At 41.4% G+C, this 63,711-nt stretch overlaps 6 protein-coding genes, 1 long non-coding RNA gene and 1 pseudogene across 10 annotated transcripts; 3 read left to right on the top strand and 5 right to left on the bottom strand.

Annotated features, from left to right (window-relative positions):
- The first annotated feature begins 325 nt into the window (after positions 1 to 325).
- On the top strand, positions 326 to 1,821 carry LOC115685090 (UPF0481 protein At3g47200-like). The gene has a single exon (XM_030610097.2). It carries the CDS (start codon positions 360 to 362, stop codon positions 1,638 to 1,640), a length of 1,281 nt encoding a protein of 426 aa, XP_030465957.1. The 5' UTR covers positions 326 to 359; the 3' UTR covers positions 1,641 to 1,821.
- A 16,125-nt stretch (positions 1,822 to 17,946) lies between these two features.
- Positions 17,947 to 19,983, bottom strand: LOC115685093 (uncharacterized). The gene is made up of 4 exons (XM_030610100.2): positions 19,754 to 19,983; positions 19,377 to 19,490; positions 18,886 to 19,059; positions 17,947 to 18,345 (listed from the first exon to the last, which is right to left on the bottom strand). Exons 1-4 carry the CDS (start codon positions 19,829 to 19,831, stop codon positions 18,256 to 18,258), a joined length of 456 nt encoding a protein of 151 aa, XP_030465960.1. The 5' UTR covers positions 19,832 to 19,983; the 3' UTR covers positions 17,947 to 18,255.
- An 8,178-nt stretch (positions 19,984 to 28,161) lies between these two features.
- LOC115685178 (G-type lectin S-receptor-like serine/threonine-protein kinase SD2-5) lies at positions 28,162 to 30,315 on the bottom strand. 2 transcript variants are annotated; one of them, XM_056316815.1, is made up of 2 exons: positions 29,731 to 30,315; positions 28,162 to 29,368 (listed from the first exon to the last, which is right to left on the bottom strand). In XM_056316815.1, the coding sequence occupies exons 1-2, from the start codon at positions 30,166 to 30,168 to the stop codon at positions 28,382 to 28,384; spliced, it is 1,425 nt and encodes a 474-aa protein (XP_056172790.1). In that variant the 5' UTR covers positions 30,169 to 30,315; the 3' UTR covers positions 28,162 to 28,381. The 2 variants fall into 2 exon arrangements, with proteins under 2 accessions (XP_056172790.1, XP_030466063.1); XM_030610203.2 differs by having other exon boundaries at positions 28,162 to 29,377; positions 29,731 to 30,311.
- A 2,664-nt stretch (positions 30,316 to 32,979) lies between these two features.
- On the bottom strand, positions 32,980 to 34,369 carry LOC115685186 (glutathione S-transferase U19-like). Its single transcript, XM_030610209.2, has 2 exons — positions 33,906 to 34,369; positions 32,980 to 33,397 (listed from the first exon to the last, which is right to left on the bottom strand). The coding sequence occupies exons 1-2, from the start codon at positions 34,221 to 34,223 to the stop codon at positions 33,047 to 33,049; spliced, it is 669 nt and encodes a 222-aa protein (XP_030466069.1). The 5' UTR covers positions 34,224 to 34,369; the 3' UTR covers positions 32,980 to 33,046.
- A 4,729-nt stretch (positions 34,370 to 39,098) lies between these two features.
- Positions 39,099 to 42,715, top strand: LOC115685111 (pentatricopeptide repeat-containing protein At1g09820). The gene is made up of 3 exons (XM_030610126.2): positions 39,099 to 41,169; positions 41,511 to 41,634; positions 42,359 to 42,715. The coding sequence occupies exon 1, from the start codon at positions 39,163 to 39,165 to the stop codon at positions 41,035 to 41,037; it is 1,875 nt and encodes a 624-aa protein (XP_030465986.1). The 5' UTR covers positions 39,099 to 39,162; the 3' UTR covers positions 41,038 to 41,169; positions 41,511 to 41,634; positions 42,359 to 42,715.
- A 1,755-nt stretch (positions 42,716 to 44,470) lies between these two features.
- On the top strand, positions 44,471 to 45,212 carry LOC115685115 (3'-5' exonuclease-like; annotated as a pseudogene).
- Positions 45,213 to 49,440: 4,228 nt separating this feature from the next.
- On the bottom strand, positions 49,441 to 50,705 carry LOC130139462 (uncharacterized). The gene is made up of 2 exons (XR_008817635.1): positions 50,202 to 50,705; positions 49,441 to 50,128 (listed from the first exon to the last, which is right to left on the bottom strand). It is a non-coding gene; the product is annotated as an uncharacterized LOC130139462 (long non-coding RNA).
- Positions 50,706 to 50,826: 121 nt separating this feature from the next.
- LOC115685116 (uncharacterized) lies at positions 50,827 to 53,886 on the bottom strand. Of its 3 annotated transcripts, none has more exons than XM_030610134.2 (4): positions 53,748 to 53,886; positions 53,457 to 53,656; positions 52,201 to 52,349; positions 50,827 to 51,291 (listed from the first exon to the last, which is right to left on the bottom strand). In XM_030610134.2, the coding sequence occupies exons 2-4, from the start codon at positions 53,590 to 53,592 to the stop codon at positions 51,214 to 51,216; spliced, it is 363 nt and encodes a 120-aa protein (XP_030465994.1). In that variant the 5' UTR covers positions 53,593 to 53,656; positions 53,748 to 53,886; the 3' UTR covers positions 50,827 to 51,213. The 3 variants fall into 3 exon arrangements, with proteins under 3 accessions (XP_030465994.1, XP_056172435.1, XP_056172436.1); XM_056316460.1 differs by having other exon boundaries at positions 53,457 to 53,651; positions 53,748 to 53,862; XM_056316461.1 differs by having other exon boundaries at positions 51,206 to 52,129; positions 52,256 to 52,349.
- Positions 53,887 to 63,711: the final 9,825 nt, after the last annotated feature.

Here is a 63,711-nt window from a genome sequence, read left to right on the forward strand (position 1 = left end):
TTTTGTTTATTTTACAAACAAATAACCAATATTATTATGATTCAATTGTACTTTCGTGATAAATTTTAGAACTTTCAATGTATTTATATCTTATATTTTGGAGCTTTCCTCGAGCAGCCGAACAGTACTCTTTTTTCGTTGACGCAAAATGTTTATGATGTGAAAGGGTTTTTCATTAGATAAAGGAACTTATGTGCCCACCGGGGCCTGGCACGATGTTCCGACCTTCCAATAGAGTAATGTATATTGACGCAAGTCACATCTCAATGCCTTGCATCAGCATAACATTCCACTCAGCAAAATGATTCAGGGACGCGAAATGAAAGCTTGACTCGGCGGAATCAACCACCAAAACCAGAATGAACGGAGACAACAACCACTGCGCAATCACGGTGGCTGCGGAGCCGCCGGCTCTTCTGAAGTCCTCGGCCGGCACCTGTTCTTGCTACATCTTCAGAGTTCCCAAGAGCCTGTCGGAGAGCAACGCCAATGCTTACAAGCCCCGGGTTGTGTCCGTTGGCCCGTACCACCATGGGCAAGAGCAGTTGAAGCTGATCGAGCAGCACAAACCTCGAGTGTTCGACACACTGCTCATTCGGACCGGAGGCTGCATGGACAATTACTTCAATGCTGTCGCCTCGCGGGAGACCCACATACGGGATAGCTACTCAGAGGCCCTCGATTGTAATACCTCGGATTTGATCAAGATGATGATTCTCGATGCTTGTTTCGTCGTCGAGTTCTTCTGCGTCAGTGCCGGGGTAATTCCATTAGATGACGACCCCTTGTTCTCCATGCCATGGATTGTATCGTTCCTCATGCTCGACGTCCTCATGATTGAAAACCAGATCCCAATTTTCGTTCTTCGTGAGATCTACGAATTATCCAAGTCTCCTTCTGATGCCGACCGCTCCCTTGATGTCATCGCCTTAGGGTTCTTCAACAGCGTACTCCAATGGCCGAAGGAAGATCTCCAGAGGTACTCCGGAGTCTGCAATATCACGCACTTACTCGACTTGTTCCGACTGTGCTTAGTCGGCGAATTGGCGCCCGAAAATCCCCCAATGGTCGATAAAGAGTTGCTGCAACTGATGCCCTCCGCAAATCAGCTGCTTCAAGTGGGAATAAAGTTTAAACGGAGGAAGAGCAAGAACCTAATAAGCGTCGAGTTCGATCACGGAGTGCTCCAGATCCCTCCTTTGACTCTCGACCGTTTCACCAGCTCCTTCTTCCTCAACTGCGTGGCCTATGAGCAGTCCTACCATTACTGCTCCAAGCACATCTCCAGTTACGCGGTCCTCATGAGATGTCTCATGAGCACGGCGGCGGATGCAGCGGTCCTGTCTCAGTGCGGCATAATCACGAACTTTCTAGGGACCGACGAGGAGGTCGCGAGGTTCTTTAATGATCTCGTTAAGGATGTCCTATTCGATATCAAGTCAAGCTACTTGGCCGAGTTATTCGGGCAAGTCACCCAGTACCGTCCGAACAAGTGGCGCGTGTGGTGGCCGGGAATCAAGCGCAAGTACTTCGGCAGCCCCTGGTCCTTCATTTCGGCTGCCGCTGCTTTCACTCTCCTAGTTCTTACTATTTTCCAGGCCGCCTTCGCCGTTTACGCTCATTATCATCCCAAGAAGTGACCAAGCTCTGCGACACAGCTTCAGAGAGAGACATGAGGTTGATGTACCATCAATGTAATTTGGAGAAATCAGACCAGTGAAATTTGTGCTTCATTTCTGGGTTTTGCTTTGGCTACTGTATTCTTAATTCGTTTTAGATTGCTTAAACTTAATTACATCTTCATCACCGCAGTTAGATTAGCAAATGGAACTAGTCCATACCGCACGACCTAAAAGTAACGATTTGACGAAGAGCACTGTATTAACAAGAGAATCTAAGGTTAGTGCAGCTGATCAAAGTCGAAAGACAAAGATTTCTTGGACGCAGGATCATTGTCGGCTCAAAAGCCAGAAATAATCGCTAATGGACCATTGAAACAGCGAGGTGTTAGGGATCGAATTGGGAAAATGGACTCAAACGAGGTGATAGGGATCGACCTACTCGACAGGAATAAAAAAAATATATATATTTTCACTAGAAGTCCTAAAACTTGTCACAAAGATGCAAATTAGTCCTAAAACTTGTAAAAAGTGCAATCAAATCCTAAAATTTGTTAAAGTGGTTCAAATGAATCCTAAAGTTAATACCATCAAATTTACTAACGAAAAATGCTGACGTGGTGCTGACGTGACTTATTTTAATATTTTCTCTCTCCTACGTGGCCAAAACGACGTCGTTTTGGCTCAAATTTGATTTTTAATACTAATTTTATTTAAACTAAATACAAAAATAAGCAAAATTTAAAATTTAAAAATTAGGGAGGAGGATAGGCGGGGAGGGAGGGCTTGCCCTCCCCACTGCCATCCCGCCATTGCCGGGCCATGGCCATCTAGGCGAGGGGTCGCGACCCTCCCCCAGATCTGGGCGAGGGGTCGCCGGCCCTCCCCCCGATCGGGCGAGGGTCGGCGGCCCCTCCAGGCCATGGTGAGGCGGCGGCGGTGGTGGGGAGGGCAAGCCCTTCCTCCCCGCTTGTCCTCCTAATCCTCAAATTTTTTTTTTAATTTAGCTTGTTTTTTAAATAAAATTAGAAAAATTTAATATTAAAATAATAATAATAAGTCACGTCATTGCCACGTAGGATAAAAAAATAATAAAAAAGCCACATCAGCATTTTTCGTTAGTGAAATTGGACGGTGTTAACTTTAGGACTCGATTGAATCAATTTGACGAGTTTTAGGACTTGATTGCACTTTTTATAAGTTTTAGGACTCAATTGCACATTCGTAAAGAGTTTTAAGACTTCTAGTGAACATATGGCTGACACCCCAATTTATACATCCTAGAGGGAAGTCAATAGGTTGTTTTATAGGTTTTTCAAAAATTTGCGGAAAACAGCAAGTGCTAAGAAAATATTAAGTTCAACTAGATGTGTGTGAAACGGTGACCTGATCGTGTGCTAAAGAAGATAAACAGGAAGATAAATATCATAACACAAAGATATATAGTGGTTCGGCTTTATCCCCAAGCCTACTTCTACTCTCACCACTAACAGCCACAAGTCGGGCTGGAATACACTATAAATCGGCTGAACAAGTTACACTCAGCAAACACCAATCCTATCAGATGATAGATCGCACTATCTGGAATTGGGTGTTGCTATCACTTGGTACACTTGATCTTTCATAACAACAACAATGCAACAAGTGTTATAGACAAATAACATCTTTTTGCTAAGAGTACAGCAAGTAGCAAATTTCTGGATTTTGTGTAAGCGTGCATTTTTCTCTCTCCGTCTTACTTGTTGGCTTCAAAGACCTTCTAGAAAAGACATCTTTGATGTGACCATTGAGGATGTCATGGAGAAGCAGAATAGCCGTTAGAGTTCGTTGGTGCTGCTATCCGAGGAACTAGCTGCCCATACAGTCTTTTCCCGAACATTTGCAGACTTCCTGAAAATAGCTTATGTTGCTGTTCTGTAGCTACGATTTTGACATATTGTCAGACGACCTATTCTCTTATTTTTCGAATCTTTTGCTGTGTATGTTCAGTCGCCAATGGTTATAATAGTGAGAGATCGGTCATACTCAATGATCCATTATCCTAATATCACCAATGATTTGATCTTTTGCATCATTAATAAAACATCGTCATTAAACTGAATCTGTGTATGTCCAGTCACCAACAGCTATAGTAATGAGACAACGGTCATACTCAATGATCCGTTATCCTAACATCACCAATGACTTGATCTTTTACAGCATTAATAAAACATCGTCATTAATAAAACATCCTCATTGAATCTGCCTCTGGTGGGGTGCATGCATCCAACCAGTTCATAAATATTCTCTTTTTAGATCGATCAAAGAAATTTGAGGTGCAAAAATGAATTTACCGAATTGATCTATGAAGCAAGACAAGAAGTTTTAAGTGGATACTTGGGACAACAAAACTCTAATCAATGCTACCCATCTATTCCGTGCAGGAGAAGACCAAGCGACTGGGAATAAACGGTAGAGAGAAACATGGAATTAAAAAAACACACGCTTAATTCTTTAGCCTAAAATAAATAAATAAAACACAAACAAACAAGAATAAGTATTGTACAAAACCCATCATCTGATCAAATGCGGCAAGGATCCATCTGCGAAACAGCTGGTCGTTGACTATGAGTCAATAAGACCAGTATCGACTTCAATTTATCCGGGGTCGACGGGGAAGTTGCCTCGCGCGTGCTCTTTCTTAGTTGCCTTTTTCTTTTTCCTAACGTAGGGTGTCATTTTCCAAAGCGCTTTTTAGCCGCCCCGTGCTAGCCAGCTTAAGATAACATTATATAATGTAGTTTTGTCATTATCGACGGAAGACGTGATAATATTCAGGACCATCATTTGATTTATTTTCCTTATTATCTTAATATTCATAAAACGGCCACTTCCGTTACCTAAAATTGAATCTGCCTCTGGTAGGGCGTGTGCGCCCAACCAGTTCACAAATTCTCTCTCCTTAGATCGATTAAAGAAGTCCGACAAAGTGAAAGAAGCAAGGGCCCAAGGAAGCTTGACCCTTACGATGGGATTTTTTTTATTTGGTCGAATAAAGACGGGGGCATTCGATAATGACAAAACTACATTATATAATGTTATCTTAAGCTGGCTAGCACGGGGCGGCTAAAAAGCGCTTTGGAAAATGACACCCTACGTTAGGAAAAAGAAAAAGGCAACTAAGAAAGAGCACGCGCGAGGCAACTTCCACGTCGACCCCGGATAAATTGAAGTCGATACTGGTCTTATTGACTCATAGTCAACGACCAGCTGTTTCGCAGATGGATCCTTGCCGCATTTGATCAGATGATGGGTTTTGTACAATACTTATTCTTGTTTGTTTGTGTTTTATTTATTTATTTTAGGCTAAAGAATTAAGCGTGTGTTTTTTTAATTCCATGTTTCTCTCTACCGTTTATTCCCAGTCGCTTGGTCTTCTCCTGCACGGAATAGATGGGTAGCATTGATTAGAGTTTTGTTGTCCCAAGTATCCACTTAAAACTTCTTGTCTTGCTTCATAGATCAATTCGGTAAATTCATTTTTGCACCTCAAATTTCTTTGATCGATCTAAAAAGAGAATATTTATGAACTGGTTGGATGCATGCACCCCACCAGAGGCAGATTCAATGAGGATGTTTTATTAATGACGATGTTTTATTAATGCTGTAAAAGATCAAGTCATTGGTGATGTTAGGATAACGGATCATTGAGTATGACCGTTGTCTCATTACTATAGCTGTTGGTGACTGGACATACACAGATTCAGTTTAATGACGATGTTTTATTAATGATGCAAAAGATCAAATCATTGGTGATATTAGAATAACGGATCATTGAGTATGACTGATCTCTCACTATTATAACCATTGGCGACTGAACATACACAGCAAAAGATTCGAAAAATAAGAGAATAGGTCGTCTGACAATATGTCAAAATCGTAGCTACAGAACAGCAACATAAGCTATTTTCAGGAAGTCTGCAAATGTTCGGGAAAAGACTGTATGGGCAGCTAGTTCCTCGAATAGCAGCACCAACGAACTCTAACGGCTATTCTGCTTCTCCATGACATCCTCAACGGTCACATCGAAGATGTCTTTTCTAGAAGGTCTTTGAAGCCAACAAGTAAGACGGAGAGAGAAAAATGCACGCTTATACAAAATCCAGAAATCTGCTACTTGTTTAAGTTAAATTAAAAAATAGTCATATGTAATGGCAGTCGGAGGGGTGGCGAAAGGAGAGGCAGCTGTCCTCTAAGCCATAGAAGATTTTTATGTAGAAAATGTTGTTAACTTTTTATTATGATTGTCCGTTTGGGCATATGCTAAAAAATCTGTGACCACAAAAATATTTTCAAAATCAGACCACATTTTCGAAAGTTTCGGATCACGAGATTCAGTGGGCACAAAGAATCTGGTCAATTGCATCGGACAGTTAAGATATGCTTGGTCAAAGTTTGGTAAATATTTCAAAACATGAATAAATTCAATGATCATTTTAAGAAAAAAAAGAAAAAAGAAGAAGAAGACCGCCAGCAGCAGCAGCACCAAGTGGCATTAGCCAGCACCGTGCTAGCGCTGGGCAAGGCCTGCCGGGGTTTGCACATTGCACTATTTTGGGCTTGTGTAAGGCTTTATATAAGGCCTAAATGGCTTGTGTATGGCTTCCCTTCAGCATGAAGAATTCTGACTGTAAAGAGGGCTCAAATAGCTCATTCCCAAAGAAGATAAGTGCATTTCTCTCACTCCTAACTTGTGGTTTCTCTCTCTAATTCCAACGCTAATGCCTTTTTATTAGGGGTGTGCAAAACGAACCGCTCAGACCGGACCGAACCGGCCGATTGGATTCGATTCCCGGGAGTTTCGATCCGGTTCCCGGTTCCTAAAAGTGGAACCGGTGTCCGGGTGGTCTAGTTCTTGATTCCAAGGAGGAACCGGACCAAACCGGATGAACCTGACTGAACCAACTACATAAACTTTTTTTGTGATTATTTGTAGTCGGCATGAAGAATACAATTCCATGTTTAGAACACATGTGTAGTCGGCATGGGGAACACAATTCATCATCGCATTGGCTCGAATTGCGTGCTTATTTGTATAATTATATGTAGTTGGTATGGGGAATACGATTTTAATTTCAAAACATATGGTATAAAGTAGTGGAAAAAAAAAAAGTGACCGATTCCATTGGACCGGTCCAATTCCTGGTCCTAGGACCAATCGGTCCGGTCCCCAGTTCCCAATTGAGAATCGGACCAGACCGGGAATCGATCACCTCTACTTTTTATTCTTTCTTTGAAGGAGATGATGGCCTGTGACATATGGGTGCCCATGCCATTCTAACCTTGCACAAGGCCCATATAGCCTCCGCTTAGGCTTCAAAATTTACCTTTAATATACGGGGTTTCATTTCAATCAATCCAACGTAAGTTTTCAGCTCTCTCTCTCTCTACTTTAGTTCTCTTAATGAAAATTATCTCTCAATTGAAGTTCTACTCTCCCGATCTAGGTACATCCTCGTCCCTCTCTGAAATTGGCAAATTTATATGCATAGGTCCTAACAATGTCTAAAATAATTATTGGAATCATAAAACCCGTCATAATTCTGCTAAAGTAGATAGCAAAATTTTCATTAAAATTAGGTCGTTATTCTATCGAATCATATTAACACAAATAGCCATATTTTGTTAGAAAAATAATTCATCGTGCTGCTGAAATTGGCATTGCCATTGTTTGGATTATCGAAGTGGTTATACTACTGAACTAGAATATGAAGTTATGAGGTTGAGGAGAATATATTGAAGTCTCTGCGTAAGTAAAAAGACATACTCATCTTTAGAAACTCGCCTGTCCGACCAAAAATCACTGGCAATTGCGAGAATTTTGATGGCGATGGAACCCAATTGAGCACATTGTCGCCATCCACCTTGATGCTAACATCAGGCGCAAGTGGCTGCATAAATGCGTTGTTCTTGCCGCTAGTAATGAAAAGCCTGTTCCTTCCACGCCTTCGTCCTTATGCTTCTCATGCCATTCCGGGCCGGAAGCAGGCCGTTCTCGTCTCCCCTACCCCTGTAGAGAAGTCCAAGGATGAGAAGAGTGAGAGCAACGGTGGGAGTCACCAGCAGTGGGGCCGATGGTGAGGATCCCACCACCGCGCTGCCATGGAGGAGGGCGGCGGCACCGTCGGTGGAGCATGAGGTGGTGGCGCGGAGAGAGATGGCAAAGAAGCGGGTGGTGCAAGATGGCCATGAAACTATCGTTAGTGAGTTTTCAATTTTTGCCACTACGAGGGGTGATGTATTGTTCTCGCAATCTTGGACACTTGTTATTGTCGAGATTAAGTGAACTGGAAGCACAAATTATTTTGGGTTTGCTGTCTGTTTTGTTAAAGATTTTCATTTCGAAATTTGCCTGCTGCGTTCGAGTCGTCGCCTAGGTTGAGCCCTTCCCCATGACCATGAGCTTCACTAGCGAAGAGGAAGAAGAATAATGAAAGTGAGAGGCGAGAGAGACTAAGGGCAGCGGTGAAAGAAGAAACGGAATAGAGTGGGATCCACTTTTAATTCTGACTTGTTTTTTTTTTTTTTCCTTTTTCAGTCTAGGTGTCACAATTTAAATGGAACAGGACCACATTAACGTGGTAATCCGGGACTACCTAATATTTTCTTGCGATTTGGGGAAAAGTTAGCCAAACTATCCGGAGGGTTGGAGCCATTTCAATTTTTCAATCAAACTCCTTGCACTGATGATTCAATTTCCTCAAGTTCACATGATGCAATTTGTATTTGTTTGGTATCTGCTTTGTTTATGTGATATAGGATGCGTTTGGTTCGGCTTTCTCAAGGACAAAGGCCCTTGGGAAGATGCTGGGGTGTTTGGCAAGCCTTCCCAAGGGACTTTCAGCATTTGGCCGAATGCTGAAACTAGTTTTTTCTTTCAAAACTATCCTCACCAATTCTTTAATCTTCTAATTTTGCCCCTCGTTATTACTATTTATCTTCTTTGCGCGAGGGCGGCTGGCAAGGGCCAATGAGGCTAGATCGGGCCGGCGAGAGACTGGCAAGGGGCTAGTGCCATGTCGGATGGCCGGCGTCCATGTCAGCGATTTTCGGCCTAAATTGGCTGGATGGATTGAATTTGTATCAATGTGAAAAGGTTTAGGACTAAATTGATTCAATTTAAAGGTTTAGGACTGAATTGGTACAAATGCAATAGGTTTATGACTTTTTTGGTACTTTTCCCAAACGCAGCTATAAGTTGTCAGAAATGCATATTTAAATCACGCGCATTACACTACATTAACGCATAAATCATGGACGGACTCGATCCACCTAGGCTCTCAGGCAAGAGAACGGTCATGTACCTTCACGGCTTGGTCCACCAATGCCTCATGTGTCCCGACTGGCTCGAGCACAGTATAACTTCACCCTTTACAAGTCAAATATAGGAGTGACAGATTTTCCTCAAAAACTATAAACCCTGAATTATAACCAAAAGAAAGTTGTCTTTAACATCTAGCCAATGTCGGTTCTTATCAACTCGAATTAGAGAATTCATCCACCATCATGACAGAGAAGCTTGTCCTAAACTACCGAGACAAGAAGACAAGAGCAAACAGCCATTTGCTCCCACATCACCTACCAACCACAATCTATCTATAAAAAAATATGTTTAAGGGCGGGTTCGAGGCCCCCATCAATTCCATGACGGATAAGCACATCACTGTTCCGTACAGTACAGCTTCATGTGCCGTTACTTCATTTAATTAGTAAACCTAGAAACACCATTTTGTGCTCACTTCGGACCACAATAATTGCTCGTACTCCGTTGCATTATTTTAGAGTGAGGGACGGATATTTCGTATAAAAATTGGTGTTACCGATCGCTCAATCATTGTTATCCACCAGTTTTAATAAAGGACAAATTCCTAAGACTGACGACAGCTACAAAAGCCTCTCGAACGACGGCAGCCACGATTTATACAAAGATTTTTTATTTATCATATAATGTTTTTCTTCTAAAACAAAATGCTATAAGGTGAACCAAACAATTTAGGATGCGCCATGCGGGGGCATTCTATTGTTCCTTATAATAAAAATCGGAATTTTTTTCGTGCTTAAGTAAATTTCTGTAAGTGTCGGTAAGTGTCCATAGGTGTTGGAAAAAAAAAAAAGACCAATGACCTTTTTTGTATTAACTTATTGGTAACTTATGAATACTTTTGTAAAATCACAAACTTTTTTATAGTTTGCAAATTAGCAATTTGTTGCACAAACTTACAAACTTTTATTTGCGTAACTTAATACCTTTCGAATAAAGTAAATCTTATAAAAAGTTACCAACCTAAATTAGAGTGATTTACTGGTTTTTATCAGATTAATTTATTAATTAGTTTTAAGTTACTAACTCTCATTTGAGTTACTTACTGACGTTTAATATTTTTATTTACTAACTTTTCTATTAAGTTACCAATTTTTATTAGCCTTGAATAACAGATGTTTATATTTACTAACACTTTCTAGAGATCACATTAACCAAAATTAGCGAGTCACCAACTTTCCTCTTTTTAGGCTAGCACCTAGTATTGAGTTGTCAACTCTCATTTGAGTTACTTAGCGATATTTATTTTGGTTTTTGTTTATTTTATCAACTTTTCTTATCGTATACAGATATTTAATTGCATTTTTTTAGCAATGCCTTAAACAAACTTTAGTCACCAACTCATTTCAACTAGAGTGAATAACGAACTTTAGTCTGATTAAGTCACCAACTCATTTCAACTCACCAACTCTCATTTGAGTTACTTATCAAGTTTATTATTTTTAATTATCAACTTTTCTTATCTTTTTTCAACTTTTATATATCTTTTTCTAATTACTCCTGAAATTTACCAACTCTTATATGAAAGTATTAACTTTAATTTAAGTGATTTATCAACTATTCTCTGATTAGCTTATTGACAAGTTCTTGATTATCAACCTTTATTTGAAGTTGGTTACCAACATTTATTTTTTCTAATTTATCAACTTTCTTAATGAGATACCTAATCGGAAATAAAGTTTGTAAGTCCCCAACTAAAGGTAGGTAATTTAATGTAACAGTTCGTAACTTTAATGTATTGGCAAGAAACTTAATTAAAAGTTGGTAACTAATAAGAGAAGGTTCTTTTTTCAGAGATAAAAGAAGTTGGTAATTTAAATAAAATCAAATAAACAATTCAACTAACTCAAATAAAAGTTAGTACGCAAAATTAATTGGTAATTTTAAAAGTAGAAAAGGGCTAGTAAGTAAGACCACCAAAAATGGTAAATCAAATGAAAATTTGGTAAATTAAAAAAACCAAATAAAATTGGTAAGCAACTCAAATGAGAGTTAATAACCAAAAACTAACTGATAACTTAATAAGAGAGTCCCACAAAAAAGTTGGTAATTTCAATTTAGTGGGTAAATTTAAGGCATTGCTATAAAAGTTAAATACAAGTTGATAAAAAGAGAACTCTTTTGTTGTTAGGATAAGAGAAGTTGGTAATTTAAAGTTAAAAACCAAATAGGCTTTGATAACTAACTAAAATAAAGTTTGGTAACTTGATTGGTGAAAAGTTACACTCTATTGAGATTGGTAATTTCTAAAGAGAGTTGGTAAATCTAAAAAAGTGATAAGTAAGGCCAATAAAAGTGGCAACATAATAGTAAACACAGTAAATTCTACAAAAAATATTAGTAAACAACTTAAATGAGAGTTCGTAAGTCAAAATTGGTTGGTGATTTAATCAGAGAAACATTTGTAAGTCACACAGATAAAGATTGATAATTTATTTAATAGTTGCAAATTTATGCCGTTGTAAGCAATGTAAACAAAATTTGGCAAACAATAAGTTAAGTTTTTTTTTTTTGTCAGAGACATATAAGAGAGATAGTATCTTTAAAAAAAACCAAATAAACAGTCATAAGTAACTCAAATAGCAGTTGGTCACTCAAAATTAATTGATAACTTAATTTGGGAATGGCTAGTAATCACTCTAATTGAGGTTGATAATTTTTCAAAAAGAGCTCATAACTTTAAAAGGTTGGCAAGTAAGGTAGATAAAAATGGTAAAAATGGTAACTCAGACAAAAAAGTTACTAAATTAGAAAATCAATTAAATATTAGTAATAAGCAACTCAAAAGAGTAACTCGTAACTTAATAAAAGAAAAGTGATAAGTAACTCATAAGCAACCCAAAATGATTCGGCTTCATCTCATATTGCGATTAAACTGGATGGAACCAACTATGGCTTATGGTCTCAGGTTGTCGAGATGTACATCACAGGCAAAGACAAGCTGGGGTATATCAATGGAGACCTCTCTCAGCCTTTGCCTACAGATCTTGGTTTTCGGAAGTGGAAAACCGAGGACTCGACTGTGAAAAGATGGGCTCATCAATTCCATGGATCCGGCGTTGATTGGCAATTTTATTAGATTCCCTACCGCTAAAGTTGTGTGGGATTCCGTAGCTACCACTTTCTTTGATGGCACCGATACTTCCCAGGTGTATGATTTAAAGCGCCAGGTATCATGACTCAAGCAAGCTGGAGGACCAATCAAAAAATACTACAATGATCTTCAAGGACTCTAGCGTGAAATTGATTTCCGCAGACCTAATCCTATGGTGTGTCCTGCAGATATTGAGCACTACAATAATGTTGTTCAAGAGGATAGGGTTTACCTTTTTCTGGATGGACTTAATGATCATCTCGACAAGGTTCGTGCAGATGTCTTGCAGATGCAGCCTTTCCCCACAGTTGAGGAAGCCTATGCACGCGTCCGCAGGGAAGACGTGCGCCAAACCGTGATGCTGACCAATGCCGATGGCTTTCCTACGGGTACAGCAATGGTCTCACAGGGCAGTTGAGGAGACCCGTCTCTGTAGTTGATGGCAGGCAGTTCGTTGGGTAGAGGTGGGCGCTCTCGGTCTGCTATCAAGGCCAAGTCTCAGGTGCCCGGCAGCTGTTCTCACTGTGGCAATTCCAAACACACTAGGGACACTTGTTTTAAGCTGCATGGATTCCCGAATTGGTGGGACGATTTTCAAGCGATGAAGAAGAAATCTGAAGCAGAATTGGGCAAGAGTGCAGGGCAGGCATCCTTGGTTACTGGGAGTTCGTCTCTTTCCTTGGTCCCAATGGTACCTTCAGCTAATTCTTCCACCCTTCCTTCTGAAGGTAATTGTGGTTCTGTTTTTGTCACTACTCGTCATGGTGGAAACAATGGCTGGATTATCGACTCAGGCGCTACCGATCACATGACGCCTGACCCCAATGACCTAGTCAACCGTACCTCACCGCGGCGAGACAGTGTGTATAATGCTAATGGACATTACCATCCGGTCACCGGGGCTGGGAGTGTGACTCTCACGCCATCTCTTTCTCTATATAATACATTACTTGTGCCCTCTTTGTCCAACCGTTTATTGTCTATTGGACAGATTACTGATGAGTTGAATTGCCATGTTCTTTTGTACCCAGACTTCTGCTTGTTTCAGGACATTCTCACGAAGGAGATTATTGGGCGTGGTACTAAGAAGGAGGGGCTATACATTGTGGATGTTCTCAGCTCTGGTTGGGCTTATTACACTCCTGGTCGGTCTGTTAGTAAGGAGAAGGATGTTTGGTTGTGGCATCGTTGGTTGGGGCACCCATCATTTAGATATTTGAAGTATTTGTTTCCTAAGTTGTTTCGTGGTTTATCGGATTCTGCTTTTCAATGTGAAACATGCAGTATAGCAAAGAGTCATTGTGTTTCTTTTCCTTTGAGCTCTAATAAAAGTAGCAAGCCTTTTTGTTTGGTTCATTATGATGTGTGGGGTGCATCTCCAATTACTACAATGTCTGGAACGAGATGGTTTATAACCTTTGTTGATGACTGCACTCGTATGACATGGTTGTATCTGATGAAGCATAAAGATAAGGCTCCTAACATATTCCGTATGTTTCATAAAATGGTTGCCATCCAATTTGAAGCTCGTATTCAGATTCTCCAAACGGACAATGGTGGGGAATATATCAATCAACACCTTACCTCTTATTTTAAGGAACATGGTCTCATCCATGAGACCTCTTGCACTCAAACCCCTCAACAGAACGGTGTGGCCGAGTGAAAGAACCACCGCATTCTAGAGATGGCGAGAGCTCTTCTGGTTGGCGACAATGTTCCAAAAAGGTTCTGGGATGCAGCAGTGGTCACAGCCGTTCACTTGATAAATCGTATGCCTTCTCGTGTGTTGTAATTTCAAACTCCATTACAAGCCCTATCCCAGTTTGTGCTTCTTCCTTCAGTCTTGACAATACCCCATAAAGTGTTTGGGTGTGTGGCTTTTGTGCATCTTCACAAGAACCAACGCACCAAACTTGACCCGTGTATGGTACGGTGTGTATTTATTGGTTACGGGACTCACCAAAAGGGGTATCGCTGCTATGATCCAACGACCAAGAAGACACATGTTACCATGGACGTGACTTTTCTAGAGTCTGAGTCCTATTTTTCTCCACCCCATTGTTCCTTTCGGGGGGAGAATTATAGTAAAAAGAAAAATTGGTGGGACATTGGCATGGAGGGTGCAGAGTCAGGAGGACATGTGGAGTTCGGGGTGCGACTGGGTGGGGCTGGACCATTAACCAGCTCACGAAAAGTTTCAATGGTGTAGTTTGATGAGGATCTAGGCCATGGTTCGATGGCAGGCAATGAGGGAGAGGGTGCGATGGCAGATGATGAGGGGGAAGGTGATCGTTTTTCAGCTGAAAGTGGGGATGACCAGCAGCCTATATCTACACCTAATGAGCAAGATCAGCCTGCTCCTTCGCAAATTGCCCCTTCTTTAATACACGACCACTCTCCTGAGAATGATCCTGAGGTAAGCTCTCTTCCTGATCTTGAGGTTTCTGATGATTCTGATTTGGTTGTTAGATATAAACTCCCTGACAGGCATAACCGGGGCAAGCCTCCTAGTCGGTACTCACCGGATGTCGAGGAACGAAGGTCTAAATATCCCATTGCCGATTTTGTGTCAACAAGAAGGCTGTCGGAATTTTGTAAGGCTTTTGTGTCAAATGTATCAGTTGTTCGAATTCCGAATGGGGTGGGAGAGGCCTTGAAGGATCCAAAATGGGTCCAAGCTATGAAGGAGGAGATGGAAGCATTTGAAAAAAATCAGACTTGGAGACTTGTAGAGTTACCAGAACAGAAGAAAGCCGTGGGGTGTAGGTGGGTGTTCACCATTAAACACAAGGCAGATGGTACCATTGAGAGGTACAAGGCTCGATTGGTCGCAAAAGGATACACACAGACTTATGGTGTGGACTATCAGGAGACTTTCTCCAGTTGCAAAATTGAATACTGTGCGGGTTTTGTTGTCACTTACCGTAAATCTGGATTGGCCATTGCATCAGTTTGATGTGAAGAATGCATTTCTTCATGGAGATTTGGAGGAAGAGATTTACATGGAGGTTCCACCTGGATATGGGTGTGTTGGTAAGCCAAATGTTGTTTGTAGACTGAAGAGGTTGTTATATGGTTTGAAGCAGTCACCTCGTGCTTGGTTTGGTCAATTCAGTTCAGCCATGAGAAAGTATGGTTATTCCCAAAGCAATTCAGATCACACTTTATTTTTTAAGCAAAGCCAAGGTAAGGTGACTACCCTGATCATATATGTTGATGATATGATCATCATAGGAGATGATACTGAAGAAATTTCGAGGCTTCAAGAGAAGTTGGCAGAAGAGTTTGAGATGAAGAACTTGGGAGGACTGAAATATTTCGACATTGCTTATGCAGTAAGTGTTGTGAGTCAATTTATGCATGCTCCTAGTGAAGAACATATGAATGCAGTATATCGTATCCTTCAATATTTAAAATCGGCTCCAGGGAGAGGGATAATGTTTGCAAAGAATGATCACCTTGTAGTGGAAGGATATACGGATGCGGACTGGGCAAGGAACACATCAGATAGAAGGTCGACGTCAGGTTATCTCACATTTGTAGGAGGTAACTTGGTCACGTGGAGGAGCAAGAAGCAAAAAGTTGTAGCCTTGTCCAGTGTCGAGGCAGAATTCAGAGGAGTAGCGAAGGGGTTATGTGAGTTATTATGGCTTACAAAGCTGTTGTCCGAACTTGGGTATCCACCAGAGTCTGGGATGAAGTTGTTTTGTGATAATAAAGCCGCTATAGCTATCTCTCATAACCCGGTTCAGCATGATCGAACCAAACATGTTGAAGTTGATAGACACTTTGTCAAGGATAATTTGGATGCTAAAGTAATTCAGTTGCCTTTTGTCAAATCTGAAGATCAATTAGCCGACATTTTGACCAAAGCTGTGTCAAGTAGAGCGTTTCAGAGCTCACTCGTCAAGATGGGTATCGAAGACATCTTCTCACCCACTTGAGGGGGAGTGTTGGCGTGAGCTGTATTTCTTACAAAATAGGGATTTTTTTTTATTTTTTCCTAATTTATTGAGATGCTAGGGTTATCCCCTGTATTGTATATAAGAAAGATTGTAATGCTATACAGTACAATTCAATATAGAGAAAACTATTCTTCTACAAAAAGAAATTGATAAATTAAAAAATAAGTAATTGTCGATAACTAAGTCAGATAATAAGAGTTGGTAATGCAAAATTTGAGGGTAACTTAATCGGATTAAAGTTGATAATCACTTCAATTAAGGTTGTAATTTCTAAAAAGAGTTGGTAATTTTAGCAGGTTAGTAAGTAATACAAATAAAAGTGGGCAACTCAACATAAAAGTTGGTAAACTTTAAAGAAAATACTAATAGACGTTAATAAGTAATTCAATCAAAATTGGTACACCAAAATTAGTTGGTAATCTAATGGGGAAAGATGGTAATTCACACAAATATATTGGTAAATTCAAATAAGAGTTGACGGGTTTAAAGCTTTTGTAAGAGAGACGAATGAAAGTTTAACAAACGTTGGTAAGGAAAAAAAAAACCAAATTAAGTAACTCAAATAGAGTCGATAACACAACTAGTTACTAATTTAACCAGTAAAAGGTTGGTAAGTCATTCGAATAAAAATTGGTAAATTCATAAGAGTTGTTGAGTTTAAAACGTTAGTAAGAAGCACAAACAAAAGTCAATATTAGATAAGAAAAGTTAGGAATTTGTAAACTGTCTGATGACTGACAACTTTTTCAACCGTCAATCTTTTGACCGTTTTCACCTCTCTAAAAAATCCACTAGTATAGAAAAACTCCATTTATTTAATGAAATACTAGCACTGTCCCGCCAATATCTGATTTTTGTGCTTGGTTACTCACTAAACAATGTACACAATACAAGGAATACATTGACTCCCCACCAAATAGGCTTGACGAAATGAAAACTATTTGTTTGAAGGTTTTGGCCTAAGCTTATTAGCCATCAACCGAAGAGGTCCTGCAGAACACTACATCTGCTTATGAATTGGAATGGTTAAATGTGATCTTAGCGCTAGATATGATAATAAAAATAACCTTATTCCTAAAAAATCCCATAAATCAACCCGAAGCACACTAGAAGTAATTGAACTACCATTAAATAATATTCATCCAGGTTTAAATCGACAACTATGTCTAGATTGTGATACGGTTTTATGTGGTTTTTCAATCATTGCTAGTTTGAAAGGTTAAGATAAAACGGTGAGTATAGCTAGGAACTGACCTGACATTAAAGATTTGAGGGTTATGAAAGACTTGTGTAAAAAAGAAAAAGATAATACATGATAACTTTTTCTTGCACAAATTACCTCCATTGCTATTAATATGGATAATTACGGTTCTGGAAATCATCTAACTATCCAAAATCAATGGTGATAATGGTGACTTGTGTACAAACGGATTAAATAATTGTGTATCATGTATACTAGCCAATTTGAGATTGGCCACCGTTAGATATTAGTCTCATTCAAAAGCTTAAATAGTCATTGGAAAAAGGGAGACCATATGTTTATAAAGCCTGGACAAACCCCATAAGCTAGCAATATGAGATACTTTAACATCAATCATTGATTAATTACTGATTGTAGAGTTAATTCATGAAACAGCAGTGCTAAGTAAAATTATTTCCTGATGCACTTAGATTATCATTCTAAAATAATTAAGATCACATTTACATTTTTGTCCCAATTAGTTGATGTGGGGGCAGCTCTGCTTGCCCAATTTTTTAATGGCCTTCAACAGAAAAGCTTCTCAACCAAAATATTGTCTATTTTCTTCAAAATGTTTCCTGCCATTATGTCTTTCATTTTGGCATATAATGATATGACCTGGACAATTCCAATCTTGAACAGCTGTTAAGCACTCATTACACGAACTATCATGACAAGCATGACTTAGCTTGCATCTTTATTTGTTTCATTCTGGCAGCGGTAAAGATTTCCTAGTTGTCTTCTCATATCAACAAGAATCATCACTGAACAAATTTTGTCCTGATTATGCGCTAAACCCTTTCTTGGCTACTACAACTCATTCTATCATCGGATATTTTAATTACAATTGTAGCATCTTAAACTCTTTTTTTCCTCCTCTCCCTGTCTCTTCTTTTCTGCAGGTGCTGGCTTCATATTAGAGCAAAGAGGAAGCAAAAGAGAAAGAGAGAGAAGATTCACAGATTGTTCAGTTGTAATTAATCTTCTTGTTCGTCACTCCATTTCTTAATAGCTTGCAACACTGCCTGCTTCACCACTTGAGCGTCTATGTTGTCGTGCCCACCTTCCTGCAAAAGTACCCAGTAATTTGCACTTAACATTCACAAAGAAAGATGCAAATATACTCTTGCAAGTAATCATAATATACTTCAATGTATGCATCATAAGCAACTAATTCAGTACTAATATTTTTGGTCGACATTGGGATGCACTATGGCGTAAAATAATCACACCGCGCCATCAGAAATCGTGTTGCATGTTTACTAGAAAAGGAGTATGGTTGCAAGGGGGAAATAAGACTTGAAGTCAATTTGATTAAGATACGTGTCAATATATTTCAATGATTATAATAAAGAAAACCTCCAGGGTAATGCATTTTTCACACGAGTCAACTCCTGGTGTGCATGAATAAGTTTATATAAGTAACTATCCACCTTATAGCAAATGTATTTTTCATGAGATCAAGCACTTCTGCAGACAAGTTTTTCCACCAACATTGTGTGGTATAGAGAAGTTAATTTCAGTGCAAGTTTTCGTATATGGAGTGACTAAACATTAAGTCAAGAATAAATTAAGACACTAAGATTTGGAAGTATTCTATTTCTTACTTCTCCGCCAACTGCTTGTAAATGGAAATTGTCGGCACAAGAAACACTAGCATCCAGAACGTTGAGCCCCAGCTCCTCAAAGGCTTCAAGTATGGAAACAAGCAAACCTGGACAGTTCTTTTCCGAATACACGTTTATTCGGAACCCCTTCTCTAGGCTTTCCACATTAACCTCCTGAAAAACTCACAAGCCAATCCACATATATACAATTTCAACCTTAAGTATGTGAAATTCTTAAGAAACCTATAGTAATTTAGATCCACTTATAGCAGAGGAAAGAACTTTCTAATTAGCACCGTGGAAATGTATGACATGGATTTAGTAATTAAGGTCGTTACAGTAATCCAGTCTTTGATCGTGTCACAAGACCATTAAGTGCTTGCGTAAAAAGTTCTCTTGGTGTAAGTAAACACGATAGAGGTCCACTACTTTTACAATATGCGCTTTGCATTATGTCGGGCATGCCATCGACTATATATACAAACACATACCATGGGTAAATCTTGATCTGTCGAAGTTCCGAGCTCTTCGTTTAGCTTGTCTATCTTTTCCTTCAACTCCTCTATGTACTTGGCTGCATCCACAATGATTGAAGTTCTATTCACCTGCCAAACGGATCGCTGTTATTTAGTCAACGAATAAACATGCAAATAATGAGTATCATCTACGCGATCAAGAACTCGATTTCCCTGGAGAAAACATTGAACAAACGGGCAGATTTCCATAGAAAGGCGCTTTTCATACTGAAAGCAAAGAACTTAAAGAACTCAAAGAACTTTTTGCATCTGATTTTTCTTTTCTTTCTGGAGGATTCTTTCACTTGTGCAATGCTTTACAGGCAAGACAGATGATGAATTCGACTACTTACCGCACTGGAGTTGGTGACAGCGCGAAGTTGCTGCAACTTCTCGTAGAGAGCCGCTCTTCTTTGCTCGCGAGAAGACATGGCTCTGAAGCTCCAAAACTGGTCTCGGCTTCTAGGGTTTTTTCTCTTCTGGTGCTCTTTCCAATCGAATGGAGCATCGAGAGATGAGCCATTTTAAATAGCGTGTGTGAGCTCACAAATAACCTAACCTATCTCATCATCTGTTTGTTTTTTGCACGAGGGCCTCCGTTTCTTTATAATCCAATACGCCACAATGGTACCCAGTGAGTGTTTTGCATATTTATCAGAGTGAAATTACTTGTTGCCCCACATTCCATCCAGATATGTTTTGTGGGGTATTTTTATTCGTTTCTTATGTTTCCTGAATAATGAATGGAAGATGAGAGAGAGAGAGAGAGAGAGTTTGTTAACTTGTCCTGAGTTGGTCTAGAGCTCCTACATTAATTACCAAGAACCTAAAAAGTTGAAATCCCTTCTTAATTTGGTGCAACAAGAACATAATTTTTCGAGCAAATTATGTACTAACCATAAATAGAGTATAGATTCAGAAATCGAGTCACCTTACTAAATCACAATACTCTCTCTCTCTCATTGCCATTTATCTCAAGTGCGATAAGATCTACCCCGTTGCCATCTTCACTCTCTCGCATTGCCATTTACCTCAAGTGCAACAAGATCTAACACGTAGCCATCTGCAGAACCCGACTAATTTGCATCAGTTGCAGCAATCCCCTCAATCCACACACATCGGGTAATTACCATAGACGCATAGGTTTGTCTTCTTTGGGGTGACCCTGAGATTATACACGAGTGTAGTGATTTGGAAATAGAATAGCTCTGACCCTCGAGAATAGCCGGATGTATGTAACAAATGGCATGTGGAATCAACGAAGGACCTAACCAACTTCAATACGTACCTTGCTAAAATTTCACAGTCAATTACGTAGGGCACTTAAGCATGTAGAGCATCGGGCCAACTGGGATGAGTACACAAATTAAAATTCCACTGGCAATGCTATGGCTCAGCTTGCATTGATCCCAATAGAACCCAATTTCTCTTTTTGGTAATTACACAACATGGTTTATTATTCACATGTGGAAACAACCCCCGACAGTCGGACTACAAATCACATGTAGTAATCCCGGCTGTCGATTGTGGTCCATCATGCATCGTTTCCATCAAATTTTGTTTTAAGTAATTGTGATTAGTTGAACGTAGTAGGATTGTTTAGGTGACAAGATTCGATGGTCAAGGACCACCAAGAAGGTGATCCGACCATTCTTTTCTCCACTAGGTGCTCACGTGAGCTACTTGGTTAACCAACTTCGGAATAGACCCTGCCATATTCCTCATCCCTATATCAAACTGTGGTTTAAATAAATATTAAGCCATAGGTTCGGCCGTTCGGCTTTCGGAGAAAGCAACTCTCGTAGTAAATATCGTAGACTTAGCCCGGTTGGTACGGCCTGCAACAACAGCTACTGCAACAACAGCTACAGCCGGAAAAATAGGATGCCGAAGCTTTATATCCATTTTTTAGGAAACCGTCTCACCCAACTTTGAGATACTTCAATACGCGGTCACAGTGCAACGGCATTGCAATACCGCCACGGGCGTGATTCTTGCTCGTCCTATTTCGTTGCCCCTAGCGGTAAGGATAAGCCTATCATTTGCAAAAGGACCACAAATCCACTACCGACTTTGATAACGTTAGTATGTTGCTGGTTGGGCTATACATCCATCCAGAGGAGTTGCGTGCCTGTCGAAAAGAATTTAAAAAAACCCTAAAGTTGTTATCTAGTGTGAGGTGTGTCAACTAAGATTAGGGAAAAATTTGACGCAGGTAAGGTGGACCGACTCTGCCTTCCTTAACACGGAATGAAATATAAAATTGCCGATTGTGAGTGTTTGGAAGGTGTATCTAGCTATCCTACGTCGTCAATGGAGGATAGAAGTCATTTTACTTAGGCTATTCGATGTCGAGAGATTGTCTACTGATCTCACACTTCCTCCTCTACCGGTCCACCTAAAAGGCTGACAATTCATGTAATTGGAAGTTTGTTTTTTTCGTAATCTAGAGAGTTCGGCCGCAGACACTTGGTAACTTTGAGGCTCGTAAAATACCTTGCAAGTCTCAAAACTTGTTAAGTTCGGACCTTTGGCTTATGCAAGTAGCCTTGCTCGGTGTAGTCGGGATGCAATTAATTGAATTTTAATTGTGTGACCTCCAGTTGCTTAAGTTGGATATCCCTGAGAGAAAATTGTCCAAAAAGTCCTAAACTTATTGCACTTAACTCAATTAAATCCTAAACCTTTTAATTTTGCCAATTAAGTCATAAACCTTTTCGCGTTTTGTCAATCGAGTACATCTAGCCAATTTGGCCAAAAAGCACTGACATAGACGACAGCCGTCCTACGTGACACAACTGACACTGATGTGTACAATTTTTATAATTTTTAAAAACTTCTTAATTTTATTCTTTTTTTCTTCTTTTTTCTTTTATTTTTTTATTTTTTTTTTCTTCTAAGCCCGACGAGGGTCGCCAGCCGACCCTTGCCAGTCACAGGCGAGCCACTAAGTGAGGGCCGCAAGGCCCTTACCAGCCGAAGCAAGCCGGGGCGGCTGGTAAGGGCCGAGACCCTCGTCCGCAATCGGCAAGGGCTTTGCGACCCTCGCCTAGTGGCCGATGAGGGTCATCGGTCCTCACCTATGACTGATAAGGGTTGGCCGGCCCTTGCTAACTTTGATAGAAAAGAAAAAAGGAAAAGAAAAAAAGAAAAAAAGAGAAAAAATTCAAAATTATAAAAAAAAATTCAAAATTTTGTTAATAAATTGTTCGTGTCAGCGCCGACCATCCTACGTAGCACCATCACCATCCATATCAGCGAAATCCAGTTAAAATTGGCCAGATAGACTTAATTGACAAAACGCGAAAAGATTTAAGACTCAATAAGCAAAATTAACATATTTATGACTAAATTAGCCAAAGTACAATAGGTTTAAAATTTCTTGGACAAATTTGCCCAAATCCCTTTTCGTCCTATAGCCTTGCGCCAATCCTCTTGGGGGCAAACGTAAGGAATGGTCCGTCGCTATATTAATGGTTAAAAATTTCCTCTGGAAACCATTATAACAATAGAGAAACAATATAGGGAGGGATGAGAAACTCCAAATTTTAGACGTGTGGGGAATGTTAAGTATGTGAAGTGACATTTTGCATTTGGCCAAGACGATAGAGAAAAAGAAAAAACAAGTGACATTTTGCATGCCTAACATGAGAGAGAGAGAGAGAGAGAGAGAGAGAGAGAGAGAGAGAGAGAGAGAGAGAGAGAGAGAGAGAGAGAGAGAGAGAGAGATAAGCCCGTGAGAGGTTTTTGGAGTGATTGACAGCTAAACAACATTTGACGCTTCCTTAGAAACAGCTCTCTCCCGTGTCCTATCTCACGACCGATTCCTCCCCCCACAATACGCGTTCTCTCGGGAAAAGAATGTCTTCGGCCATTTCAGATTCCCACTTGTATTTTGCCACCTTCGCCATCCACGTCCAGCAACACTTCCATCTTGGAACATCACATCCGAAGAACGCGATGCAACACTACTGGAAGGAACCAATATTGATGTTTGGATGCTCATGAGATCGTGCTAACCATGAGGAATTTTAAAGATTGATGGCCAACATCCCCTACACATCACATGGATAGAGATGGATAAGTAAGATGGCGACGGTGTTGAGGAGGCTGAGGGGCAATTATCTAGAGGACGACTAGAGAGAGGATGCAATAACTTAGGGGCAATTACCAAAAAAACCTAAACCTATTTCAATTGTACCAATTCAATGTTAAACCTTTCAATTGTGCTAATCTAATCTTAAAAATTCTCATGATTTGCTAATTGAGTCCATATGATCAATTTTGCTCAGAATTCACTGACGTAGACACTAGGCATTTTACGTGGCACGACCAGTGTTGATATTGACATTTTTTAATAGTATTTTAATAATTTTATGGATTTTTTTAATAATTTTTTTCTTTTTTTCTTTTTTCTTTTCTTTACTTTTTTCGAACTGAGGGCCGGCAAGGGTCGTCAACCAACCCTTGGCGGCCACAAGCGAGGGTCCGGACGCTCCCTCTCAAGGTCGGCAAGGGCTACGACGCCCTCGCCAAGCCTAGATCTGGCAAAGTTGTAACGGCCCTCACCAGATTTGGGCACGAGGCCGCACGCCCTAACTTTGGCCGAGAAGGCAACACGACTCTTGCCCAAGCCCTTACCGGCCACAATGAGGGCGTCATGGCCCTCGCCAGATCACCACACCCTCGTCTAGTGCCAACGAGAGGGTCGACTGGCGACCCTTATCGGCCCTCGATCCAAAAAAAAAGAAAAGAACAAACCAAAAAAGTTATAAAAATTTCTAAAAATTATTAAAATATTATCAAAAAATGTCAACATTAGCATCGATTGTGCCACATAGAAGGGCCGACATCCACGTCAGCGATTATGGTCCAAAATTAGCCGGATGACTCAATTGGCAAAACGTGAAAATGTTTCAGACTAAATTGGAACAATTGAAAGGTTTAAGACTAAATTAGCATAAGTATAATAGGTTTATGACTTTTTTTTAATAATTTCCCTAACTTAGGGTTTCCCATTGGATCTTCGTACTTGGTATCGGAGCCAACGGATTCTCACCCAACTTATTCGGCAACTTTTCTCTCGCCAATGCCAATGAACATCTAGTGCCAAAATCCCTACTTGTCTTCACATGGGCAAATCAACTAGTTGATTAATCATAACAATGCCTAATCAAATGCATGCGCTGCATCACTTGTTGACATTTACTTCCTCCTTTTCTGTCGTGTCCCAAAGATGGACAAATCGCCGATAACAATATAACACGAGAAAACAAGAATGTAATTCATAGTAGAATCCCGACGATTTTGATACTTGAAGCATGCGAGTGCAATGTCTGGAACTTGATCTCGTGACAACCTAATCCGCGTCTGCTATTCTTTCTTCTTCTGGACGCGCCAATCCATCCATCATTAAATAATTTAGTATAGTAGACTGGTGCACGTGTGATGCGCTAATCTTGGAATTTCGCAAGATTGCAGTGTCCGGGGCCGAATGGTAATCGAGACCAAAGCGTCGTTTTCAATAAGTCAAGTGCCTAACAGTTCACATGTATTTCGAGGGGCGGCATGAATACACATAATGCAAGCATCTTTTTCTCTATGTATTGTAACTGGAGTACTCCAAGCTTTCAAATCGCCCGATTCTCGTTCACATCTATCGTGTAAGGTTTCGTTTATAAGACGATCGACGTGTGTCCAACATGAGAAACGCTGCTTTAATTGGAGTATTCCGTATGCTGTCGTTGGTCTAAGCCCAACAGTGCAAGCATGGTACGTCCCATGCCGAAGCACTATCTCTAGCAAGGGTCAAGCGACCTTGAAGCGACACCTCGGCAAGGGTCGCATCACTCGCTGTTTGTTGTGGTAGGGATGTTGGAACCCACACGATTTGCTATGCAAGGATCTCTTGATCCTCATCAATGGACTCGGGAGCGGAAAACCGCCGCCGCCGCCGCCGCCGCCCCCCTCCCCCCAATCCCAAAATACTTCTCTCACTCTGATTTTTGCTGACATGGTGGCCATGTTGTTAATTTAATGGTGCTCGAAATTGTAGATGAGGGGAAGGCGAACTTGATATAAGAAATCGAGAAACATAAAGGACTCAATTGAGCAATAGAAAAATTTTAGAGAACTAAATTGCACAAATAACAAAATCATGAAATGAGAACTGCAGTTTTACCCTATTTACATCAAAACAAGCCTAACCAAAGTACTCAAACTCTTGGAATCATTAAGCCAGAACGTTTCGGACAGTGAACCGGTGGATTTGAGCGATGTGTCTCGTTACCTACCAATCGCCAAACCCAAAAGCTACGTGTACTAGAAGACCAAACTTTCATGCTAGGGTTGTAATCTTGTTCCTTTCGGCACATTGAAGGGACCAGAAAATGGTTAGGAGTTTTGCTGTCACGGTGGGGTCATATTTTGCAAGCTCATATCCCTAAGAACTGATGAGAACTGACGTTGATAACCAAGAGAGACCCTCGCCACACAAAGTTGTCTCGTGCGACGTCATGGATCACGGGCCAAGTTCCAACAGCGAGACCAGCAACGTGTCATCCGAAGTTCGTGGACATCATGTTAGCAAAAAAAAAAAAACAAGATAGTCACGAAAAAAGGAGACCTCACCGAGTAGAACGCACAGTCCCGGTGTCCTTGTCCCGTTTCCTCAAGTGTTGTGCTAGGATATAGGTGTGAACTGTATTAAAAAAAATCTCACAATTACATCCAAGAATTGATATGATATAGAGCCGTTAATATATCATAATTAATCAATAATTTATTAATTTAAGCTTTTAAGTGAATGAGAGTCTAACTTGATATGTTAACAGATATAGACTTGAGCTCTCTCTTGATGATCTCCCCAACCGAAAGATATCAGGCTTCTACTGCGGGCTCCCAACAAATTATATCAAAGCCAATGGTAAATTGATGAGCCCCCTATCTATTCAAGGTGAGATATCTTGATGCGGAACAAACCTAACACTGAAATCACACGTGAGGGGGAGATTGTTAGAATGCAATTCTACATCGGAGAATGAGTAATTAATAAATCCTAATTGGCTTATAACTCATTAACTTAAGCTTTTTGAGTAAATGTAGATATGTGAACAGGCTTGGACTTGGGCTCTCCCTCTTGGCGATTTCCCTAATCGAAAAGTATCGAGTTTTTATTGCGCGCTCCCAACACGTTGGATAGCAGTAAAAGTCCAACGATGGATACAACAATAAAGATATCCAAGGGATGACACTATTTAACGAAATCTGGTTTTGGGACCCGCTAGAGAGATATAGTCCATTGCCTTGAGTTCCTCGCAAGTTCGATTTCTCCCCCCCACATGATTGGAATAAGAGGGTCCTTCGATTGTATGCATGTGACAGTGAACGGATAGGCCTCGTAGAATTCAAGGCAGTATCATTTCGGCATCTGAGGTTATGTTCATCATTACACATGCGCATGTCCATTGAAAAATGACACCTTTCTTTCTTAATGTGATGTTGCAAGAGGGACTAGACCTCGCTAGGGATGAATTGACTCAATTCGAGATTGGTAGGTGATGTTCGAACGAGAACGACGTTTCCTTGCATTATTTTGGACAAGGGACACTGTGAAATTAGATTTACATTTTAGCTTGTCGGAGGCTATTTGAGTTTGGAACACATTTTTTATGGTTTGGCATCACATAGCGCTTTTGTTTTTGCTTTTTCCCTATATGAAATTTTAGTGTTGTTTGACCCAGCAGGTTGATCTACATGATCTTTTAAGCTTTGCAATGAACAGGAATTTAAAATGCTTCTTTTACCTTTATAATATTGATAAACCTAAATAAAATTTCTATCCATATATCGGAATATCTTTTCTTAACGGTGGTCATGTATTTTCGTTGACATGTTTATGTCTACTTAAATTAATAATTGGGATAGACTTCTAGCGCACGCATGTTTTAAGTTTTCTGCGTGCATTTTTTATTATGAAGGAATGGCAATCATTTGCGGATTGTTCTAATTAAAGAGGCATACCATTTGAATTGAATGAACCACCCCATTGCTATGAATTTACCTATTGCCCTTTTTGTGTTCAAGTCATCATGGCCTTCCATGTGATGGTTTTTCTTGGGGGCGAAGCTATTTGCCGTGCCGTGAGAAAACTGGGGAAACTCCAATGGGCCAGATAGGACCAGCAGAATGGCTAATTGGTTTGCTAAGGCCCATAGACAAAAAGCCCAACCCCAAAATTGGGTCGTCTATCCCCACAAGCCTTCTGGGTCTTCTTGTGTCTTGAAACTTTTTTGATGTATTCTTATGTTTTCCTAAAAGAAATGAAATAGACTTCTTACCGACCACAGAAAAAAAAAAAGAAGAAGAGAAAATGACACAAATAATCTATGAACTTTGGTTCAATGTGCAATGTCGTCCCCGAGCTTTTAATTTACGCAATGTGATCCCGAACTGTGATCCAATGTGCAATGTCATTCATGAATTTTCAATTTGTTCAAGATGGTTCGCAAATTCTACTTTCTGCTCAAAAGACAACAGAAAGCATTGATCAATTAAAGGGCTGTGTGATGAAGTGAGAAAGATCGTATTGGACCAGCTGGTTCAATCGGGAACACCGTAACGAGGACACACCCTTCTTGGTTTCTCCACGAATAGGTGCAACTTAACTTCAACAGTTCAAAGAAAAACCCCCCACGAGAGCAACATCATCAACAAATGCCTTCGATCCGAACAAAAAAACAAACAACAAATGCCTTCGAAATTTTGCACCAAGAAATCACATTTCCTCTGTCTATTGAGCTTCACACCATCAAGGACATCTTGCCCATCTAAAGAATTTTGTTAACACAAAATGAACACCCAAGAACCACCCACAAAAAAAAGGAAAAATTTTTTTTTGCCCTCTATCAATGAACAAACATTTTCTATTTGCCTTCTGATTTTTCAATAAAAAAAGCACGAAAAATCACAAGGCAAGTCAATCAAGAGTCATTCCTAGCTCCTCCCGACGACCTCTTCCTTCTCTTCCGAATCAAATAATACACGAGCCCGCCGATGACCGCCGCCAGGATCAATCCATCCACCACGCCCACCAAAACCAAAACCCATCTCTTCAAACCCGACCGGCCGCGCCGCCCGCGACTCCCTTTCGGTACCTTCACCAGGTAACTCAGCCCGCTCCCCTGGTTCACCTGCTTGATCCCGATCACGATCCCGTACACATAGCATTCCCGTAGGTACGACGAGTACAGCGCGGCCGCGCAGTCGCAGTCCTCCGTGCACAGGCTCGTGCATTCCTCTTTGCTAACGTTGACCCGTTTCGGGCCGTCCCTGATCACGCTGTCCACCCCGTCCAACTCGATCATCTCCATCGCCGGACGGCCCGCCCCGCAGAACCCGCCCGAGATTCCATCGCCGCAGTCCAGGCCGGTCTCGTCCCGCTTCCTGGTCAGGCGGATGCACGAGCAGGCGCTCGAGAGGGTGCAAATGCCGTAGGGCGGGCATGACATCGGGAGGTCACACGTCGCGTTGAGCGCCAGGAAGGACGCCGCGAACTTCCCCTCGCCGGGGGAGTAATAGTAGAGCCCCATGTTGCCAGTCTGGTTATCGAGCGCCAGGAACCGGGGCGGCTCGGATCGCGGGGCCGTGATGCGCGCGATCTTTTTGTACTTGTAATTGAACAGCTCCAGGCCCCTGGTGCCCAACTTGACGAAGGTGATGTTTCGGCTCAGGGAAGGGGCGAACTCCCAGTAAGAGTACTTGGACCCGCCATGGTTCAAGTACAGGGCGACCTTGGCCTGTTCGATCTCGAAGGAGTAGAACGACGTGGAGTTCGCCGGGTACGACGTCAGCCGGGTCGCGCCGCTGAGCCGCTGGCCCCAGAGCATCACGTCGGTCGGGAAATTGAAGCTCTGCCACTTGATGCGGTCCGACGCGTCCACCAGAACCAGATTGCCCGTGCCCTGTATCTGCAATCTCTGCATCGCATTTCAGATGGCAATGTGAATCCGCCTCGAAATTACCACGTTTCGCGCTAAATTACGATGAGCATGATCAGATCTATGGCATCCGACCGTGACACACGAAAGACATGGTGCCACGGGGTGTCATAGACATATATATATTTATCGTATGATTTGAAGCGAACCGATGGTTGTCAACAAAATTTAGTAAAATCTCTCAATATACTTAGCATTTTTCTGATCTGAAATTTTATATTTCTTGGAATGTGAGCTCATAAAGACTCTTTAGTAATGACTGTGTTCGGAAGGATTGACTACATTAATTGAGAAATTAATGCTATGGTGAAAATCGCATCACTTCTGATTACCTCGACCGCCTGGCCGGAGGTCCCCGTCCGCCACCCGATCCGCTCGTCGGGACCCTTCAGCCGCAGGTCGCCGTCCGCGGCGAGCTCGAGCGCGCACCGTCCCTCCACGTAGAAGCGCGAGGAGTGACCCGAGCTCCACACCCTGACGTCCCCGAGGAAGACCTCCAGCGCGCACGTGTAGCTTCCCCCGCCGCCGCCGCCGCCCGCCTCCACGCTCAGCGCGACCCTGAATGCAGGAGGCCCGCCGCCGTCGGCCCCCATCAGGTAGGCCCGGCCGACGTAGCCGGGGCTGTATGCCGGAGGGATCGCGACGGTGACGCGGTAGCCGGTCCGGATGTCGGGCTCGGATGGCCCGAGGGAGAGCAAGATGACGGCGAGGAAGATGAGGCGGCCGTGGCCGTGGCCGTGGCGGCGGCGGCGGCGGGGGTGATTAATCATGGGTTGGTTTTTGGGAGGTTGTGGTGGGTTTCATGTCGAAGGTTTTAGTGCTGCTTCTTGGAGGATTTTCCGGCGAGGAGAGAGAGAGAGAGAGAGAGAGAGAGAAGGGGGGGCATGAGTGCAAGAACCATGCATTGTCCCCCTCCTAACTCTCTCTCTCTCTTCCCAAAAGGGCTTGGACTTTTCATCTTTGATCTTAATTTATGCTGGTATGTTCTCTCCCTTTTCTTCTTCTTTTTTTCTTTTCTTGCTCTTAAAGTGGAGACTCGAGAAATAATTACGTGTTTCCATAGTTGGTTTAGGTTTTGACTAGCGTCCTTTCGGATCTTTAAGATTCGTGGGGTATTTCACAAATCTGGAATTTACCTGACTATTCGAGGCGACTCCTCTCGTCGTAAAAAAAAAAAAAAAGTGATGCTCGAGAGATCATTTGTGTTCGGCCACTTTTTGAAATAGTGATTTTCGAGACGAGTGCTTTCCTTGTGTGATTCCTTACTAGAGTAGAGATGTAGTTAAGCTTGCTTGGATTAAGTTTAATCGCATGTGTTATAATTGGACAAACTTGTCTATATATAGGTGTACCTATTGACCCTCCTAATCAACTCGTTGTTTAACATGCTTACATACATTTAATCAAACATGTTATTATATTATCGGGGGGCAATGATAACTTGTTTGCAATTAAATACATTTATAATTTTATACATGTTCATATAGTCCAAAAGACACATTTGAATTAAATCATAAATTTCAATGGATCTGGATTTATTGTGCCAACCATTCGAAAAGATGTTTCAATCAACACTATGTTTGGTGGGACAGATTAACAAGAAAAATATAATGTTCGTATAATTACAGGCAAAAAAGAAAACGAAAAAGTTGAAGGGAATGAGTAGTAATGCTGATTAGCTGCTGTTCATGAGAGAATGGATCCAAAAAGAATGCATTACAACCCAAATATCCTTTTATGTGCTTAACATTACAAGTTAAAAAATTAGGGAATAAACGGGAGAGTTCATTAGGCTTCGTTTGTTTCGCATAAAATGAATAATTGGAATATTGATAGAAATTATTAGGTTAATGAAAAATGTTTTAAAACTACCAATAATTTATGTCTCAGTATTTTAGTGGACGACGAAAATATTTTTCGTTCATTTATATTTGGAAGAGATACAAGAATCACTTCTAAAAAATTATTTTCCAAATCATTTATTTTCCGTGAAATAGACGCACCCTAATACACTAATCCCTCCTAATCCCTCTGTTTCTGATCGGACTTGTAGGAATTTAAAAGCTACCCAAAACTTGCTCGTAGTCTCTTCTAATCCTCTTTTTTTTTGTCTCCCCTCGTCCTTTTATCAACAATCAAAATAAAGGTCTTATTTTTCAAATGCTTTCCTATCATCCCAAACTAAGTGCATGTCAGTAGCCAAACATATGGAATGATAAACTATCAATGTGGTCCGGCACAAGCACAAAACAATTACTCTTTTCCTATTAAGAGTGGGGTAACCACGGCATAATGGCCAAGAAGCATTAACATTATGTGTTAATGCTAAACCTATTACAATTGTGCCCATCGCAAGGCGGGGGCGAGTCTCGCTATAACTGAATTGATACAAATGTAAAATGTTTATGATTCAATTGAAAAAAAAAAGTGTTTATAACTAAATTAGCATAATTATAATAAATTTATAATTTTTTGGTAATTTTTCCGAATGATAAACTATCAATGCGGTCCGGTACCAGTACACAGCAATTGTTCTTTTCATAACAAGAGTGGGGTAATCATGTCATTATGGCCAAGAAGCATTAACTACACTCAATTCATACATGGAAAGGTGGCGATAACTCCCATGCGTACCCTAAGAGTAGTTGAGTCCAGGCTGTCCCATGTGACCCTGTTTAAGAGAATTCCATTTGCAAAGCTCGGAAATTTTCACTTAGCTAGCAAATCGTGATGCCAATGTACACCCGACCGCCTTTTATGGGCGAAAGTGGCAAGAAACCTCCGAGGGTTTTGGTAGGCCCGCGGTCCATACGACCGTGGTTGAGTGAAATGAGTGCGTTGCGCGGGTGTTCTTTGGAGCATATGATTGTGAAAGCGAAGTTGTGCTTGCCACTCTTGTGACCCCATTTGAAAAAGGACATGTTATTATATTTGGCCACGCCTTGCTACTAAAGCTGGAATTGCGTAGTGCATGACGCTGCTCGAACGTCGGGGTGACGTGTTTTGGTCGGATAAAGATCCTGTTCCATCTCTTAAAATATGTCCCGATTCGAGGATTGGTGCTTTCTAAAAGTCTAGGTGATATCTCGAAGGGCTGTACTCAGAGTGGATGCCGCCGCTTAAATCTGGGGTTTTTGTCCCACCGAGTGCACTCGATGAATTGATGTATTCTCTTTCTCAATCACTTACTAGCATTTCTTGGGGGCACATGAAACTTAGCGCGTTAGCCCGCTTTTGATGTGGGTACGATAGGCTAGCTAATCGTGTGCGGGCATGGACCGGCTCGGGCCTCGAGGTCGATCCCGATCTATCGTCCTGCTAAGAAAGCAAGTCTTAAGCAGAGCCAGATTTAGATGACCGGATGACCTTTTCCAATATGGGCTATCGAGTGATTGCCTTTGCCGACCAGAAGATGCACAATCTTCTCAATTTCAATACATAGCACACTTTGACCAAAAAAAAAAAAAAACATAGCACACAGGTATTCTACACATACCATTATTGCATCATAAGATCGTTGAAGCAGTACATAGAAGCTAACGAAAGGAAGAAGAGGTGATTATTTGCATCGTCGTCCCGATTTATGCACTCGCTTGACCGGCTGCACGGACAGAGGACCAGAACATACGCAGACCAGAAGGACATTTTTCAGTCGAGACCTTGCATCTTCCTGAACATGACCAGGAACTCGTAGACCTTTTCAGGGTCGGGAAGGACCTTGCTCACGCTCTCCCTCTGCTTGCACCTCTTGAGCCATCCCGACAACTTGGGGCAGTGATCCTCGACCTTGAAGCCCCCGAACTTCTCGTACGCATCGAACCACGAGGCTACTCCAACGGCGATGATGTCCACGAACCCGAATGCATCTCCCTCTCCCCCGAAGTAGGTTTTATCCCCAAGGGCTTCCTCTAGTTGCTTCAATATCTCTATGAAGTCCCTCGTTGCCACCTCCCTCTCCTCTCCGCTGGTCCTCCATATCTGGTTCCCCCCATCGTGCAGCTGCTCCAAAGCAATCATAATTACTATTTACGTTGCGAAAGTTAAGCAAAACGGGTTACCAAAAAAGAAGATTACATGGACTCTATATAGATGATATAATGGACAGAGATGAAAGATGTTCAAAAGCGTGTTTATTTAGGAGGTCTATCATGGATCCTGCCGATTAGTTTGATATGGTAGAGCGACTTTAGGAATGTGAAAGAAGGGTAACTTGGCTTTCTCTACCTTCTTGAGTTTCAATTATTTTGTGATACGGATCACTTGATTTTGACAGTCGTTATTTTTATGTGAATCACCGCGAGGTGGATTTGGGACGATAAACCCATTCCACACCATCATGGACTACATGAAGCTTTGCTGCATCTTGAGCCCGTCTCATCTTCTTAGATGGAAATCACAAATGCAATTCATTATGAGTCAAACCCACCCGACTAGATGTGATCTAAAGTTTGGGTCTCTCTCTCTCTCTCTCGTAAAGAAAGGAGGCTACGAGGGAATCAAACCTAACCTTTTTATCGATGAAATCCGCCCAAAACCTGGCCTTGGCGCGCCCATACGCACAGCTCGGGAGCAAAGGTGGCTTCGCCCATGTCTCGTCGATGTACCCGACTATGATGGTGGACTCGGCCAAGGGCTTCCCGTCATGCAAGAGCACCGGTACTTTCTTGTAGACCGGATTCGAATTGAGCAACAACTCACTCTTGCCTCCGAACAAATCCTCCTCCCTGTGCTCATACTCAATGCCCTTCTCGTTCAACGCGGTCTTCACCCTCATGCAAAACGGGCTCACCCAGCAATCCAAAAGCACCACCTCCCCTTTAGACATCTTGTTGGCTTTGATCTTTGTAAAGATACTATATTGCTCCACGCTCTTGTGCTCAACAAGAGAGGTCGCGAGTGACTTATATATAAGAGATCATGGCCTTGTTACGAAGCATCGTGATCATAGTGTTGTTGTTGCACTTCTTTTCTTGGTATTTCCCACTATGAGACAATGTGGCCTTGTGATCATCTGTATATTGTCGCTTTATCGCCCTAACTTTCAGCTTCTTGTCTTTGATTGTGGATGCCGAATTTGGATTACGCCTTTCGACCGGTGCGTGACTTGTCTCTTCCCGCTTCGATTTCATCGACAAGGAGGCGGACCCAAGAATCCACGTTTTACCGTTGACGTAGTATATAGTTCTTTCACCCTCGGTCTGTCGTCCCCAACTTAAGAAGAGCCGAAGATGCATGCGATGCACTTGGTTTAAATTCGATACCGGTGATATATAATACTGTAAAGTAAAGCCGACTCAAACACAATAAGATGAGAAAAATAGCCTCATTCTATGTTTTTTTTTTGGTAAAGTCCTCATTCTATGTTTCATCGCCCCTTTTTTCGATAAATTTATACAAATAATTAAATACTTCGAAATTTTATTGTTTTTTGTCTTACTCGAAATAGGTTTATGAATGATAACAAGTGCAAAATAAGGGAGAATTGCCAAAAATGTCATAAACCTATTGTTCGGATGCCAATTCAGTCATAAATCTTTCAATTTTACCAATTGAGATCTAAACCTTCGACGATTTAACAATATAGTCTTTCGGGCCAATTTTGGCCGAAAATTGTTGGCGCGGACGTCGGCCATCCTACATAGCATAGTCAGTGCTAGCGCGGACAACTTTTACAAATTTTTTTTCCATTTAAAAAAAAATTCATAAATATTTATTTTCTCTTTTTCTTTCTTCTTATTCTTTTTTTTCTACTAAGGCAAGGGCTTCGTGACCCTTGGCCGGTAGCCTATGAGGGTCACCGCGACCCTCACCGATCTTAGTAGATAAAAAAAAAGGAAAAGAAAAAAATCAAAAAAATTATAAAAGAATTTAGAAAATTTTAAAAAAATGAAAAAAGATTGTCCATGTCAGCGCCGGCTATGGCACGTAAGATGACCGACATACACGTCAGAGATTGCCAGCCTAAATTTATTGGAAGGACTACATCGGCAAATCGTAAAAAAGTTTAGGACTTAATTGATCAAACTAAAAAATTTAAAACTGAATTGACATCCGTATGATAGGTTTTGAACTTTCCCGGTAATTCAACCCCACAAAAAAACACAACTAAAACCATACTTTTCGAGAGGCTTCGTTGTAAGAAAATTTCTAGGATGGAAGAAAAGATGGACAGTTGCACCTAAAACCAAACTATGACGCTCATTGTGATCTAGACATGCTCATGGGGCGGCCATGGACTTGCTCGAACCGGCTAGAGTCTCATGAAATTTCTATGCTCGATTATCCGAGGTTGCCGGATATAAGCTTAAGCTTTAGAACATGATAGATAAGCCTATTGATAATGAATTTTTTTTTTTGAGAAGTCACTTAATCCTTTATCGGTGGCTTAGCGGTTGAGCCTAGGGCTTTGCCCCCCCATTGAAGAATTGAGAGATGATTGATAATATGATTAAATGATATTGGTTTGTATGGTTTAGGACTAAGTTGGCACAAATACAATAAATTTATGACTTTTTTGACACTTTTCCCAAAGGAATTCCGTCAAAGTGCAATTTTCCAATGCGACCAACCAATAGCGATCTAGCGGCCACTCTCCTGAACAATGAATAGATCTGCTTGAGCGTTAAACTTAAAGAAAACACTAAACTTCTAGATTTATGAAATTTGTTTGCTATGAGACATCGGAGACTCTATAACCAACCCTTAAAATATGAAGCATTGTTCTTGTTAGAATTATGTCTCGATAGAATTATGTCTCGAGTTTAATCCCGCAAACGAAACACAATCTAAATTGAAATGCGAGGAAGCTCTGATCGCTTGAAAGTGAATATTTCAGGTGTCCGATCTTGGAGTCTTTTGTCCGGTGTTGGAATGTAAAAGCAAATATTTCCTGATTGGAGTAGGAGTCGATTTTGGCCGGCCACAAGACTTTCCTATTTTCATGATGAGTACCAGAACCGTGTCTTGGGCTGATGAATTTTTTGGTGTGCTGCAAGTGGACTGATTCTGATGTGCAATGCTCGTGGTTTCGGGCGAAGTGGAGAATGTCCAGAATTTCCATGAATTACATCCCAATGAAGTTTGTGTACGATCGAGCCAAGAAATTTTGGGGGTTTGGATTTGTGTATACTTTTGTAGAATTGAGAGATTGTTTCATAAGAAATTATGTGTAGCTATATACTAATACTGTGAGATTATTGGGTATAACTAAGGGATGGGAAATATTGAGATTATGTAAGTTATTTGAGTATAATTGTAATCTCTGTTATATCGATTAACCAATAGTAGAATCGTGTACTGCTTTCCTCATGGAGTAAGCCACATTGACCGAACTATGTAAATGAGTTGTCCGATTTACTTTCTGGTTCCGTTTGTTATCGTGCTCTATCGCTTACTGTTATAGTTAGCAGGTATCACCTAGAGAGGGGGTGAATAGGTGATACAAGTGATTTTATGAATTTAAAGCGAAAACGATTTATAAACAGTAAAGTCTGAATAATGTTCAGATTCTGAATGTGCTAGTGTGCAGTGTAAATAATATAATGAGAGATTAGGGACAAAGAGAACTGCACACAAGAAGTTATGGTGGTTCGACTTAGATCAAACCTACGTCCACTCTCCCACGCTGACAGCCTACTGGCTGGATTCCACTATGTAATCAAAAGAATTATAGGATCCGAGTGATATCACTCGGTGAATGATAGAACTCTCTATCTCACACAATCACTTTTACAGAGTATCCCTCAAAATCTCAGTATTTAGCTCAGGAAAGACAAGTAATAGAATCGGAATAAGCTCAGACTTTGGACTTGTTGATTCTCGATTTCGTTCTATCCCTTCTGCTTCTCATTGGTCCCCTTTTATATTCCTCCACTTCCAAACTAGCCGTTGGACAGTCTTCAGAGGATCATCTCCCAATCTTTACTTTGGACAGATTTGTATAAAATGGATTGAGTAGCCGTTGGTTGACAAAATCCGAATCCCACTGAATCTGATCGCCCATACAATCAGAATCTTGGTTTCCATAAGTAGAGTTTTATCCGTTGTAATATATACTTGTCATAATGTTTGATTGTCAATCAATTAGGCTTAGATTGAATCAATCAAAACTTTCCTTTTGTGAAATCCACGCCAAATCACTAACTGTTATGTTTCGTTCTGAATAAATTCTGAATCTGAAGAATTTCAAGTTCTTACTTTACATTCAGAACCTGAGTCAGTGTAGGTCTTCAGTAAAGTCTAAGTTCTTCAAAATAAGAGTCTGAAGATCTCTGACATATTAAGAAAAAGACTGAGTGTCTATTTCAGTAGAGTCTGAACTTCTCGTTCTGAACCTTGTAGAGTCTGAAGTTTTCCTTCTGAACCTCGTAAAGTCTGAGCGTCCAGAAAGTTAAATTCTCTTGAAGTATTAAAGTTGCTACTTCCAGAGTATATATACTTGGATCAAAATACTTCAAAGTACATATCAGATTTACAAGATTAACATGGATAATTTTGTCAACTTCAAAATCTGTTTAGGAATTTACTCAACACTTACTTGTCGCAACAATTAATATCATAGTCAAGCTCGTTGACTTGAAGTATATAGATGTCTTTTTTTTTGGTCAACAGTACGCTTAGCTTTCATTAAACACTTGAAACTGACCCACATGAGTTTCCACAATCATAACATAAGAAAGACCACAGGATATGGAGAGGTTTAGAAATCCAGTTTGGAGTTAAGGAATTTGTACGATGGGCCTTCGCCACCCAATCCGCAGCCTTGTTGGCATTAGATGTCGACAGAAGAAAGAAAATGAAAATCGACAAATTGGATGGGAAGGATGTTAGCTTCTGCAAAATGCAGATTGGGGATTATCTATACTAGAAAAATCTACACATATCCTTGTCTGAAAGAAGTCAGAGTTAATCAAGCAAGCTGTTTTTGCTGGACAAACAAGCATGGCATGTTATTCAACTGGAATTGTCTAGTAGTCTTGCGTTTAACATCATAAAAGAGAACACTGCGGACTGATCAATGTCTATTGAATTTGTAAGAGAAGCTATCTGCGAAGAATAAGATCTACTTAATATGATGTCTATTTCACTTAAAATGGGCAAAGGGACAGAAGTCGTTGAGCTATCAATGAATTCAATGTAGTCGTCAATTGAGTTCGATTGAGATTCACTTTAATAATGAGGTATGTGCATTGATTCTATTATTCTTATTACCCAATAATTGAAATACTATTGTTGCTTAGAAGTAACTTCTCTCGGTCAAGAAGCTTAACTTATATGAGGTTCGCGATTTGATTCTAAGTGAGGGCATCATAGGATATTTTGTTACGAAAGCAATCGAACACAATAAAATAAACAAAACAATAAAATAAATTGTATACCGAAATCACGTGATTTGGTCAGTGGGATCAATTTGGAAAGAACAGCAAGATTCCACCATAGATTAAGCTGTACAATATGAATTGCAAATACACCCGAATCACTCAAACTTCTCATTGTTTTTGTCCCCCAATCACACTCTATAACTCACACGGTATTTAGTACTTACAATTTTATCGCAAAATGACTACTTATTCCAAAGGGTATGGGGAGTTTTGAGTTTCGTTGCAAAAAAAAACCTAGGTAAAATTTGCTGTGGTGGGTGTAGTCCAATGTTTTCATTGGTTTTTCTCCCCTTTTGAAAACACAAGACCGACTTCTTTAGTCTATACAGAAGCACGCCTGAAGGGCCAAGCGACTGCGATGAAACTCTCTCGCTCTCCAGTTCCATGAACTCCGTCGCTCTCAGCTCGCTCGCCGGACTCATGCGCTTCGCTCCGGGAAAAGTCGTCGGCGCCGGCGTCGGCTCATTCCTCTCCCTCCCCTCGACGGCGCAGCTTTCCCACCCAGTTTTCCCGGGAAACGGGCACGCCCTTCGTTCGCTCTGCTCGTCGCACTCCCTCGACCTGCCGACCCTGACGGAGCTGGTGTCCAATCAGCACTATTCGGAGCTCAAGGCGCGCCTCAGGGGCTCCGGCTCAAACCCCGCCGCGGTCCTCCGGCAAATGCTCGATTCCGGGTCCGACCCGGAGCTCGCTCTCAGGTACTTCAGATGGTCCCGGGACGAGCTCAGGCTCTCCCACGCGCTTGAGCTCGCTTTCAGGCTCTCGCACTCGCTGGCGAATGGCAAATTGTACTCAAAGATGAGATCTTTCTTGGACGAGTTCGTGAGGGTGAGTGATGGGTACACGGTTTCTTCGGTATTTCACTCCATATCAAGCTGCGATGGCGGGTTTTGCAACGGCTCGATCATCGTTGACATGTTGGTGTGGGCATATGCGAAGAACGGGAAGACCCAGTTGGGTTTTGAGGCATTTAAGCGAGCTGGTGATTATGGGTATAAGCTGTCGATTACTTCTTGTAACCCACTGATGAGTAATTTGGCGAAAGAGGGGGCAGTTGGGGATTTGGAGTGTGTTTATAAAGAGATGATCAGGAGGAGAATTAAGCTCAATGCAGTGAGTTTTAATACGATGATTTCGGGCTTGTGTAAAGCTCGGAAATTGAACAAGGCTCGGGACGTGGTCGAAGACATGAAAGCTTGCGGGGTATCCCCGAACGTGGTCACTTACAATGCCATCATTGATGGACACTGTAAAAGCGGGGGATTGAGCAGAATGTACAAGGCAGATGCGATTCTAAAGGAGATGGTCGAGAGCAAGATCTGCCCGAATGAGATTACATACAATATCCTCATTGATGGATATTGCAAGGACGACAATGTGGCGGCTGCGGTCAAGGTATTCGAGGAAATGCAGAGGCAAGGTTTGAAACCTAATCTTGTCACGTATAATTCTTTGATCAATGGGCATTGTAATAGTGGGGAGATTAGTAAGGCTGTTAGCTTGCAAGATCAAATGTGGAGTTCTGGTTTGAAACCGAACATTATCACCTATAATGTGCTCATACATGGGTTTGGGAAGAATGATATGTTTAAGGAAGCAAGAGAGATGCTTGATGTCGTCGAGAAAGAAGGGTTGGTTCCCAATGTCATCACATTCAACATTCTAATTGATGCTTGCTGTAACAGTGGAAAAATTGAAGAAGCATTCTTGATCCATGCTTCAATGGCAAGCAAGGGAGTTCTCCCTGATGGTTCAACATACAATAGTTTGATTACTGGCCTATGCAGAGAAGGGAAAATGGACGAGGCTGAGAAACTGTTTGGGGAGATGAAGGATAACAGCTTAAAGCCCAATGTGGTTACATTTAACATATTAATTGGTTCGTTGTGCAAGAAGAGAGAGTCTAGAAAGGCGCATAGGCTCTTGGATCGTATGGTTAAAATCGGTTTGAGTCCCAATCATGTGACTTATGATACTCTAATGGATGGATATTGCACAGAAGGGAATCTCAGAGCAGCAGTGAAGGTTCGGGAACTGATGCAGAAAGAAGGTTTGCGAGCGAATATTGCTACATTTAACGTGTTGATTAAGGGTTTCTGTAAGCAGGGTAAACTGGAAGATGCAAATAGCCTGCTTAATGAAATGTTGGAGAGAGGCGTGGTACCAAATCGAACTACCTATGATATAATTAGAGAGGAGATGGTAGATAAGGGCTTTGTACCAGATATAGATGGGCACATGTATAATGTATCAGGCTGACCAATCACAATACTTCAAAGAGTCAGCCATTTTTGTTTCAGATTGCCTGTGTTTGGTGGGATTTCACAAGCTATTTTGCCAAGGATATCGAATTTGCGCTTGGATATTTTGCCAGTAAACAGAGACTTGGAGGTATGTCTATCTTATGTCAATGCATTTTGTATTATTGTCATTGAAATTATTAATGGGGTTGTCATACTTGCTTATTACACTCAATTTGAAATAGAGAAAAGGTCATTCAAGAGACCCCTTTACAAATACTTTGTGGCTAGCTTAGAATATGCTTCTCATAAAGAGTTCCATAAGCCTTAGATATCACAAATGTATATGAATCAAACTGCTCATGACTCATAAGTCCTCTCCAGTAACTTGAAGAAAGTTAACATGGAAATAAATGAGAGGAATACTGTCGTTTTCTCCTTTGTTTTGATGAGATATGTATATTATCAGCAGTTTCTTTTCACTTGCCGCAGCAAAATTTCCTGAGAGAAGTAAACCCAACAAGACAGCTCAGGTTACCAGGCTACTTGGAGTGATTTTGATGTGACGCGGAAATATGTGGATTGTTTGATTGCACCTGCCATGGGGAAAGTCCAGGTCTGTGAGTTCGTCCCCAGTTTTAACTTTTAAGATTGATTGGAGATGATTTTTAATAATGTTCTTTTTTAATTTGACCATGGAATCTGGTGAACCCATTGTTTGTGACCTATATTGTCGAAAACAACCTATCTGTCCACCTGCTTGAAGCTCTCACCCTATAATTTGCGAAGGCATGAATTGTTGCTCTGATTGGGATACGTTGAAGTTAAATGCTCTGTGGAGATAAAAAATGTGTGACATTACATCCTGAAGAACTGCGAAAAAGAAAGTTATATTTCAAATTCGTTGTCTCTATCTAGACAATAGATAATAATTAGTTAACGGTTGTCTGGATGAAGTATAGGTTCCTTTTAACGTGAAGTTTTTCTTGGGGTCGAGAGACTTTGCTTTGGCAAGATTGCATATAATCAATCTCTAACTGATCTCATAGGGATGGTGACTAGTAAAGTCAATTAGCATCGGCAATCTTTTGGCATGTGGTTCATTTCTGTTCTGTGTTGGGTTCTGTTATTGCATTCTGTAGCTCTTCAGGAATTTTGTTTCAGAGCATGTTGAGTTATCCATCAGTGTTTGTGTTTTCCACACTGTGACACAGACGACAATATGTTCTTTAATCATCTTTCTTGGTTTCCAATTATTCTTCTCTTTTCCTGATTGAGTTCTCTAGGTAATCTCTTTTTTCGTTACTTTGTTGAACGAGTTCATCTACAATTATACGCAGGAGGACTACCAGGCTACTTGAATGTGAGTATGCAAAAGAGGTTTAAACTTTTTGGCCCCTCCTCTGCTGGTGCGGACAAAAAGGGTGGATAAAACAAATTTCAAGGAATAATTCTTCCCGAATATCACTATCGTTGATTCCATTATGGACAAGCTCCCTCCCAAAGCCACCAAACTCTAATTAATCAATAAAATTCGCATGCTTCAGGTCAGTACGAGCACAACCTGTACCTGATTTAATGCACCTGACCTGATGTGATAATCAATCAAATGCAAGCATCCTCAAATATTGTAGGGACTTGATATGATCATGTAAGATTTCGATCCATAGTCTGAATGGCTTCTTCATTGAATCTCATCCCCCAGTTCTTCAAATCAGACGCACCGCAAGGAATCCATTCAACAACTGAGGACCCTCTGTTGTTTCCTGCTGATTGCGAAAAGGACATCCAACCATGAGTGAGCATGGTTCTAGGGTAGAACCTGGAACCTGAGATTCTGATCAATAGGAACATGTAGGTTCCAAGTTTCAAGATATGCAGGGTAGGTTCTAGGTTCCAAAAATTGGAGAACCTGTTTCCACGGGTAAGTTCCGGGTTCTGGATAGGTGGAACCTCGAACCTGGAACCTAAAACCTAAAACCTAAATAAGTTTTTTGTGTTTTTTCTTAGTCTATGTTTTCGCGTGATCTTGCGGTGTTTCATGGCATTAGATAATGAGTGTATAATTTGGAACCACTAGTATGAGCTTTCATTTTATGACTTGTTATATGAAACATGTTTCATATTCTTCGTGTGTCTAAATATAAGTTGTGGTTAATGGATCATAGCAGAAAGTGGTGGCCGTTAAAAGTGATTCATTGCAATTATTCAATTAATAATACAGGTGAAACCTGGGTAGATTTTGAAATCATCCCTCGAACCTGTGATAGAGTAGGTTCCAAGTTGCAAAAAATGAGGAACCTATTGTCATGGGTTGAACTTTTACGGAACATAGAACCGCTCATCCCTAGTATTGATTAACGCAATGATTTCTCATTTTAATTATATTTATTTGAACCGTAATGACATGAAAACTAATCTTTTGTATTCTCTTTAGTGAATGACATGTTTGTTCGGTATTGTTACGTTCATTTTTGTTTTGTTTAATTAAAAAAAAAAGAACTTGTTAGACCCTGGAACCTACTTGGAACCTGTGACATGGTGGGTACTAGGTTTCAGGTTTCGACGAATAGGTTGCAGGTTCCAAAAAATGAGGAACTTATATCCGAGGGTAGGTTCTAAGTTCCAAATGAAACCTGGAACCGCTCACTCCTACATCCAACCTCCAAGGCAATTTTTGGCTCCACCCCTCGGGTGCATTCGGCTGCGTGATCTGAGCAAGAGCAAGACCATGTGGTTGGACCCAGAAATCCATTCTAGTTATTTTTCCATCTCCAATCCCAATTTGGATCGTCATATTTTTACCCAGCACCGTCGGTGGCTCGTTCGATCGGCATAAGCAAACAGGAATCGGTTCCCTCCCTCTTCCGAGATGGAGGATCTTCATGTCACCCCAAGCACGAGATGGTTATCAAATGATCCAGTCTACTCCTGATGAAATAGTTGTTCAAGAATTCCCGTGGAATAGCTATTTTTTCCAGAACAGAGAATCAACGGTTTGTTCCTCAACCTCAATAGGACTCCAAGTACTCCATGTGATTTAAGAACAATCCCACTTTCCCCTTTCCGAAAACGGTTTTGCAAATTTTAGTAGTCTACTCTTACCGTTGTTACTAACAGTACATAATTTACTGGAATTGCGATTATATCATCAAAAAAAAATTGATAATTACCACCTGTCACTAGGCAACTTGGGCCCCAATTAACAACCACCCTCAACGGAACGAAAATTCAAATTGTTTTTCGGTTGTTGATTGAAATATATTGAGATATCTCTGCCGTTGCTCTACAAATATAATAATGCGAATATTTCCTAATTTAACTCAACTTAGGCTATCACCGAAGCCTCTATATATATATATATATGCTCCTCCTGCTTTTACTCAATATATATATGCTCCTCCATATATATATATATGCTCCTCCTGCTTTTACTCAATCTTTAGGGCAATATGTTTTCTATTCACACGGTTCTCTTCTACAACGATAAAATGTTGGGTCACCGACGAGCCCGCCGTCGTTAGCCGCCGTTGGATTCGCAAGATCGAGCACGTTCACCGTCGCCGGCTCAGTAGGCTGATTGTCGGCCTCCATACCGAGTGGTGCCCGAGTTCCAAGCCCAATGCTCACCGAGTTGCGACCCTCCAGCTCTGCGTCGGCCATAAGTGCCTCATCTTCCAGCCCCTTCATGCAGGGTACATTCCCAAGTCGCTGTTCGTGTTCCTCGCCAACGTGAAGTACACTTTTGTTGGAGTCGGCGTGGATGAAAATGCGAGGAAGCTCACCAAAGACTATGGAATTCACGTGTCGTGCACCATCGATATCCGTGGACTGGCAGCGGAGAGGTTGAATAACCCCTGTGGAGATGCATGGGTCTCAAAATCCTGTCCAAGGGAATCCTCCGTAAAGGGCTCGAAAAGCCGAAGGAGATTACATTGAGCGGGTGGGACAACAAGATGCTCACGGATCATCAAATCGAGTACGGGTGCCTGGACGCATTCGCTTCTTTCGAGCTCGGGAGAGTTTGGAGGGCATCGTCGGTGAGCAGAGTCTTTGATGGTTGGAATGTTAGGATTGATGAGAAGTTCGTGTTTGTGGACGACATTTACCTTTGATCTTCACAAATTTCGCTTGAAAAAGTTCGAAGAATGTTCTTACGGAAATTTTGCAACTCGTCTGATTGTTTACGACTTCTTTTTTTCCATCCAAATATTGTTTGACCATGTTTCGTGAAATAATCATCGTTTTTGTTTCCAAACATATCTATGGTACTGATCATCCTTCCTTTTACGAAAAGAGGTTGATTTCATTATCCGTAAAGGCAGGGATACGTTACAATTCCCATTCTACATGTTGCAAAAACTTAAGAAATACTTCATACCGTATTATAGTCAAGTCCTCCAAAAAAAAGAAAAAGCGACGAAAACTAATTATTGATATCATATTTTTTTTTTTCACTTTTCAACCAGTATTTTGTTAATCAAATTTATTTACATTACTCTATTGTATGGTGCTTTATTTTTAATGACCCGACTGTATAGCATATTCTAAAGTGAAATTACATACGAATTCAAAATTAGAAGAATACACTGTTGGAGTTGGTGAATACTTCGGGGACCCTTGTTTCTCATACTAAGCATGCACACGTGAGCTTAGGGAAACCGAAGTATAAACCGACGACATGTGACCCCTACGCACGGAATGTCGGGGGTCCCACTGCCTAGACAGTGGGCGGGGGTTCCGCTCCCCGGTGAGCGGACGGAGGCTCAGGGGCAGCGCCCTCGAAACAACATCGGGTTTGCTGACCCATTTGTTGTGAGATCAAAGCGATTCGGATAAGCTTGGGTTTTAAACCCATTTTAAGTCCTATATATTGTACTCGTATGAGAGATCATTGTGATGAGTGGTTGTAAAATCTAAATATCATAGTGGAATCCCTTTGCAGGACGTAGCCCTATTCTGGAATGAACCTGGGTAAACTCATGTGTCAATTTTTCTATTATTTGTAGGATTGTTCTGATTATATTTAGGATATAACCCATCATACACGTAAACAGAATCCGAAATAATTGAATATGGAATGATGCCCCGTTCTAAAACTTTACGAAGCCAATATACGTATGAGTTTGGTAATTCGACATGGTTAAATAAATAATTTAAGTAGTAGGTTTCTCCGTATAATGTAGCCTTGTAGAATACGAATAAAGCCAGGCACATGTAATTGCACGGGTAGCATCCCGAGATGATTCCAGTTTTCGTATTGCACGCTCTTGATTCGCAGACCAACCTATCTGGACTATATCCCGTTTCCCTAATTAAAGATTTGTTATGCATGGATTTGAAAAATAGGTGCAATTTTATACCAACATAGGTATTTAATAATAATTTTTTTAAAAAAAATTGTACCAATGGGTGAGATTTGAGTATTTTGTGTTAAACTATATAGTTTACGTCATTATGATTATCAATATAAAATAGTTATGATTTTTAATTTAAAAATAGAAACCACAATGATAAAATAGTACAATCTTGATTTCGCGCGCACAATATTATGTATGTATTTGAGGATTTTTCATTCTTTGAATACTTTAAATTTTCCATGTGCTAATTCATCATTGACTAATGGGAATAAAGAAACTAGGGGTGAGTGGTTCCCGGTCCGGTCCGGTCCCAAGGTGGAACCAGGAACCGGACCGAGAGAACCGGTTCCCAATTTTGGGAACCGCGGATCGGACTGGTTGGTTCTAGGACAGGGAACCGGACCGGACCGTCGGTCCGGTCCGGTTCAATGGAACCGGTTACTTAGAGTTTAGGGTTTTTTTTTGTCAAACACTTAAGGTTTGGTTCACATTTTACTAATTTTTGTCAATAAATTTATGTCAATGAAGTTTACTTAGGGTTTAATTCACATTTTACTATTTTTTATCAATGAATTTATGATAACGAAGTTCACTTAGAGTTTAGTTCACATTTTATTAATTTTTTTAAAGAAAAAAATAACAAAAATATATATTAACTAGTCGGTCCGGTCCGGTCGGTCCGGTCTGGTCCGGTTCCCCCTTGGAACCGGGAACCGGACCGCCCGGAAACCGGTTCCGCTTTTAGGAACCGGGAACCGGACCGATAATCCCGAGAACCGGACCAAACTCGTCGGTCCGGTCCGGTCCGGTCCGGTCCCGGTTTGGGCGGTCCAAGTTGCTCACCCCTAGAAGAAACAGCTAGATAGGCTCTATTTTCTCCGAATAGGCCCTATGAGTGGACAGGAGAAAAATCGTAAAAGCTTACTAAGGAAATATCCGTCTTTTTTAAATGGTAGGATCTTGTGATCGAGTGGACTTTCACTTAACAAGATGATTGTTTGTAAGAACACTTCATAAATTATCGTTCTATTCCTAATCAAAAAATCGTTCTTTTTTATTTGGTTCAAGAATTTATTGGAAATTACTGTTCATACGGGGCCAATGTTGATCAATGATGGTAACAATCGACAGAAAAAGAAGACAGGAACCTGGGATTATAAGATCCATTCCTGAAGTCGGTCCTTGATACCGTATTGTCAGGCTGGAGGACTTTCAAGTCTGAAATGGTTTGTGAATGGAATCAGGGAGGGATATATGGAGATGGAAATGGTTATTGGGAATGGAAATGTTCTTGATGAAAACAAAGACTGGTAAGAGGAGGTGTGTCTGATGTCTCCTAAATATAATATTCTCATCATTAGAGACCTGATCATTGTATCCATCAATGGTGATGAGGTTGGTTGTCTTAGTTCTCTGGGAAATGAGAAAAGGTACAGAGATGAGTCCATTGAACTGGAAGGTTCTCGCAGAGACCTATATTGAGTAACAACAATAGGTCGATAAACAGAAAAACCCCAGATACTCCATCGCATAGGAAGGCAGAGTTCCAGTCTCAAATTATCTCTTAAATTAGTGAGAGTATTCAGAAGTTGTCATGTACAAAATAGTAGAATGTGATGACAAACCTGTAACAGTTGGTAATTGACAAAAGAGCAGATGACTGATGAATATATTGAGGACTGCCAGGAAGTTTAAGCGAGTAAGCTTTTCAGGATTGGGACCAATCGTCTGAGTGATGCTGTCTTTGTTAGGCTTGACTGGTTCCGTACAAGCATGTCCCGTAAAGTTCCAATCTCAGGCGGGATCTTGCCACTGAACTGGTTGCAAGACAAACCTTCTAGGAAGTGCATCGCTTTGTAAGAAATCAAACCTTCTTCTTGTTGGGACTCGACATCATGTGGAACTTTTAACCTGTCTTCGTCTGTCGTTGTGTTGTAGAACAAGGACATCACGATCTTCAACTTCAATTCCAGAGATCAATGTCCATTTTCCCTTACCAGCGAATTTTCAGGAGAAATTCAGCGAACCCTTGCAGCTAGATGATGACCAAAAAGATTGTTTTGAAAAAGGTCGATCACAATGAGGAGTTTCAAGCGGTGCATATTCTTGGTACTTCGATATTTAATAAGTGATGGGGACTCGAGAGAATGTGGCGGGTGTTGGTATAACAAACCTTAAAGCCAAGAGCCGACCACAGAAACCCCATACCGAAGTCTCACACCATTGATGGTGTAATGACCCGGTCCGACGAGGGCGGGGAGTGGTCGCGCGGGGCCAGTGGGCCTGGACAAGGAGAGGCTCCTGGCAGGCTTTTAGAATGGCAAGGGGGGCATGTCTCTTGTCCCACATCGCTTAGGGGGGGAGTCCTGGGCTAGTTTATAAGGCTTGGGTTCTCTACTATGGGTAACGCGTTTTAAAGCCATGAGGATCAGTGGGCCCAAAGCGGACAATATTACACGTAGACTCCGGGTCCTTACAGATGGGATCCAAACCCCCACCTTTGCAATTATGATCGTAACACTGGGGTGTCAAAAATACCCGAACCGAACCGAAAGTTTCGGGTCTTTTCGGTTAGGTTAGGTTCCTTCTGGTTCGGGTAATAGGTAAGAAAAAAAAGCAGTACATTTTCAGTTCAGTTCGGGTAGCCGAACCCAAAATGAACCGAATCGAAATGCTTTAAACCCTACATTGTCTTCCTCTCAGAGAACACCTTCCAGGTCGCCGAGCTTCTACTTCGAGAGAGTGCTCAAGTAAACACAGCTGATTCGTATGGGTACCAGGTTTGAAATTGTTGCTTCGTTAGTCTTTGTTCATTTGGCAGAAGTAGTGCTTGGTGGTCGATTACTTCCCCAACATGTTAGCTTCTTAATTTTGGCCTCTAACAAGTATGCATAGAAATATATGCTTTTGAAGTGTCTTAGCAATGTAGAACGACGAGTCCCACAACAAAGAATAAATCTTTAGGCTTCACACCAAAAGCATCCTGAGTGTCGCACTTAGGGTTTCTTAAACATCACACTTAATAGAAGAAGAATTGCATCACACGATCCCAAAGCAAAGAATTGTCAAATTTAAACTATCATCAACTCTATTCAAAAGAAAGAATTATAACCATATACACATACTCCCTAAAGAACTACATCAATTCGCAATAGGAGACATAATATATCCTAATAAAACTAGGAACCGTGGAATCCAATTTCAGATAGGAAAAGGAAACTTATTAAAATCCTAATAGAGTCCAATCACTTACGAAGCCGGAGAGAATAAACAGCAAATCTTAATTTGGCTGGCCTTATGTAAGTCTTGAATGGTTGTTGCCATTTTTCTTTCTCCATCACGTAAGTGGGTACTCATAAATTGCCACAAGTTGCTAGGCAAGTGGTAAGAATTTAACTTCCTTACTTCCTCCGGAGGGGAGTATCCGGATTTATAGTTAAGATATTGACCGTTCTCATTCCTGTGCTTCAACGACCTAGAATTTGACAAGGTGTGATTCCAATTTGTTTACGAGACATCTGGAACCAATGATTGTGATCATTTTAAGGCCTTGTTTTTGGTGATGTCCCATCTTTCCGGGATTGACTAACTCGCTTTTAGGAAACATCTTAGGAGTGGTCATGTCTTCATAAAACACTCGATGACTATCTCAGACAGTGTATTCCAATGTGGACAATGTCCGTTTCTCCGGCCATTCCTATGTTGCACACATAAGTTTGAACCTCGCTAAGCCTCCATTCTCCTGTTAACCTGATGGCCAAAGATATCTCAGTCAATGAGCAGAAGTCATACGTTGTCATCACTATTTGAAATAGAATCTGACCATCAAGTGAAATTGCATATGTGTGAGCTTTCAATGCAACCTAACAAGATGCATTCCCTTACCTCCCTCTGCAATGATGCATTATAAGCCAGTAAATGAATGTTCGGCTAGAAAAAGACAAAAAGTATCAGAAATGACATAATTTGTTCTGATTCTACGGAATGGTAATATAGTCTAATCCTCGGCTTTCTGCCATTTTACAGTGCTACTTCTGTAAACTCTGCTAGGCATCTTTCTGCTGAGCTGAAAAGACAGTTGAAAGAATTGATCCTTCATGTTATGTTTGGGAAATTAGGGTAAATGGAGGTGAAGAAAATTTGGGTGGAAAATTTTGAACAATTTTAAGTTTTTGTGAGAAGGGAGAGGAGGGAAAATTTGAATTAGTGCACATTTTTCTCTCATTTTCCTCCCCAAATCTAAACATAAATCTAAATCGGAAGAAGAGAGCAGCAAGTTCTCAAAAAGGTTGAGGAGCCACATCATAAATATCTTCCTTGGTGGCTGTCGATCGAACGAACGACCAAACTAATCTCCGCGTTGACCCATGATCAACCGCAGAAATTTATTCACACATATAGAATACCAAAACAGATCAAGAGAGAAAAGAAAAGACAATCAAAGCAAAGAACAAGGAAACCAAAGAATAAATTATCTTCGTTCAAAATAAGGCAATTTGCAGCCATTTTTTGGGAATGAATGGATAAGTGACTCTTAATCGCACCAGGGTATGGCACAGAAAAAGAGCGACTATTTCTTTTCCCTTGCAAAACATTAATTCCCTCCACTGATTCCATAATCTACACCACAGTAATACTTCGCAGATCAATGTTGCTTGAACAGTCTAAATTAAACTGATTGTTTCCTGAACTAGGAGGCAGTAAACAAAATACAATTTGATCTGAACTGAACTACAAAGAAGCTGTCCATGGAAATAAAAGTTGACCCATATCATTTCTAACGGGAGAGCTCTTCGGCAGTTGCCAACTACAGCAATTTCTGGGCAGAACCACTCTTAAGCTTTAATGGGTGCAGCTCTAGGTCTCCATAGTCCGACCCTATATTTGTGGGCATACTTCAATATCAACTTCCTCTGCAAAACCAAAAAAGAACTTAGGACCTCTTCACAAAGAAAGTAAAATGTCCTCATAAGGAGTCAAACTAATGCCATTTGAGATCAACCCAATGATAGACCTCTGTGGATGGAGCAACTATTCCCCTTATTAATCTTGGTTAAAAAGTTTATGCCAATAAGGTTACTACTGCATGCTCACTTGACAATGAGCTCAGACAATTTCCGATCAACTACGAAGGTATCAAGATCAGTTTTAGATGCACGAAGTTTCAATGGTGTTGAAAAATTCAATTTCATCTATCAATACATGTTCAAAGCACGCCTCACAAATACAATAGATGTTTTGCTCCTCGCCATTATTCAAATAACATGAACATATTTAGCCTATTCGATAGACCATAGTCACTGCAGAAAAAACTTATCCTTGGGTATCCCTAGCTCAAAAAGACTAGCCATCAAAGCAAAATCTACAAAACAAATGAGTTCCAATCTTGCAGATGAAGAAACTATATAAGGTGGGACTTTAGAGCAAGACTATGAACCTAGTCAATACTTCATCTATATAATGACTTGTTTCCAGATCATTAATATAAAACATGCCAGAAGATCATCTTCTACCGGCAAAACGCCTCAAAGTCATATGAAGGGCAAAAATTGAGTAGTGCCAGTCTTGCAGATGAAGGAACTATATACGGTGGGACTTTAGAGCAAGACTATGAACCTAGTCAATACTTCATCAATATAAGGATTTGCTTCCAGATCATCAATGCATAAAACATGCCGGAAGATCATCTTCTACCAGCAAAACGCCTCAAATTCATATGAAGGGCAAAAATTGAGTAGTGCCATGTCCACACTTTTACATGTACAAGAGAAAGAGCAGTGTTAGAAAGATGAATGAGTAATGATACAGGGAAGACAATTTACATGTTTGCAAGGGATGCCGAGTTTCTTGAGCTTAAGTGTGCGGGAAACAAGTAACCTGTTGAAGTCACCAATCTCAGACTCGAGCTTGGCGACATGGGCTTCGACCCCTCCGCCAATACCCTGCAAAAACTCTGGTATACCAACCTTCACTGCACAAACAATGCAGAAAAAGATATGTCGTAAGGCCTGCAACTCACAGTTAAATCGGCACGATTACAAACTTTTGCTTCAACTAAATGAAGGTTTTCTAGAGCATTGCTTGTCATACACTCCAGCATAAAGTGAAAACAATACGAAACCCCCTTCGAACCTACAGCTACACAGACATGGCAGGACATTGCACCAAAGCCATAGAACCGCTCATCGCGAAGACAAAAAACTAAGTGCATCAGAATCAACTAGTCGTATTACTCGCAGCCTCTTTAGCTAACATACACTATAGATGGCTCGGCAACAATTACACAGCACAACCACGCTGTCCATCGCCCGAAACACGTTTCTCTTGTCACTGATTAAGCTCATTTATCCTTCAACCAAAAAAACAAAAAGCTCATTTATCCATTATCACAAACAGACCCACAGACATGGCAGGGCATCATGCCAAAGCAATAGAACCGCTCATCGCGAAGACAAAAAACTAAGTGCATCAGAATCAACTCGTCGTATTACTCGCAGCCTCTTTAGCTAACATACACTATAGACGGCTCGGCAACAATTACACGGCACAACCACGCTGTCCATCGGCTGAAACACATTTCTCTTGTCACTGATTAAGCTCATTTATCCTTCGACCCAAAAAAAGAAAAAAGCTCATTTATGCATTATCACAAACAGACGACCCACAGACATGGCAGGGCATCACGCCAAAGCTATAGAACCGCTCATCGCGAAGACCAAAAACTAAGTGCATCAGAATCAACTTGTTGTACTACTCACAGCCTCCTTAGCTAGCATGCGCTATAGACGGCTCGGCGACAATTACACAGCACAACCAGTCCACACTGTCCATCGTCCAAAACACATTTCTCTTGTCACTGATCAAGCTCATTTACCCATTATCACAAACAGACCCATCACAAGTTACTTAGCTCCAAACACGCCACAATTCAAAAACCATACTCAAAGCACGTATTTCTCCCTCATTCAGCTAATTGGCCCGAAGAAAAAAATAACCCTTTTGCACTCCAATGCTTCTCTCAGCAGCGCTGTGTACCACTAGAACTACGCAGCCCAGTAAAAATCGAAACTTAACCTACCCGCGTACGGAGCGGATTTGGAGAAGAATCTGGAAAATGCAGGAACGAACGAATCCGACTGCGCCATCGGCGAGGCGCTAGGCAACGCAATCGCCTTCCCGTTGAGAAGAACTCGCCGCAGGAGGACCATCGCCATCGTCGACCGCGCAGGGAAAACGCCTCCCGCCGCCGCGCAACAGTGAAGAAAGCCTCTCGCTTCGCTTCTCGCACCGCCGCGAATGCGAAACCAAATCAGTAACCGAGACCGACGGCGTAGAGCGAGAAAAGCAGGCAAGAGAGAGAGAGATTTACCGGAGTTAGCGGCACTGCGGCGGCGGAACTTGCCCCGGCGGCGGTGGTGCACGGCCGTCGGAGAGAGAGTGGGGTGGTTACGCTACAAGGCAGAAATGCTGGGTTTTGCTTTTGATTTACGGGGGTGCCCTAATATAATTTCGAATCCAATTTCTTTTCTAATTTTGCGAATTTCTTTAAAAAAAAAATAAATGATCTATAAACATTAATCTAACGTGCAATGTGATCCTTAAACTTTTAATCTATTCAATTTGATCCCTAAACCTTAGCCCAATGTATAATATCGTCCTGAGCTTTCAATTTGTTCAATACAATTCATAAATTTTTTATGCATATTCAATTTAATTTTGAACATATATCAAAAACTTAGGGATGACATTGAACAGATTAAAATTTAAAACACTGCATTGCGCATTCGGTTAAAATTTATGGAATATTTGTGTTATTATCCAAAAATAAAAAAACATAAAGAAAAGTAAAGAGCAAATATGAGCAATGGTTCATGTCTACCTTACTACTTGGAAGTGCCACTGTGTGACTCCAGCTTGATGATCTCGGCAGCCATCGCGTAGCGGTCACAACTCTCAAGCCACCACCGTCCGGTGGCCGCCTGAAAGTTTTGCTCTCTATCAAAGGCGGTGCGGCCATATTTAGGTGGATCTCGGCAACACGGTGAATCTAGCCACCGCTTACACCCGTGAAGGTCTTGCTTCGACAACCACTAAGCAATGGTCGCACCCATGACGATGGCAAGAGCCACAATTGCCATTGCCAGTGCGATCCATGGATCACAGCTAACCCACAAGACGATCTTGTTGTGTGTCGCAGCGGTCGAAAGAGGTGCCACCGCTACGGTGGTCATGATGGTCAGGTAACCTCGGCATGGAGGTCGTCGTCGACAAGCGATGGTCGATCTATGACCGCAATAGAGAGAAAGGGTTTCGTTTTTTTAAGGGCAAAGGCCATAAAAAACCCTAAACTATGCCTAATGTAACATAATTACCCTAAACTTTTTTCTATATTTTCAAAAATCCCAAATTTATACCTGTGTGTTATCCACTGTTAATGAGAACCGTTAAAAGTCTGCATACATGGATACTTAAGTGAAATAAAACAACATTATTTTGGCTGAAAAATCATCTAACGGAACATTGATGGAGGGTAAATGTGTCATATAAGTACAAGTTTGAAATTTTTTATATCACAAGAAAACGTTTTAGGGTAAATGTGTCACATAAATTCAAGTTTGGGGCTCTTTGTGTCACAAGAAAAAAGTTTAGGGTGAGCATAATTTGGAGTTTTTTTGTGGCTTATCCTCTTTTTTGAAGCTACTTATCTAATTTTTTTACTATTTTTATCCAAGTCTAGGTTATATAAAATTACCTACCAAACAAGATAAAGGATATGACAAATCCCTCCACATTTTTTATTGGGAACAGACCACCAAAAACCCCAAACTATGTCACATGTGACACATTTACCCTGAACTTTTTTTTGTGACACCAAAAACCCCAAACTATGCTATTTGTGACACATTTACCCCATTGTACTTTAGTCCGTGGGCATTTTCGTCTTTTTTGCTTTTTCTTTTTTTTTTTACCTTTTTTTTTCCTTTCTGGCGAGGGCGACCCTCGCCGATGTCGGGCAAGGCGAGGCGACCCTCGCCGGTGTCGGGCGAGGGTCGCCCTCGCCGACGTCGGGCGAGGGTCGCCCTCGCCTAAGTCGGGCGAGGGCCGCCCTCGCCGAATCTAGCGAGGGCGACCCTCGCCGGCGTCAGGCGAGGGCCACCCTCACTCGCCTAGGCGAGGCGACCCTCGCCCGACTCGAGCAAGGGCGGCCCTCGCGAGCCTAGGCGAGGCGACCCTCGCCCGACTCGAGCAAGGGCGGCCCTCGCTCGCCTAGGCGAGGCGACCCTCGCCCGACTCGGGCGAGGGCCGCCCTCGCTCGACGCCGGCGAGGGCCGCCCTCGCCAGAAAGGAAAAAAAAAAGAAAAAGCAAAAAAAAACGAAAATGCCAATGGACTAAAGTACATTTGGGTAAATGTGTCACAAATAGTATAGTTTGGGATTTTTGGTGTCACAAAAAAAAGTTCAGGGTAAATGTGTCACAAGTGGCATAGTTTGGGGTTTTTGATGGTTTTTTCCCTTTTTTATTTTATCATATCACGTCCCAATCTCAATCTTTGTCTTGACGATCATATACGGCCAATATGATAAAAACAAAAGCCCCTACTAAGTATCCACTTATAAAGCCCCACCGAAATTAATATTAGGGGTGTGTTTGCGAAAAATAAATGATCTGAAAAATATTTTCCTAAAAATAATTGATTATATCGCTCACAAAAATAAACATACGAAAAATATTTTCATCATTTACGAAAATATTTAGACAATAATTACTGTCAATAATTAAAAATAAATTATTAACTAACTATTTCAAGCAATATAAATAATTTATTTTATGAAGATAATTTTTAAATTATTTATTTTTTGCAAAATAAATGGAGCCTAGGTGCTTGACATATGATTTCGGTTACAAGTGCCTACAAGCTTAAAAGAATCAATCTAAGACAGGAAACAAAACCACTTTGTCATGAAAAGTAGACCATGTAGATTCTTTCCCCTTTTCTACTGATAGACATCTCGCGGAACCCATGTGAAAGGATGATGTCGGATATAAAGAGCAATGTACAAAAGTTGAACAAAATAACACCGCAAAACAAACTCCCCTCTTGTCTCGCTTATTCAAGCATCTTTTAAGAATTTTTACCACGTTAATTTATAGTGCAAACTACTCTAGAAAACTTAGGAAAAAATCGAAATGCTGTTGTGATTTCTTCTAAATAAAAAAGCGCGTGTGTCAATGTAAATTTTGCGTATTCTTTAGAAGGGATAGGACAACTATACTAAAGAAATGTGACATAAGAAGTGATAGGATAACTATACGAAAAATAGTTTCATTTTTTCACCTCGAATCACACTCATTGTTCACAATGTGTACACTCAGTTTGATGTTAGCAATTTCTAAAGTTTTAAGGGCCTAGGATGATTGAGGGTTATGAAAGACATTCCATGGTCAATGCAGAAGATTGGTTGCTAGGGATGCGAAGCGGAATAACGGAAGCGAATGTGTCCTGATTAAATATCCCTGCAATGATGGCACTACTAGTCCATATGTACTTTCAATTTGTTCAATTTCATCCTTGTTTCTTTCTTTGGGCCAATGTAGTTTCTCCGGTGTATGCTTCTTCTTTTTATGCAAGTTGCTCCCTTTGTTAAAATGCAAATGGAAGTGCCGACGTAGATCGTCATGCCATCGCCGACTGGATGGAAATATTACAAGTTAAAAAAAAACACCTCAAACCCTAAGAGAGAGAAAGAGAGAAAGAGAGAAATAGAGAAGAATGAGGAGAAGCGGTGGCGGCAATGGCTTTGTCCTGGCACCGGCAAGGGCTACCGAAAGCCTCCCGGTTTGATCGAAGCACATGCGCACATAGAGACAGAGGGGGAGAGCATGAGAGAGAAGTGGAGGTGGCACCACCTAGGTCACCTGAAAGCAGGGTCATGGGACCTTGCCGCCGCCACACTGCAGCTCGGACCTCAATAAGTGGCGCTAATGCTTGAGTTAGTGATCTCTCTCTATATATTTATTAGGTTTCAAGTTTTTTTCATTATCTTTTTTAAGTATTTCAAAATCATATTGATTTTATCTTATATTACTTTTAGATTTTCTTAAAAGTCACGTAAGACGCCACATTAGCACCACGTCATCACTTGATGGCAATATAACCGCCATGTCAAACTTTTTGGCAAAAGTACACTATAAGTGTCATAACTTGTGTACGGTGATCACTTTGGTGCCATAACTTTTTTTCGGATCACTTTGGTACCAACTTTTTTGAAAAACGATCATTTTAGTGCCAATGCTGACGTGGCTCGCCGGAAATCCGATGTGGTGCTGACACGGCTCGCCGGAGAGGTCCAGTTAGCATTAAAAACCAAAAACAATGCTGTTTAGCCCGCTGACGTGTACTTTTAAAAAATATTTATATTATATTAAAAAATAATTATAAAAAAAAAGGCTGCAGCAGCGGCGAGGGAGCCCTTGCCGCTGCTGCCGCCAACCCACCACCGCCGGGAAGGGCCGGCGGTGGTGGGCGCAGTGGTCGACGAGGGTCGCCGACCCCTCGGTCGGGGCTCGGCGACCCTCGCCTCGCCCAGCGAGGGCCGGATCTGGCGAAGCGAGACCTCAGCTGTCGCGACCCAGGCGACGGCGAGGTCTCGCCTCGCCCAGCGAAGGCGAGGCCGACCTCGCCCAGCGAAGGCGAGGTCTCGCCTCGCCGAATCCGGCCCTCGCCGGGTGAGGCGAGGGTCGTCGGCCCGGCCGGGGCCGGCGACCCTCGCCGACCATCGCGCCCACCACCGCCGGCCCTTCCCTGGCTGGTGTCTGGGTTGGCGGCGCAGCCGGCGAGGGCTCCTCGCCGCCGCTCGCAACTTTTTTTTTTAATTATTATTATTTTTCTAAAAATTAAAAAATTCAAAAAAAAGCCACATAATTTCCACGTGTACAAGTCAGACCATTTTTTTAATATAAATGCCAGGTCAGCTTTTTGGCCGGAATTTTGGCCGGAGTCACTAAAGTGATCTATTTTCCTCCGACTTGGCACCAAAGTGATCCGAAAAAAAGTTATGGCATCAAAGTGATCGCCGTACACAAGTTATGGCACTTGTAGTGTACTTTTGCCCAAACTTTTTTAACAGAATGATTAACTTGGACAACAATATATATAATTTAGAGACCATAATGGTAAAAAGAAGATCCAAGTACAATTAAACAATAGGGCAAATGAAAGAGAGCTGGAAATGCGTCCTCGAATATAGAAAGTGGAGAATATGGATGATTTGGACATTATGGAGGATGAGTTGGGTGAGGATTTGTCATATGTCCGAGGGGCAGATGAAGGTCCTAGGCCTCAAAGAAGTCGAGGAATAGCATATGCTCTATTTAACGGCCTCATCTTGAAATCAATAGTCGTAGGCCAGCCAGCGCTTATCGGGAATTCACGTAAGTATTTTTCGGGATAAATTGGCCAGATGAACTCTATTGATAAATTATTAAAAGATTTATGACTCAATTGGCAAAACTGAAAGGTTTAGACCTAAAGTGATAAAATTACAATAGGTTTAGGCCTTTTGGACAATTTTTCCAAGACATGAAGGTGAGCTCTACAGGATCAACCTCCAAAACACGAATTTATAGGTCTGAGAATGATTGACAAGGTGAATCTTGTCTTGGGTGAATTTGTACAGAAATTCTCTAGGAAATTGGGAATGAAGGAAATGTACTTACTGGATCTTGTTTCTGATGATGGTAATGTTAGATCTCGTTTTCATTCTGGCGACCAAAAATTAGTTTTTGATTGCAAGAACCTCTCACGACAACATTCTTCCTACCAATTTATGCCGACCGCAATAGGGCCAATGGTCGCCAAAGACTGAGTTTCATGTAGTGAAAGGCGCACGGGCTCTAACGGATGGATATTGCAAAGAAGGGCCAGCTTACGCGAGCTTTGTTTTGAAGAGAAAAATGGAAGGGAAAGCCTTTTTCATATATTAATTCTGTACAATTACATTGATGTATTTATAGTCTAAGAATGTAAGTAAATAGAGAAATAATATACAGAGAATTATGAATTTCCTATTCACTGTATCAATCACGGATTTATCTAATCAATCAGTCCTTAATTAGAATCGGCACCACAATCAGGATCTTCAAATATATCTTCCAATAATAACTCTAATATTCCCCCTCAAGTTGGTGAGTGCATGAACGTCAACAACTTGCGCTTGAAAGAAAGAAAAAGAGCACGAGAAACGGCTTTTGTGAATAGATCCGCGAGCTGTGAATGGCTAGGAATATGAAGAGGTCGAAGTGTGCCATCCTGAAGTTTTTCACAAATGAGATGGCAATCAATTTCAATGTGTTTGGTACGCTCGTGGAAAACTGGATTAGTAGCAATATGGATAGCCGCTTGGTTGTCACAAAAAAGGTCGACAGTGGACAACGGGAAGGCAAGATCGGTGAGAAGCATGCGAAGCCATGTAATCTCATAAGCTGCAGATGCCATGGCTCTGTATTCAGCCTCGGCTGAAGACTGAGCAACAGTGTGCTGTTTCTTAGAATGCCAAGAAACAGGGCAAGAGCCAAGGAGCATACAGTAACCAGAAACTGAACGACGTGTGGATGAACATGCAGCCCAATCAGAATCTGTATATCCTTGTAATGCAAGGGATGAGTCAGTCGGAAAAAATATTCAAGAACCCGAATCAGATTTCAAATACCGAACTATTCGAGGTGCAGCTTACTAATGATCATCATGTGGAGCATGCATAAACTGGCTGAGACGCTGAACAGAAAACAGAATATCCGGGCAAGTAGCAGTGATGTACAAAAGACGTGCAATCAAGCGACGATAAGAAGCAGGATCGGCTAGCTCAGGGGACTCACCAAACTGAAGGTTCGATTCCATGGGTGTGTCAACGGGACGCCCGCCAAGAAGACCAGCATCAGAAATAATGTCAAGGGCGTATTTCCTTTGAGAGAGATAAATGTCCTTGTTTGATCAAAAAACTTCTATGCCGAGGAAATATTTAAGAGGACCTAAGTCCTTGATGCGAAAATGAGCATGTAAAAAATGCTTGAGCAAATGTATGCATACCTGATCATCCCCTGCGATCACCAAATCATCAACATAAACTAGATCCATGGTAATAAGGGAACCGCGTGTAGCCGTGAATAAAGAGTAATCGGCCTTAGGCTGAGCGAAACCAACATCAAGTAAAGCGGATGAAAACTTGGCAAACCATTGGCAGGAGGCTTTGTTTAAGTCCATGAAGAGAATTTTTTAAATGACAAACCAAGTTCTTCCCCTTAGTGTGAAGTCCTGGAGGTAGAGTCATGTAGACCTCTCCATCAAGGTCACCATGGAGAAACGTATTGTTAACATCAAGCTGATGTAAAGGCCAGCGGCGAATAGTGGCTACAGTAATGAGAGTTCTTACTGTGACCATTTTAGCAATGGGGGCAAATGTGTCATGATAGTCGATCCCTTCGGTTTGAGTATAACCCTTTGCAACCAAACGAGCTTTATGTCGCTCAATGGTCCCATCAGATTTATACTTGATCTTGTAAACCCATTTGCAACCAATCGCCTTTTTACCGCATGGAAGAGGTGCAATATCCCACGTGTGGTTTTGTTCAAGAGTATGTAATTCCAAAGACATTGTCTCCCTCCATTTGGGAGATTGACATGCAGAGTCATAGGTGATGGGTTCCTGCTCAGTACTGATAGAAGCTAAAAAAGCACGAGAAGATGGAGAGAATTTGGAGTATGATAAATAGTTGGAAAGGGGATAGGGCGTACCTGTAGCAGGACTCTCAAGTGCTGAAGACAATTGGTCGGAAGCGACAATGGTGCAGTGGTAATCTTGGAGATAGGTGGGTTTGCGGCGAGTGCGGGACGGGCGTTGGGGCGGCGTTGCCGGGCTGCTCAAAGAGTTGGGAATTTCGTCGTTTGGTTCGGCCATGGGTGTATGAGGGGATGTAACGGGCAAAGGGTCGTCAGGAACGGCAAGTGGGATAACAATGTTGGGTTGAGGTGATGTAGTTTCATGTGTGGCACGAAATGGAAAAATATTTTCATAAAAAATGATGTCACGGCTGGTGAAAACTATATGGTCGCGGAGGTCAAAGAGGCGATAGCCTTTATGGTTAGCCGAGTATCCAATGAAGACACAACGACGAGAGAGAGGACCGAATTTGTCGGAATGAAGGTGTCCAAAAGAAGCGTAACAAAGAGAACCAAAGACTCGAATGTGGTCATAAGTAGGCGATGTTTTGTGAAGAATTTCATATGGACTTTTATTTTGAAGTAAAGGTGTGGGTAGACAATTGATTAGTTGTGTTGCGGTGAGAACGCAATCACCCCAAAAAGAAAGTGGAATTCCCGAATGAAATCGGAGAGCACGAGCCACATTGAGCAAGTGGCGATGTTTACGCTCAACAACTCCATTTTGTTGTGGAGTATGAGGGCAACTACGCTGGTGGCGAATGCCTTGTGAGTGAAAAAAAGATTGCAATTTAGAAGATAGAAATTCGGATCCGTTATCAGATTGAATGGTTTTGATTGCTATTTGATGATGTGTTTTAACAAAGGTACGAAATTTAATAAGTGCATCAATAGCATCAGACTTAAAAGTGAGAAGAAATACCCATGTATAACGAGAAAAATCATCCACAATAGTCAAAAAATAGCGACATGTCTTATGAGTAAACTGAGAGTAAGGTCCCCAAATGTCAACATGAATAATATCAAAGGTTGCATACTAGAAATAGAACTAGAATGAAAACTTAAACGAGTTTGTTTGGACAAGTGACAAGTATCACATGGACCAGACTCTTTATTTGAACCAAAACCAAGAGAATCTTGGAAGGTACGGAGGATTGACTCAGACAGGTGGCCAAGATGGGCATGCCATAAACTGTGAATAGACGAATGGGCGGATAAAGCGGCGCGTTCGGGAGGGAGCTCCAAGTAGTAGAGACCACCACATTCAAGGCCCCGACCAATGATCTTCTTCGTTGAGAGGTCCTGAAACAAGCAATAAGAGGGAAAAAAATAACTGAGCAATTTAAGTGTTGAGTAATTTTGGAAATGGATAGGAGATTGAATTTAAAAGTCGGAGCACAAAGAACATCAGTAAGGGTTAGGGTCAGCGTAAGAGATACCAAGCCGTATGAAGTGACGAGAACTCCAACCCCATTAGGTATGCCAACAGTGGGAAAAGGTTTTAGGTATGCTTGTGTATATTGAATTGATTCAGGATTATGTGTAATGTGATTCGTGGCTCCGGTGTCAATAACCCAAGTGGAAGAATTTAATGAATTAGAATTCAAGTCAAGAACAGTACCTGTGAGATTTGCCTTGGGAATGTTTACCTCTTGGAGTAATCGCATGATTTGTTTATATTGCTCACTGGTGAATGGTGGTGGAGGCGCATGATTTGTTTATATTGCTCACTGGTGAATGGTGGTGGAGGCGCGGAAGAGGAGCTCTCGGGATTGGTGACAGGCTTGTTGTCCGAGAGCTTGGTAAGGGGCCGGTCATGACGCCGTTCCTTATAATTAGCGGGAAATCCATGGAGGCGGAAGCAAACATCACGGGAATGGCCTGGTATACCGCAATGGGAACAACGTTCACGGGCACGTGATGGAGGGCCGCGTTTTGCAAGGTGAGCAGAAGCTATCTCGGTGTGCTTATGGGACGAAGCCGAAGTGACAAATCCGTTTGAGGTGGGATATTTCGCGTTGAACCGTATGTTAATAGTGTGTTCTTGGTAGAGGAACGAGTCGAGTGAACATGGCGTTGAGATTCGTCTTGAAGAGTAAGTGAGTAAGCCCGCGCAACAGTGGGTAATGGATTCATGAGCAGAACTTGACTGACCACATTGGAATACTTTGGGTTTAAACCCATTAAGAATTGATAAAGACGTCGATTCTCAAGTTGCGTCACAAACAATGTCCTTGCCTCACAAGAACAATTTGGCAAGGGTTCCAAATTGTTCAACTCATCCCAATAATGCCGCAAATTATTGTAATACCTAATGATGTCGTCTTCACTTTGTTCAAGAGTGCATATTTTCTGCTCGAGGTGAAATATGCGGGGACCATTAGATGGTGAAAAACGTTCACGAAGATCAGTCCATACTTCCGCAACAGATTCCGTTTACAACACGGTTGGGACAAGATCTTGGTGGATGGAATTCAGGATCCATGATAGTATCATGTTGTTGACGCGAACCCATGGGGCATATGTGGCATCGGTTGATTGGGGTTTCGAGATATCTCCCGTGACGAAACCCATTTTGTTCTTTGTGGATAAAGCAATGGTCATGGCTCATGACCA

This window comes from Syzygium oleosum, unplaced genomic scaffold, assembly GCF_021117445.2.
Source record: "Syzygium oleosum isolate NSW1041296 unplaced genomic scaffold, Sole_v2.1 Sole_v2.12, whole genome shotgun sequence".
In the NCBI taxonomy this organism is placed as follows: Eukaryota; Viridiplantae; Streptophyta; class Magnoliopsida; order Myrtales; family Myrtaceae; genus Syzygium; species Syzygium oleosum.

Coding starts and splice junctions, on each gene's coding strand:
- LOC115685111 (XM_030610126.2), top strand. CDS start 39,163: ATGAACTCCGTCGCTCTCAGCTCGCTCGCCGGACTCATGCGCTTCGCT.
- LOC115685178 (XM_030610203.2), bottom strand. CDS start 30,168: ATGATTAATCACCCCCGCCGCCGCCGCCGCCACGGCCACGGCCACGGC. Junction 29,378..29,730: donor CCTCCGGCCAGGCGGTCGAG/GTAATCAGAAGT, acceptor AATGCGATGCAG/AGATTGCAGATACAGGGCAC.
- LOC115685090 (XM_030610097.2), top strand. CDS start 360: ATGAACGGAGACAACAACCACTGCGCAATCACGGTGGCTGCGGAGCCG.
- LOC115685116 (XM_030610134.2), bottom strand. CDS start 53,592: ATGGCGATGGTCCTCCTGCGGCGAGTTCTTCTCAACGGGAAGGCGATT. Junction 52,350..53,456: donor CAAATCCGCTCCGTACGCGG/GTAGGTTAAGTT, acceptor TTGTTTGTGCAG/TGAAGGTTGGTATACCAGAG. Junction 51,292..52,200: donor TCGGCATCCCTTGCAAACAT/GTAAATTGTCTT, acceptor TTGGTTTTGCAG/AGGAAGTTGATATTGAAGTA.
- LOC115685186 (XM_030610209.2), bottom strand. CDS start 34,223: ATGTCTAAAGGGGAGGTGGTGCTTTTGGATTGCTGGGTGAGCCCGTTT. Junction 33,398..33,905: donor CGGATTTCATCGATAAAAAG/GTTAGGTTTGAT, acceptor GCTTTGGAGCAG/CTGCACGATGGGGGGAACCA.
- LOC115685093 (XM_030610100.2), bottom strand. CDS start 19,831: ATGTCTTCTCGCGAGCAAAGAAGAGCGGCTCTCTACGAGAAGTTGCAG. Junction 19,491..19,753: donor CTGTCACCAACTCCAGTGCG/GTAAGTAGTCGA, acceptor TCCGTTTGGCAG/GTGAATAGAACTTCAATCAT. Junction 18,346..18,885: donor TACAAGCAGTTGGCGGAGAA/GTAAGAAATAGA, acceptor GTACTTTTGCAG/GAAGGTGGGCACGACAACAT.